Genomic DNA, 60,948 nt, shown 5'->3' with positions numbered 1-60,948 from the left:
CCAATAATCCAATCAGGAATCCTGTTTGCAATTTGCATTGACTATAGCTAATGAGGGAGCTTTCTTGCACCAAAATCCATGTGTGTGTGTGTGTGTGTGTGTGTGTGTGTGTGTAAAACAAAGGATGTTGATTCAGATTCTCAACCTCTTGAGAAATCTTTTGATATTCTCAATTTCATAAACAAGCTGCAAGCTGCTATTAGGGGCCCTTTGCAACCATTCACTCTTGATCTTCTTCTCTCTCTTCCCTTTGTGATCCTTCAAATATCTGGCCTTGAGATTTTTCTCCCCACAACCATCGCAGATATGTAAATACGGCTGCTGTTTTGAGTTCACAATGTTCCATCAGATGATAGGTGACGCAGTTAGGCTGCTCCCACCACTGAAGCCACATGAACACACAGGAAGAATTTGATAGCAAGATGAACTTGAACCCAGCGCCGAATACTTCTCACGACCCTTGCTGGCAACTGCACAGATTCATCCAGTCGGCTGCCTTTAGATCAGCTCCTATTTGATTTCTGCACTCAAAAAGTGAAAATAAAAATCCTAAATTGCATTGCATTACTATTAAAACAATCCAAAGTTTTAATAGCTCAGGTGAATAAGGTAAGCAAGTGTGGGGGATTCCCTGGTCCTGAATAGGGTAGCTGTGCCATTTTGGACTCACAGTTGTCCATGGAGGCACGGGTCAGTTCTGTGTCCTGAGCAGCTGTCTACCAGCTCCTTTGGGTACGCTGGCTGAGAACCCATTTGCCTGCACCCTGTCTCATCAGAGTGGTGCATGTTCTGGTTATCTCTACTAGGGATACGGGTGGCGCTGTGCTTTAAACCACTGAGCCTTTTGGGCTTGCCAATTGGAAGGTCAGCAGTTCGAATCCCTGCGACGGGATGAGCTCCCGTTGCTCTGTCGCAGTTCCTGCCAACCTGGCAGTTTGAAAGTACGCCAGTGCAAGTAGATAAATAGGTGGCGGGAAGTTAAACAGTGTTTCCGTGCGCTCTGGCTTCCGTCATGGTGCTCTGTTGTGCCAGAAGCGGTTTAGTCACAAACGCTGGCTTCCTCAGCCTGAAAGATGAGATGAGTGCCACACCCCAAGATTGAATTCGACTGGACTTAACTGTCTAGAGGTCATTTACCTTTACCTTACCTATCTCTTAGATATATATTTTATATCTTAAATATAAAATATATCATAGTCATAAAGATGGTGTCAGAGGCAACTATCTAAAAGACAAGTGCTCTTGTGCTTGGGTCCTTCTGGTGGGTTTCTTATGGGCAACTGGTTGGCTACTGTGAGAACTGAATGCTGGACTAGATGGGCTAATGGCCTGACCTAGCTCTTACACTCTTATGCTCCCAGATAACTTGCTTATGGAGTATTCATCCTGATTTGTTTGCAGGGAGGTTAGACAGTAAAAATAAACATCACCCCACACTTTCCTGGGCATGTTCCCATCACTTTCCTTATTGCAATCCCACTCCCCAAATCCATTCTTTTTTGGGAAGTGACTTGGTTGGGCAACTGTTCCTAATCCACTTTAATTGCACAACCTGGATTTGCAGGTATGTAATTGAATCCCACTTGAAAACACTAACTGTCTAGAAGCACTCAGAGAGAAAATGAAGAAGCCAACTGGGAAATATTTCTTGATGGAATGAGGAATGGTAAGGGTTTGCTTACACTGCAATTACAATTTTCTAACTAGAAATGGCCTGCTTCAAGAGAGGGTGGTGGTGGAACAGGAAAGTATATAAAATATTTATTTAATTAGCTTCAGTGTAAAGGTTCCTTGTACGCCATATACCCTATGGAACCAAAGGAGGAAGAGGTGTACTTGCAGGGCATCTCCTGCTGGGGTAATTCATCCCAGACTTTCCCAAGTATGTTTATTAGAGCCCTTTCTCAGGTTAGAAGGCTGCAAACTGAGTAAGGGGCAGGATTGTGTTAAGCAGATCTTGCCCCCCTGCAGTTTAACAAGTCAGAAACTATAGGGGAGTCGCTATCTGCCTGATATCTGACTGCGGCTATGAGTTATTGCCTTGTGTCCCTCGATAACATTTCTATGCTGTTATAAAGGTAGGGGCACATAATGTTCATTCCATGCCTCTTAGAAATTAATCCTTCATTGCCACAGCACATACACTTTGGAACTCCCTGTGTATTGACATTAGGCAGACCCCTTCACTGTACTTCTCAGCACCTGCTTAAAACATTTTTGTTTAGTGAAGCCTATCCAGAGATATAAATTTGGCCTGTATTTTAATATGCAATTTTGTTTTTGTAACAGAAGGGGAAAGGCTAGCAGAGCCTGCTCAAGCCCTTCTTTGTGTAACTGCTGTACAACAGACCTGAAGGGTGGGCCAGTTGCATCTTAACTATCCAGTTATTGCTGCCTCCACTACCCATTTTCGAATCTGCAGCTCCAGACAGGAGGAGATTATGAGGTGCTCAAAGAATCAGGATCCCGAAATAGCATCCTGTTTCCTTAGTGCTACCTGGGTAGCAGCAACTTGCTTCTCTCTGCCAAGATCAATCTCGGCTTGCATGGGGAGTAGAGACAGCCCTTAATAGCATCTTGCCTCTCCCAAAGATCTATCACCCCCTGTCCTAAAGTCCTGTTGCATGAACCAAGAGAGCTAGGAAATAATCACAAACCCATCCTTTTGCACAACTGCAAAGTGCCAAAGGAATTTTTCTGCAAGTGGTATCAAAAGGTAACATATTAAGTTGAGTGCCATTATTACACAAGAAGGGAATATAATTGAATAGGAAGAACATTAGAACGTTTCCCTTTTTAAAAGGGAAATTCCCTTATTCCGAATAGGATTCCTCGCAAGAAAAGGGAAACGTTGACAGCTATGATTAGAACATAAGGACTTAAGAAGGTGTCTCTGGGAAACCAGTAAACAAAGCCCAGGCATAAGGACACCATCCCATCCTGTGATTTCCAGCAGCTGGTACTCAGAAGCATTACTGCCTTGACTGTGGAGGCAGAGCTGAGCCACGATGATGAAGTCATTGATTTCTGTGGGGCTTTCTGTCAGGTGCATGTTGGATTGCACCCTTACTCAATGTTGCGAAGATGCTTGTGTTGCCACCTGTTATTGCTGTGCCCACATTTTCACACTCATCTGTATATTAACACAAAATAATCACCTTGATTATCATCATCATCATCTGATGATGATTTATACTTTAATCTACAAAGGTTTATGCCATAATAGATTTGTTAATCTATTATGTGTTATATGGCTGTTACATTGGCTAATTTCCAGTACTCAGGTGTGGAGGCTCATCCAAGGTACAAGTTACATATTTTTGTTAGAATTTTCACTTTTGAGTTCCTTGAGATTGCTTGGGTGGATGCCACTTTGACACAGAGATTTCCCACTTTGATTGTTTTTTGTCAGTTAGCCCTAGAGCTTCATTTCTCATCATCACTATTAGCCTCAGTTCCTCATACTCCCCTCTTGCAATAGTTCAGACATTGTTAACCAGGATTCCTGCACTGCAGGGGGTTGGACTAGATGATCCTCAGGGTCCCTTCCAGCTGTACAATGCTATGACTATGATCCACAACATAGATAATAAAGTAGACATTTGTGAACATCATTTGGCTCCTCCATGATAATATGACAGCAACAATCGCAGATAACAATGGCTCTCAAAGTGAACCATTCACAGTGGGATCAGGTCTTAAACAGGGTTGTGTTATTGCCCCAACTCTATTCATTATTTTCATTGCCATGATCCTACACTTTGTCAAAGTAAAAATCATATATTGAACAGAAGGAAAGCTCTTTAATCTGAGCAGGCTGAAAGCAAAGAGTAAGGTTACCGTAACTTTCGTCATAGAGCTTCAGTATGCTGATGACAACATAGTGTGTGCATGCTCAGAAAATGACCTCCAAACCATCCTAAATATATTCACAGAAGCTTACGAAAAGCTTAGCCTATCACTCAACATCCAAAAAACCAAAGTGCTGCACCAACAAGCACATAACAACCCCTCTGCAGTGCCACAAATCCAACTCAATGGTGTAACGTTGGAAAATGTCGATCACTTCTCCTATCTGGGCAGTTATCTTTCCACAAGGGCCCACACTGATGCCGAAATCCAGCATCGCCTAAGCTCTGCGAGTGCGGCTTTCTCCTGACTGAAGTGCAGAGTGTTTGAGGACTGGGACATTCACAGGGAAACCAAAATGCTTGTTTACAAAGCTATTGTACTACCAACCTTACTGTATGCTTGGGAAACATGGACCACTTATAAATGCCATCTCCGACTCCTCGAAAGATTAAATCAACGGTGTCTCTGAAAATTTTTTACACATCACTTGGGAAGACAGGCGAACTAATACCAGTGTACTGAAAGAAGCAAAGATCACCAGTGTTGAAGCAATGATTCTTCAACATCAACTTTGTTGGACTGGTCATGTTGTGTGGATGCCTGATTATCAGTACAAAGCAACTAAAAAAAGGTAAAGGTACCCCTCCCGTACGGGCCAGTCTTGACAGACTCTGGGGTTGTGCGCCCATCTCACTTAAGAGGCCAGGGGCTAGCGCTGTCCGCAGACACTTCCGGGTCACGTGGCCAGCGTGACAAAGCCGCATCTGGCGAGCCAGTGCAGCACACGGAAACGCCATTTACCTTCCCGCCAGTAAGCGGTCCCTATTTATCTACTTGCACCCGGGAGTGCTTTCGAACTGCTAGGTTGGCAGGCGCTGGGACCGAGCAACGGGAGCGCACCCCGCCGCGGGGATTCGAACCGCCAACCTTTCGATTGGCAAGCCCTAGGCGCTGAGGCTTTTACCCACAGCGCCACCTGCGTCCCACAAAGCAACTACTCTATTCCAAACTTAAAAATGGAAAGCGTAATGCTGGTGGTCAACAAAAGAGGTTTAAGGACTGTCTCAAGGCAATTTTAAAAAAAATGTAGTATAAACACCAACAATTGGGAAACACTTGCCTGCAAGTGCTCCAATTGAAGAACAGCCTTTACCAAAGGTGTCATGGGCTTTGAAGACACTCGAACTCAGGACGCAAGGGAGAAACATGCTAAGAGGAAGGCACACTTGGCAAATCCACACAGTGATCAACTCCCACGCGGAAACCAATGTCCCCACTGTGGAAGGACATGTGGATCCAGAATTGGCCTCTACAGTCACTTACGGACTCACTGTTAAAACCATGTTCATGGAAGACAATCTTACTCGGCTACGAGTGATTGCTAAAGAAGAAGAAGAGAATAAAGTAGACAATCTGACACAACCCTTCCTCAATTTCCCTTGTGTTTGGCTTCTGTGCCTTTCTGCATGCCAGGTGCTGGCTTGCTGCAGTTTTAGTTCAGGTTCCTACAGAAATGAATAAATAAAGTAGGCTGATATTAATTGAATGTATTTAGGAGATTCTCTGTAGCATCAAGTCCTAAGGTCAACTGTGTAAAATATCCAGCTGAGAAAGCCATATGGGAACGGAACTGTATCAATGCTGAAGGTCCCTGCTGGGGTGAGGCGTAACATATCTCTAGGGGTGGTTGCAAATGATTAATTAGGGTGTATCATAATTTACAAAAACTGTCACCCAGAGCAGCGTCTGAGATGGTCGCAGCAGTGGCAGAAAGAGTTCCCATCCAGCCTGCCGTTCACCATGAAACAGTATCATTGCCTGCCATCTAGTGGCCAAGAGGGGGAAGTGAAATGCGAAAGTCTGAGCGCTTCTAGACAATCCTTCTTTTGGGATGGGATTCAAACACATTCCAGCAAATTCAGGTTTATGCAATTATAGCTGGTCAGGAGGTCTCGTGCAACAAACCTGCCTCCCCAGAGGGCCAGACTTTTTGCAATAGTGAGGAAGTGCAGGATAATGCTTGCTTTGATGCAATTTCATCTAAACTCCCCATAAACAAATCATAATGAATGCTCTTTAAGTAGCCAATGTCACCTAGTCTGTCTGCAAACAAATCACAGTGAATGCTCAGTAAAAAGGCCATTTGGAAGGGCCCACGGTCTTACCAATGCTAACCGTCCTGATGATGGGTTTGCAGCCAGCTCTGTAAACAACAACAAGAACTCAAAATGGCGTAGAAAGGAACTTTGACCAAGAAAGTCAGTGAAACTGAGACAACTACTCAATCTATTCTCCACCCCTTCCTTAAGATGCTAACTTTCTCTTTCTTTGTGCTTTATTCTCCTCCCCTCCAGTTTGTGTTGCACTCCTAATGATTTTCTGCATCCTGTCTTGACGTTACACTCCCCACCCCCCTGTCATTATTCTGGAAGCCCACTCAGCTCAGTGGGGACGTACAGGAACGGTGTCTGTCTCCCTCTGCTCCCCAGAGAGGATAGAGATAGAGGATAAAAATGAGAGCTATTAATTGTTGGATTTCATCTGCAAAGTCCCAAACAACATTGTGATAATAATTTCCAGGCCAGGTGGCCACATGACACTCTCAACAAGAAGCAATTAAGAACCAGGGCAATTTTCCTCCTAGAGGTTAGTTATTTATAGCCAATTACCCAAGCACCTTCACCCCACTTTGAACAGTGTGTGAAGCAAGGCCAGCATTTACATCTGGGCCTTCAATAGATTCCCTGTAGTTCCAGCCATCAAGCCTATTCATCTCCCCACCCGGGTCTTCCCCTAGAGTTCCTGCGTCCACCTGCTTCCAGCTATTTAACTCCTTCAAATCTGAGCTGGGACCTTTCAGAAGCTGCTGGGATTATCCTGCGTCAAGGAAGCTGCTGGAGGGGGAAAGGATCGGCATCTTGAACTGAATATGCTCTGAAGTAAGAGACTTCAGGAAGGCTTCTGGGTGACACAGTGGACCCAGGTCCCAGCTGCACCAGATGGAGATTCTTGGAAGAGAAAAACAGTTGAGCAATAAGGAGAAAATTTTAAAAAATACTGGTACTGTGGGCAAACTGTGGGGTGTGAAACACAGAGCAGTCAAATACAACATACCTAGAGTGGACATAAAAAGACCTGCGGAACGCCCTCCCATCAGATGTCAAAGAGATAAACAACTAGCTGACATTTAGAAGACATCTGAAGGCAGCCCTGTTTAGGGAAGTTTGTAATGTGTGACATTTTAATGTATTTTTAATATTTGTTGGAAGCCTCCCAGAGTGGCAGGGTGCAAATTATTATATTATTATATTATTAATTATATTATTATATTATTAATTATATTATTATATTATTATATTATTATATTCTATTTATTAAAAGGGGGTGTCTGGACCAGCCAGTTGGAACTTCCTCTTTCCTCCTGGGCTGGGACAAACTTCCTCTACATGTGACCAGAGGTGGGCATGACCTCACCTGTGCAGGTAACAAAATAGCACAGGGCAGGCAGCCATCTCTCTCTCTGACTCCATTCCTCGAAGTAAGAACTGCTGGATCAGGCCAATAGCCCCCCATCTAGTCCAGCATCCTGTTCTCACCAGTGCTATTTTTCTAGAAAAAGAGGTGCCGGAACTCCACATGAATGCCTGCCTTGTTCTCTTATATTGGCAATGGCAATAGAAGATGTGCCGGAACTGAGTTCTAGCGAGTTCTGGCTGAAAAGAAAGAGCCCTGGTTCTCACACTGGCCAACCAGATGCCCAGAAGCAGGACCAGACCACAACGACACTCTCCCCACTTGTGATTTGCAGCAACTGGTATAAGTATCCATTTAAAGCCTGATCCTCCTTAAATTTGTCTAATCCTCTTTTAGACCACCGAAATTGGAGGCCATTGCTGCTTCTTGGGGGAGCGAATGCCAAAGTTTAGCTATGAAGAAGGACTTCTTTTTTTCTGTCCTGAATTTTCCAACATTCAGCATCATTGGATGGTTCTGGGTTGTAGTGTTTTGAGAGAGGGAGAATGTAACTTCTACCTATCAACTTTCTCCACACCCTTTAAAACATCACACACCTCTGTCTGACTCACTTTTCAACTAAAGTCCCAAATGTCATTACCCTTCCACACAGGAGTGTTGCTTGATCATTTTGCTTGACATTTTGTTTTAAAATATCCTTACTTTTACTATGCCCCCTGGGACTAATTATGACATGGGCGGTAGATAAGCGTTTGCTGAGTTGTTGTTGTTGTTATTATATGGTTTATGCTGGCTTTGAATATTGGCTGCAGGGATTTTATGTTAAATGTTTTAAGCAGGGTTAATGTAATATTTTACTGTGACTGGGTAGTTATTTGGGGTGCACATTAACCACAAGATCAGTTTGCACCCCAGTTTGGTTTAGTTTGTCCACCTTTGGTCTCCACTCCCACTTGGGGCTCCTAGAAGCTGTCAGCATGTGACAGTGGTCACACTCTGAGTATGGCTTCAACTGTCTGGCTGAGCCAGGTGAGGGTAGCCAACAGGTCTCAAACCATCAGTGAGTTACGGACTTCCCCTGCATGCAAAGACAAGTTCCAGCAGATTGAGCAGAGAAGACCAATGGTAGGTCCAATGCTCAAGAAGGTGGTTTCTGCATGTGCTGTAGAGGGAAGTGAGGGGTAGATGTGGCTTGTCAGCCCATCTAAATGAAGGAAAACTCAGATCCTAAACCTCCACTGCCTTGTGGGATATCTTCAAGAGAAGAAGGGCTAAGGAGTAAACCCTTAGGAGTAAACCCTTAAAGCTCCAGGGTGGAGTCCCTAAGATTGGTGGATGGCACCCCTGCAGGCAAGCTGGTACAAATGTCTTCCTCTGCTTTCATTTGGACCACATCAACAAGCCCAAAGGGGGGGATGGGCTTGATGTCTGGGCAGCCCAGGACCTCCATAAATACTGCTCAAGCTTATGCCCCCAAGAGGTGGATTCCATTGTCTCTTGAGACAGATGGATGCCAACAACAGAAACAACACAAAGTAGCCTGATTCAGCTCATGAATCTGCTTAATTTCTCCATTCACTAGGGGCATTTTATTTTATTTTTTAATGATCTACAACTCTACCCGTTTGACAGAAGTGGATGGAATTTTCAGGCCTGCTAGATCCTTCAGAGTGGATTGAGCCTGCCAAAATCATGGCAAATAGCTCCAGGGACTTTTAAACACAATTAATAACCTAATAGCACAATCCTATGGAAGTCAGATGAGCCTAAGTGCCACAAAAATCAATGCCCACCACCCAACTATATTTAGCTTACATTTGATCTAAGTCAAAAGGTCTAGAAATGCTCATCTCAGCCTCTCCCCTGTCCCCGCCCACCCCCTGCTGTGGAGGAGATAAACCCAGAGGGACTTTAGTTTCATTATATAAATATACTGTTAATTAACTAAATTTAGGCATGGCTAAAAACCATTCAACACACATGGAACATGTTAGTTGAGACTCTAATCCTTTGCAGAGGCATCACATTCCGTATCTCAGCCGGCAAGGTCCCACTGGGAGCTGCCAAGGTCCTGATCTGCTTTACAGTGGTACCTCGGGTTAGACGCTTCGGGTTACAAACGCTTCAGGTTACAGACTCTGCTAACCCAGAAATAGTACCTCGAGTTAAGAACTTTGCTTCAGGATGAGAACAGAAATCGCACAGCGGCAGCACAGTGGCAGCGGGAGGCCCCATTAGCTAAAGTGGTACCTCAGGTTAAGAACAGTTTCAGGTTAAGAACAGACCTCCAGGATGAATTAAGTTCTTAATCCGAGGTACCACTGTACTTTGTTGAGATTGAATTTTACCTGACTGGAAGAGATTCACGTAATTGCTAACATTTCCCTTGCCTCAACAGAGCAGGGTAGATCAAGCATAGGAAATGTCTGCTGCTCTCCAGATGTATATTATATCTATTTGAAAAAAAGATTGGTTAATGAAGAAATTACATATCTTTCTACTCATGAGTGTTGAACTAATTGGCTGATGAAGAATTCAATGAAACAGTAGTTGTTATCTGAAAACACTGTTCAGCAGAGTTCAGAGTAGGACATCAGAATCGGACATTTGCTGATTATACAAAGCTTCACAACTTGCTCTCCGCTGGGTAAAGTCTGGCACCTTGATTCATTTAAGGACTTTCAGAGACTTCAGTTTGTTAGTTTTGATGTTTTGAATTAGTCCATAAAGTTTTTCACATTGTAATTGTTTCTGGCCATTGCGTTGCTTTTGATATTGCTGCTCTCCAGATGTAGCTGGATTTCAGGTTTTGTCAGCCTCAGCCAGAATGGTCAATGGTCACAGAGGATGAGGTTGTTCAGCAACATCTGGAGAACCACAGGTTTCCCAAACCTGGGATGGATTGTTACCTTCCCTGTCCCATATTTCAGGCTATACCACTCATGCATATGTTGGATAAGTGGTTGTTGAGGCCGTGGAAGTCAGAAGGTTTGTGAGAGCAATGGGGGCCATCTTAACCATAGTTATGAAGTCCCATGTACTTTCCTTCATGAACTGGATTGGAGGTATATTCGGGACAAAGGGAAGTCCTTCTTTACACAGTACTATGCTAATTGATGGAAGTTGCTGCCACAGGGTGTAGTTGCTAGCTCAGATGCCTTTAGGCACATCCATGGATGTTCGTCATGGTGGCAAGTCATGGAATTTGCATGTCCAGATATGCAGCAAACCACCAGGTTCCAATTTCTGGGAAGGTAAAGCAGGAAAGGACTATTGCCTTCATAGTCTCCTTGAGGGCTTCTTGAAAGGATTGGTCTGGCCACTATGGGAAGCAGAATGTTGAATTAGAATATTGATTGGCTACTCACTAGACCTGGGGTGGAGAACCTTATGGTCCCATTTCAAGCTATATCACTCTGCTTTAAATAGCCATGGTTTTCCCAAAGAGTTCTGGGAACTGTAGTTTGCTAAGGGTGCTGAGGGTTTGTTAGCAAAACCCCCATTCTCCTCTCACTGAGTTACAATTCCCAGAGTGGTTAAACAATCAATCCTGAAATAATAGAGGGGAGCAGGGGCAGAGTTCTCCAGAAACTCTCAGCATCCTTAATTAACTACACTTCTCAATATTCTTTGGGGGTAAGCCATGGCTTCTTAAAGTGGCATGATACTGCTTGAAATGCATAGTGCAGATGGATATAGGACACAGTAGAGATCTTAACCCCTGAGAGAAACTCTGGAAAAGTGACCTGAAATCTATAGCATGCTATTCATTGAAAGAGAACGATTTGAAAATGATTCATAGATGGTTCTAAACTCTGAGTAGGTTAGCTAAGATTTATAAGGCAGAATCAGATAAGTGCTGGAAGTGTAAAGAAGTGGAGGGAACGTTCTTCCACATGTGGTGGAAGGGTATTGCGAAAGGGTTTATAATGAATTTTTTTTTTTTTTTTACTTTCCCAAAACAACTGGAGTCTTTTTTGTTGGAAATAATCCAGACTGAAATCCCCAGGTGTCAGAAAAGGCTATTTATGTATGCAACAACTGGGGTTCATGTTTTGTTAGCCCCAAAATGGAAAGTGAGACAGATCCCAACTAAAGAGGTTTGGCAACTTAAGTTGACAGAATATGCACAACTTGCAAATTTAACATATAGAATAAGAGAGCAAGAAAAACATACGTTTAAAGAAGATTGGAAAACGTTTATTGAATATATGGGAAATAACTGTATACAGCTGAAAATGCTGGCAGCACTAAGATAAATTCAACAGAGTAAATAATTTTTGATGGATGTAAAAGTGGAAAATTGATTTGAATGGTTATAGTAAAATATGCAGGGATGTGTGGTTTGTAAAATGAACCATGGAAAGAGAAGGAGGAAAGTCATTGAATATTTCAAAGTTTGTAAAATGTTTATTTGAAATTGTAAAACAGAAAAATTTAATAAAAATTATTACAAAAAATAGAAATGTATAGTGCAGATGGGGCCTACCTGGCCCTCAAGGAGGCCATAGCTCTCACTGGCCCCACTCTGCACCTTTCTCAGATGCTTTTGCCTGGCTGCAGCAAGTCCTTGAACAATGACAATGCTTCTTGCCCATCTGTATGGAAGTTGGATAGATGTATGTGCAGGAGTCTGCAGAGAAGTCTGCCTTCTGCATGCCTGGAATGTAGTCTACTTTGCACTACTTTGCACAGTCTGCTATTGTTTTTGGTTGTACCCACTACCAGCCTATGGAACATAGGATTGCCATATTTCAAAAAGTTAACATCCTGGCAAAGTTGTTGACCTTTTTTTGTTTTGCAAAATTGTTGAGCTTTGGCGACCCCCTAATGGAAGGGTATGCGGCCTTTGGGTGAAAAAGAGTTCTGCTTCTTCCCTCAATGGACCTTTAGTCTGATCCAGCAGGGCTCCTCCATTGCTCTAAGCCTCCAAAGTAATTCTATGAGTCAGGTTCCTCTGCTGCACAAAAGTTTGACAACTGATTATCTTGACAATGACGGTGCTGATCATTATGTCTAAATTCTTTCTTTGGCCTCGGAAGGTGCAGAATTATCTCGGAGTCAATCAAGCTCTGCGTATAAATACATCTGTAAGAAATGAAGTGTCAGGAAAAGATTATTTCTAGCTCTTTTTTCAGAACTTGGAGGAAAAGAACATAAATTCATGGGATGGAATGAGAAATTGCCTCCACCAACTCGCTCACGGTATAATGAGGACCTTCTGCACACTTTTTAAAAATGGAAGCGTCAGAACTTTGACACACAAAGAAATTCCTCATATTACAGATTCGTTTAACGCCAAACATTTTAAATCCTTGAACCAATTTGGAAATGATTTTCATATTTTCAGAGCTCAGGGTTGGTTCTCTTCTCCTCCTCACATTTCCTTCATATAAAAATATTCTATCCTTTGTGGGGGGTTCTTAAATAAAGTAAAAAAGCTATAGAAATGTAAATGTCACAGATTTAAAAACTGTTGTACAAAAGGACGACCTCACTAAATTGATTTCAGGGTTATGTGGGATGTTCTTGGGCTGCTTAAACAATAGCAAATTGGAAGTAGACGGGGAAAAGGTTTAGGTAAGGGACTTCATCAAGGAAAATAGGGGCAGGTCAAGGTAATGGATTTTGACGCAGGTAAGCCACCTGGTTATTTTTAAAAAATATCTAGTTCTTATTTAACTATTTCTGTCCCAAACCTTTTGCATAAATTTTGCACTCCAGTGGTGGCTGGCAGAGTAGCAATAAGCTCACGGGAGTCCATGTGTCTGGTAACCTGAAGGCTGGATTACTGCAGTGCACTCTATGTGGGGAAGCCCTTGGGCCTGTTCCAAAAGGCCCTGCCTGTGCAGAATGCAGCAGCCAGGCTGCTGATGGGAGTATCTGGCTGGCAGCACATAACATTGTTGTTAAAACATCTACACTGGCTTCTCAACTACTACTGAGCTGGGTTCAACGCATGCATTAGGGCAAATTCATATGTAGTTTAAAGTAACATACAAAATGCATCATACGCGGGAAAGCTGCTTTGTGAAAATATTACAGGTAGGTAACCGTGTTGGTCTGCCGTAGTTGAAACAAAATAAAAAAAATCCTTCCAGTAGCACCTTAGAGACCAACTAAGTTTGTTACTGGTATGAGCTTTCGTGTGCATGCACACTTCTTCAGATACACTGAAACAGAAGTCACCAGACCCTTATATATAGTGAGAGGGTGGAGGGGTATTACTCAGAAGGGTGGTGGGAATGGGTGATTGGCTGATAGGTGTGGCAAACCTGTTGACGACTGTTAACGTCTGCAATTGGTCTTACAGGTAAAAGCAAGGGGTGAGATGGCTAAAAATAGCTTTATCGTGTATAATGAGATAAGAATCCAATGTCTCTATTCAGACCAGGTCTCTCCATGGTTTTAAGTTTGGAAATAAGTTGCAATTCAGCAACTTCTCTTTTCAGTCTATTTCTGAATTTTTTTTTGTAATAAGACAGCTACTTTGAGATCTTGTATAGAAAGTCCTGGGAGACTGAAGTGTTCTTCTACTGGTTTCTCTGTCTTGTGATTCCTGATGTCAGATTTATGTTCATTTATCTTTTGGCGTAGGGTTTGTCCTGTTTGTCCAATATAGAGAGCTGAAGGGCACTGCTGGCATTTGATGGCATACACAATGTTAGAAGATGAGCAATTAAATAGTCCTGAGATGGTATGTTTGATGTTGTTGGGGCCAGTGATGGTGTTGTCCGGGTGTATGTGGCAGCAAAGTTGGCATCTGGGTTTATTGCAGGCTCTGGTGCCAGTGTCCGTGTTAAGTCTGGTTGTTGTATTATTGTGGGTGAGGAGTTGTTTAAGATTGGGTGGCTGTCTGTAGGCAATGAAAGGTCTTCCTCCCAGAGCTTGAGAAAGAGAACTGTCATTGTCTAGGAGAGGTTGTAGATCTCTGATGATGCGTTGAACTGTTTTAACTTGGGAGCTGTATATGATTACTATTGGTGTTCTGTTATTTTCTGTTTGGGGGTCTGTCTTGCAGCAGGTTCTCTCTGGGTATCAGTCTGGCTCTGTTGATCTGTTGTTTAACTTCATTGGGCAGATATTTTAGTTCTAAAAGGGTTTGCTGTAGATCTCTTAGGTGAGAGTCTCTGTCTGTAGAGGTGGAACAGATGTGGCTGTAACGTAGGGCCTGGCTATATACAATGGATTGTTTGGTATGTTTGGGATGGTAGCTAGAGGTATGTAGATATGTTTGTCAGTCAGTTGGTTTACGGTATAAGGTGGTGTCTATACGCCCATCCTGTATTTTTATAGTAGTGTCCAAAAAATGTATTTCTTGCATAGATTGGTTCATTGTTAGGCTGATGGTGGGGTGAAAGTCATTGAATGTCTGGTGGAAGGTGTCCAGGGTCTGTTGACCATGTGTCCAGATAATAAAAATATCATCAATGTATCGCAGGTACAAGAGAGGTTTGAGTGGGTTGCAGTTTAGGAAACGTTGTTCTAAATCTGCCATGAATATGCTGGCATACTGTGGGGCCATGCGGGTGCCCATTGCTGTGCTGCTGATCTGGAGGAACAGATCATCACCAGATTTGAAGTGGTTGTGGGGAAGGACAAAATGGCAGTTTGGTAACAAAGTCCGCTGTGATTTTATCTGAAAATGTGTATATTAGGCAGCACTACATGCAAAAATGTGCACACTAGCAGAAGCTGTTGCTAAAATGCTGATACATTTTCAGGAGGGCTTTTTCCTTTTTTATTATCACAAACTTGTGGAAATGCAGAGGTCTGAACTTACTGTAAGTCTGGAAAAACAGAGAGAGAGGGAGGGAGAGAGAGAGAGAAACCTAAACTGACAGATTCACTCATCCCTAACAATGATGGCTGCTTTCTTATGACGACTTAAGAAAAAAAAGAAAAAAGTTACATGCTGGCGATTGAACCTGCAGACTCTCCCAGCCCTGTCTGAAGATAGAGTGCTACCTCTGGTTACGTACTTAATTCATTCCAGAGGTCCATTCTTAACCTGAAACTGTTCTTAACCTGAAGCACTACTTTAGCTAATGGGGCCTCCCGCTGTTGCTGCACGATTTCTGTTCTCATCCTGAAGCAAAGTTCTTAACCCGAAGTACTATTTCTGGATTAGAGGAGTCTGTAACCTGAAGCATATGTAACCTGAAGCGTATGTAACTCAAGGTACCAGTGTACAGGGAATTTAACCAGGGATCTTCCACATGTAAAATAGATGCTCTACCATTGAGCTATTTCCCCAGCTACAATGTTTGAGCCCTCTGTTTGCGGAATTTCTCTGCTGGTCCCTAACACCAATGAATAAGGAACAAAACTATGAAAAATAGTTCCGAACTGAGAGAAATGTGGGTGTTCTTTTTATTTAATTGATGCTGCACAGAGTCTCTTCCGAGACAAGCCTATTTGGTTCAACACAAGTTGCTGTTGTAGCTTGTATTTTGGGTGTGTTGAGAAGGCCAGCTGTTTTAAAATATAAATGGGAAATAAATAAATCACAGAGTGTAAAAATAGCCTTACTAATGAGTTAATCTGCATGTTTAAACACCAATAGGCAAAGTTACAAACTGGAGCATTCCTGCCCCCCTCTGGATTGTCCATTGCCAAAACGGTACTTATTGAATTCGACAAACATTCTTGTTCTCTCCATTATATCAATGTATTTTTAAGTGTGATGGTTAAATCAGTTGGACAGTGTTGCTCTTCAGTCTCAATGTTTCCTTTGCTTTGTCTGCATTAATAATTGCTATGCATTTAATAAATAAAAGGACAGAAGAAATAATACCAATTCTGAATACTGGCACTTAGCTTGCAATGAACCTCATTAAAGTCAGTGATCCATGCTTTGTTGTTTAAGTAAGTGCATGTAATCCCTTCCTTCTCATTCTGGGGATTTAGTCCCCCCCCCCCCATTTGGTGAGCACAATCCTATCTTGATGTCTCCTATTAGGAATTGATCTTACTGCCTGGTACTGACCAGGTAAAGTGAGCAATGGCTAGTGGGAATTTGTGGGAAAGGTCCATGTATGACTCAGGGGTAGAAAATCTACTTTGCACACAGAAGATCCCAAGTTCAGTCCCCAGCATCTCCAAGTTGGACCCTCTGTCTGAAACTCTGGAGAGCCACTGCCAGTCAGTGTAGGTGATATTGAGCTAGATAAACCAGTAGCCTGACTTGGCAGAAGGTAGTGTCCTATGACTTTAGCCAATGAGCCACCACAAGAAGACTTTCTTGGTTGGAGTGGCTGTACTCCCTGCAATTCCAGCTTCTACCCAGAAAGTGGTGCTCAGCCTAACTTCTCAGAGCAGAGCAGATGAGACAACACTGATGCCCTAGGAAAGGTTCTAGTTCAGGCTTCTTGGTGGTCGAAGCACAGCTTCCTGTTTCATCTAAGCCTTCCCTTGTATTACACTCTGCTTCTGCAAATCTTGAAGAAGCGTTCAACAAAGCAAAGCAATAAAGATGCCTCTGAAACTATTTCAAAAGAAAAACCACTAAGTGCAATAGAATCATCACAGGACCACAACACCAACTAAACAGGAGGTAAAAGGAGGTTTTATATATTCTCCTCACATAGGAAGTTTCTTTATATCAAGTCAGGACATTGGTTCATCTTGTTCACCATTGTTTACAAAGACCGGCAGTGGCTCAGCAGGATCCCAGGAAGCAGGCATCCCCAAGTCATACGAGGAGAAGCCAGAGATTGACCCAGTGAAATGCCTTGGCTGTGGCTCAGTGGTAGAGCATTTGTTTTGCATGCAGATGCAATCCTGGGCATCTTAAAGAGGGGCCAGAGGAGAACCCGTCTGAAACTTTTGGAGAGCTGCTATCAGTCAGTGTAGACAGTGTAGACAATGCTGAGTTGAATGGACCATTGGCTGACTTGCTATGAACTTAATATGTCCCCCAAATTCTGCAGACCTCTTCTGTGACCTCATCATGTCACAGACTCAAAGCAATTGTGCTGAAGGCTTGACTTACCATAAATACTCTAATCCTTGAGCATTGAAGGCATTGAAGCTTTGAACGTGTTAGGAGCAAATGCATGCAAAAATCTTAAGAACATGTGAAAAGTACCCACTCTGCTGTCACTACCTCTCCTGTCCTGTACTCTAAGACTCCTCAGAAATTTACTGGATTGGAAAAGCAATCAATTTGGAGGGCTTTAAAAGAGGCTATCAGTGCAAAGGCTATCAGTGATGACCAATGATGCTTCATATGTTCTGTCTACACTGTTGGAAGCAGTATGCTTCTGAATAAAAGTTACTAGGAATCATAGCTGGAAAGAATGTTGTTCCAATCAGGTCCTGCTTATGGGCTTCCCAGCTAGGCATCTTCTTGGCCACTGTAAGAGGAGGGTGCTCGACTAGATGGTTCTATGGCCTTATCCAGCAGCCAGCTCTTCTTATATTCCTTAGTCTTAGCCTTTGGTCTTATTTTAAACCTATCCGTTGTTTTTCTGTGTTTTCAACCATTTTTAATCATCGTATCTGTAAATTGCTTTGAGATGGTGGTTTAGAAGGTGATTAATATAATAATAATAATAATAATAATAATAATAATAATAACAACAACAACAACAATCCTACATTCTTAGCTTCAAGCATGGAGAAAGCAGAGGCAGAGGCACTGTCTCTGTTGGGAAAATACTACTTTGAGTGTGCCATCTCCATATTCCTGATGTCATTTTACATGCACTTGAATGGCAACCTACTCTGAGAGACCATCTTGGCTGGAAAGCAGGGTATACATACAGTTCCCACACTGCATTGCTTTCAAATGGATACAAATTTGCATGCACATTACCCTCCCCCCTCCATATTCCAGCACAGCTGGTCATCATGCTCACCTATGCACAACAGATTGGTGCATAGATATTTTAAAAACAATTCGAAATGGCAGCCCATCACACTGTTCCTGCTTCAATCTTTTGCTTCCACTTCCTTCAACCCACCATCCCAACCCCCACCTCATGTTAGAAAAACAATTTAGCTTTGCCACTTAATGTTGTTGATGCCATTAAAAGTAATACTGCAATGAATGTTATATCAAACCCAATTACTCCACTGCGCTGTTTCTGTGGCATTTCCTTTTCCCGGCAAACACTCCTTCACTCTGTCTAGCAATTAACTGCTTGAACAGTATAATAAGGAAGCAATTAAGAGGTGACAGAGAAAAAATTAACACTCCATTTCACATTAAAGGCCAAGTGAGTATCCGTGCCATTGTGAGTTAAATGTGTCTTTGAAAACCTGTAGTTTTGAATGTATTTTCCTTTTGAATAAGAAGCTGGCTCCATGGCTTCACCCCCTCCACTTTTTTCTCTCCTTTTTGTGTATCTAGATTCCCAGTCTGAAAATGGATGATAACTAATTGGGTGCTGTCTGCTTTAATGGGGTATATTAATTGCAGTTTGCTCTCCTGTTAAAGTGTCAGGGAAAACAAAATCTTTGTAATGCGTAGGAACATTTGTACCCCGCCTTACTTGGAAGCTGCACTGTGTATACCGGGGCAAAAAAATAACCTTCTCCACATGTACCCCCCAAAAGCTGGAGTGACGTTGCCTTGGCAATAATGTTTGCACAATAACTAGCACCCACGAAGTCCTTGCTTGCAGTTGTCCTTCCAGCCCAACACACAAAGCTGCATCATGGAACGGTTTGTGTGGCCATCAAGCATGGTGCCAACCATAGCATTGAGAATGGCCCCGCTAATTGTGCGTGCACACAAGTGGTTGGCATGATTCCATTAGTGTGCTGCAGAATGCAGTGATGCTTCCTTGGGATTGGTTTGATGGTGCCACTTTTTTAAGGCTGTAGTTTTCCCACTGGGCTGTGGGGATTTCTGCTACTCCCTTGCTGTGGCATCACTTGTGGTGGGTTGAGTGAGGGGACAAGGCTGGGATTTAGAAGACGAGTCAGAGGGTGAGAGGGGGTTACCTTCAGAGCTGGCTTTGGATGTTCCCTTTGCTCATTCTGCAAGCACCCCTCTGGCCCAAGGAGAAAACCACACTGGAACCCTCCCTCCCTGAGGACCCTGTCTGCCCTCTGCTGTTGGAGGCAATGTCTGCTGAAACAGGAAAGTCTCCCCCTTTAACTAAGGAGGCTTCTCCCATTGAAGGTAGAGCTGAACTGCACTCCTGGTATGTCCTGCGGAGGACCTTAAAGTCCACAAATGACAACACTTTGGAGGTCCCAAGCCACCAGGTGGTTAGATTGGTCTCAACTAGGGCCAGGGCCTTTTCAGTAATGGCCCCAACTTGGTGGAACGCTCTGTCACAAGAGACTAGGGCCCTGTGGGACTTGACATCTTTCCGCAGGGCCTGCAAGACAGGGCCTGCAAGACAGAGCTGCCTTTGGTCTGGACTCAGTCTGACCCTTATGTTTTCCTTCCCCTTATGGTTTTGATCCATGGATGACTTTTAAAACAAGGCTGCATTTTAACCTGTGTTTTAAATTGTCCCCCCCCCCCTATTATGTTTTTATTGTAATTTTACTGGTGTTAGCCACCCTGAGCCTGGCTCAGGACGGGGAGAGGGCGGGGTATTAATAATAATAATAATAATAATAATAATAATAATAATAACTTAAGGCTCTGTCTTGGGTTATCTGCTGCTGGAGCAAAGTTCAAACCTTGTTCCAGCTCCACCTCTAGCTGTACATCTGGAAGCCTCTTGTTGCTTCATGTTGCCTTGACAGAACTTGGATATACCCTGCCTTGATGTCTGAAGGATGGGGAGCCTGTAGCCCTCCAGATGTTGCTGGACTCCAACTCCCTTCAGTCCCAGATAGCACAGCTAATAGTCAGCAGTGATGAATCACAGCCCAGTAACATCTGGAGGGCCACAGGTCCCCCATATCTGTTCTAATACATTATCTTCTTAATACTTTGTACCCTCATGCTTCCAAAGGCAACTAGGTGATCCTTTGCCATAACTGTGTCTTACCTTACTTTTTGGGCATTCTTGATCACCCAAAGTTGAAACATTGAATTGATATATCACCAGGGTTAGAATTAGGGTTGCACCAAATAGTCACTCATTTCTGGTTTGTGGTTTCTGCTGTGCTTTCTGGGGTGGGTAGTGGAGGAGCAGGCACAATGTTCTTCAAGAAAATTGACTTCTGAGTCTGTTCACATTTTCTGTGTCTGCTTATCATCCAAACTGCTCCTTCTTTGCTGTCATTGCCTAGCCAATAAGGAATAGATTAACTACCTGATCCTAGCCAACTGCAGACCCTCCAAGGGTCCCTATTTTCCAGGGACATCCCTGATTTAGAGAAGCCATTTCGGTTTCTGATTTGATCCCGGAATGTCCCTCTTTTCTTTAGGATATCCTTATTTTCATTGGAGAAATGATGGAGGTTATGGTAGGATGTCTCTATTTTCATTGCAGAAATATTGGAGGGTATGGAGTTATCCAACCCCTGAGCCGTCTGAAGGCAATCCTGTATAGGGAAGTTTTTTTAAATGTTTAATGTTCATTATGTTTTTATATATGTTGGAAGCTGCCCAGAGTGGCTGGGGCAACCCAATAAGATGTGTGGGGTATAAATAGTAAAATTACCATTATGGAATGGGACATCCCTATTTTCATCAAAGATATGTTGGAGGGTGAACAGCTGGTGATCATGCAGGGAGAGAGATAGGGGCAAAATGGAAGGGAGTTTCGTACAGGGTAAGCACACCAGCAGAGCTCATCTGGTGCTTCGGTCAGTGGGTTTGCACCACAACCATCTTTCCTCCATCATAGCCTTCCAGTAAGCAACAGCAACACACCTGTGGGGAAGCTAGCATAGTGGCTTTGTCCCACCCACCAAGCCATTTATAGAGGCTTGGTCAGTGAGAGGCAGCAGGCAGGAGCTAAGGGATTCCTGCTACATAAGCTGCTACTGAAGTGGCCCAGAGACCATCGTACTCGTGAGTGCTGCAGAACCTGATGCTGAGGATGCCCAGAGATTCTCAGGGTGGGGTATTATTTAGGAGTTTTTTTGTAGGGGGTCAAGATTTAATTTTGTAGATGCTTCGTTTGTTCCTGTTATCATATTATGTTTTGTTTGTTTGTATATCTGTTGTTAGACATTACTATGAATCATGTGGGGATTGTTTAATTTGATCGTATACTTATTGTTGAGGACGTGGGTGGCGCTGTGGGTAGGGCCTAGGGCTTACCGATCGAAAGGTCGGCGGTTCGAATCCCCGCGGCGGGGTGCGCTCCTGTTGCTCGGTCCCAGCGCCTGCCAACCTAGCAGTTCGAAAGCACCCCCGGGTGCAAGTAGATAAATAGGGACCGCTTACCAGCAGGAAGGTAAACGGCGTTTAAAAGGTAAAGGTACCCCTGCCCATACGGGCCAGTCTTGACAGACTCTAGGGTTGTGCGCCCATCTCACTCAAGAGGCCGGGGGCCAGCGCTGTCCGGAGACACTTCCGGGTCACGTGGCCAGTGTGACATCGCTGCTCTGGCGAGCCAGAGCCGCACACAGAAACGCCGTTTACCTTCCCGCTAGTAAGCGGTCCCTATTTATCTACTTGCACCCGGGGGTGCTTTCGAACTGCTAGGTTGGCAGGCGCTGGGACCGAACAACGGGAGCGCACCCCGCCACAGGGATTCGAACCGCCGACCTTTCAATCGGCAAGCCCTAGGCGCTGAGGATTTACCCACAGCGCCACCCGCGTCCCTACCTTTACCTTTACCTTATACTTATTGTTTTCATTTATTTACTGCTACTTAATTTTTTGTAATATTTTTGTAAGTAGGTAAATCTCTTGCTGTTGTAAACTGCCTTGAGTGTGGCTTAACCAGGCCTAAGCAGAGCTTGTCTGAGGTCCAGGGCAGGAGTCTTGTTATAATAAAGTTATAAACTCAAACAAAAAAAGCTCTCCCCTGCCCCACCCGGGCCTGGATTTAACAAGGAGAGACAGCATGCAAATAAATGATGGTGATGATGAAGATGTTCCTTGCAGATTTCATCACTTCCTCAGATTGTTGCTATGCTGCTACATGATATCGGGGTATTTCATATGGGCAAGCCCTCTTCCAAAGGGGCAGGGAATGTATTCTCTTTCCAGGCTTCTACAGAAATGAGCAATCAAGCCTGTGAAGGTTTCTACAAATTCATGGAGGAGTAAACCCTACGCACAGGGGTGTGGAACCTCAGGCCTGAATGTGGCCCTCCACCTCCCTCTGTCTGGCCCTCAAGATTGTACCCGGCTAGAATGTTTCATTCAGCTGGGATGATGTCTCTTGCCTGAATGGAGGAAGGAAGAGGGTATGTGTATGGCCACATCCACTATGGTCCCTGGGAAGTTGTCCACGTGGGAATGTGGCCCTTGAATTGAAAGAGTTTCTCTCCTATTGATTTCCCCCTATTTTGCTGTCATTAGTTGCTGTGGCATGCCAGGTGATGGCCAACCCACCCAAGGCATTAGCTGCATTATCAACTCAGAAAAGGACAGCCTATCAGCAGTGCAAGTCCTTGGTCTATACAGTATCTGCTATCTTTCCTTTTATGTATGCAGCCTGCCATCTAATGCAACAGCACAGCATGTGTCTGTTCACACACTGGGGCACGTGACCAAGGAATTGCTTAATACAACCTGACTTAAGGTGGTGCTGATATTCTGTGTGCAGAGTGGCAAATCAAGCAGTAGCACTTGCTCTGACAAGTGAGTAATTATCTTTGCCAGCTGATAGTGTTTTGTTATTTGCAGGTCAAAATGGAAAACAGGTGCTCTTTAGCAGGTTTCCTGCTCGAAACAGTACCAGGCGATGCAACGGGGGTGGGGTGGGGGAAGAGATGTCTAACTGCCAACTCTGTGAGGGGTGGCGAGTGAGCAGGCCAGATGAGCGGAATAAATGGTTGCATCGGGAAAAGGATGCTTGCAATTTAGGTTGCTGGAAAGGGCTTGAACTCGGCATAGAGGAAATCATGAGAGGGAGACTGTAGCTGTAGAAAACCTGCCTTAGCTTGAGTCTGCCAGAGCTAAAAGGCATCCCATAAGGCTTCCTTCCTTCCTTCCTTCCTTCCTTCCTTCCTTCCTTCCTTCCTTCCTTCCTTGCTTGCTTGCTTGCTTTCAATGCTGAAGAAGAAAATGGAAATTCCAAAATATCCGTGGCCTTTTCTTAGTTTCTTGCACTGGACTAAAAAGTAATGGCACACAGTTTTACATCTTGATTGATTCAGTACAACATTTCATTGCTAATGAAATGAACAAAAAAGGTGTCAATAGCAGAGCTGTAAAATTAGCTCTGTCTGAGGTCCTGGTGAGACCCTGACAGAGAATATACAGTTCACTGGGCTCGATGGATCAGTTACGTGGCTCTGCATATGACATGATTCAGAAAGATCTACAGCTTGGTGATAGATCATAGAGCTGCATGCAGAAGGTCCCAGCTCCAGTCCCTAAAATCGCCAGTTAACCAGGTATCATTCAGCAGAGATTTTGAAAATCCACTTGTAGTAGTAGACAACACTGGGCTATAAGAAATGCTAGAAGTGTGACCACTATGCATTGCAACCCCCCCCCAAAAAAAGCCCCCAAAGGAACTGCAAAACTTTAATTTTAACAAAACAGGAACAACAAAAAGGACACAGATCTGCATAGAATTACATTAAGTGTGCATGGTGCAAATTTAGAAATTATTATCACCATTTAAATCAGGAGTGGGGAACCTGTGGCCCTCCAGATGTTGGCAGAACTCCTGGACCTTGATCACTGGCCATACTGGTTGGGGGGAGATGGGAGGTGGAGTCCAGTAATGTCTGGAAGACTAAAGGTTCCCCATTTCTGAATTAAATAGAAATACAATCTCATGATGGCGGGGAAGACTATGAGCTGGTGCTTGCTCTGTCTGCTGTCCAGGCTTTCATTGTTGACAGGCAGCTGCAAGGCCCCTGCTGCTCTCCCTTCTTATGACTCTTTATCTTTAAACCAAACTGAGCAGGGGCCTCCAATTAGGCAATACCTTCAAGCAGAGAGAAGTCCTCTGCAAAGAAGAAGACATTACCACTTGGCAGGGTGGAAAGTAGGGAGGCCAACAGTAGGTGGTGCAAGGGCCAAGGAAAGGCAGAACCACACCCTGACTACTCTTAAGTAAGCAGGCAGGCAGGCAGGCAGGCAGGCAGGGGCAGACTGGTGAGTCAGTGCTTCAGGTGTTCTAATGGACCAGGATCCATTGCCACCTTAATCACCAGTCTGAGCGCCATGGACTGCATCCAGCATTCTCTGTTATCACAAGTGGACTGGTGAGTTTTAATGTTGTGTGACACACTAGTTGTCATAAGAAGAGCCCTGTTGGACCAGGCCAGTGCCTGTTTAGCCCAACATCTTGTTCTTACAGCAGCCAACCAGATGCCTATGGGATATCCACAAGCAAGACCTGAGCACAAGAGCAGTCTCCCTTCCTATGTTATGTAGCAACTGGTATTCAGAAGCAATGCTGCCTCTGACTGTGGAGGCATAGCCGAGCCATTGTGACTAGTCGTGGGAATGTGTTGTGCATCAGTTGTGGAATCTATTGCACAACCAATCTACCAGCAACCTACTTAGGCTTAAAAAAAAACTTTCTTGAATTTTTGTAGAAGTGCATTAGAAAATTCCACTTAATACTACATATATAAAACCACAAACATGCTTTCTTTTGCACAGCAATGTTGCACCAGCAAAAAACGTTCTGTGAACAGAAGTATACCACCAAGTGACTTAGACTCAGCACCAAACTGGATACAACCTGTTGTGTTCATATATGTTCAATGATGCACATAATGATCAGAGCCAGTTTCTCTTTCAGCCTCAAAGGCAGCAGCAACCATTTGGGCCCTGCACATGAAACAAAATCCACCCAGCAAGCTTCATTCTCACCCCCACCCCCATCCTGTCCCCACCACACTTTTCCAAAGACTGGCTAAGATTCTGAGAAGCACATTCAACTTGGGCTGTATCATCAACCTGAGCACTTCAACCGTGTGCTGTGGACCTGCCAAGTGTCATGCCTTTCTGACTGATCCTTCAGCTGCATCTCCATTTCTCAGTCATGCATCCTCCCTGGAATAATTCATACATGGCTGCAAATAAAAAACAGAGCAGGAAATGCTTTGGTTGGGCTCCAGGGCTCAGTTTTATTCTTTCATCTAGGGGCAGCGAGGAAATCTTCAAGTTCTGGGTCCCAAGGCAAATTCACTCATCTTAAAGAGGAATCTGTCCAAGATGTGAAAGTTTCACAAGCGTCAGGCTCACATCAGGGACCACAGTTGTTAATGTGAAGCCAACCTTTCCCTAGTTTGTTCTCTCTTTTGTTTTGGGTGACAACACCTTTTTGCCCTGGGCCTGATTGGAACTGTAATGAAAAACATCTGGAGGGCACCAGGTTGGGAAAGTTTGGTTTTAGGTTTCACTGGGCAAGAGGGTGCACAGAGGCAGATGTTAAGGTCAAGAGTTGCTGCTCCTTAATTTCTAAGGCAGGGATGGAGAAACTTCTGGTTTTCCAGATGTTGGACTGAGACTCCCATCAGCCCCAGCCAGCATGGCTGATGGTCGGGGATTATGAGATTGCTGGTCTAGCAACATCTGGAGGACAACAGGCTCCCCATCCCTGAGTGAAAGGAAGATACTGCCCAGCCTTCTGCAACCTGATGCCATCCAGATGTGTATGTGTACATGTGTGTTTGAAAATATATATTGGAATGTCAATGAGAGGAGCAAACCCAGATTAAATGTGAAAGTAATATTGGATGTGTTTTGATGAGGACAATGTCATGTGGACAGTGTACAGAACTTGCACGTGTGAGCAGTCTGCAGCAAACTGCCACATGAAAGTGCCTGACATTCAAATAAAATATGTAAACAATTAATACAGTACTAGCAGAGCAGAAATTAACAACAGGCTGCAGCTAGAGTCAATTAAACAGCAGCTTCTATATCCAAGAACCACTCCAGTAATGAATCATGAAGCAGAAGAACTGCTCAAATGACCGAGATAGCAGTGGTAGTAACAACAACAACAACAACAACAACAACAACAACAACAACAACAACAACATCATCAACAACAACAACAACAACAACTTACAATTGCCTTTTCATATCAGGACTTGAGGTGCTACTTGCTAAAATTGATTGGGGAGAGTGTTCTAAAGATGAGGTTCCAATGCTCAAAAGACCAACTATCTCAGGGGGAGGTAACTTGGTGTTCTCCAAGTGTTGCCAGACTGCAACTCCCATTATTCTCAACCTTTGGCTATGCAGGCTGGAGCTGATGGGAGTCGGAGCCCAACTAACACATGAAGGACACCATTTTGCTTCCTCTTGTGCTAACTTGCAGGCAGTCACCTGCCTCACCTCCAGATAGCATTGCAGCTACCACTAAGCCTTGGGGCTGAAGTCCAGGGCCTCCATGCCCAGGGCAACCACCTCACACCATATGACCACTAACAGCTGATAGAAGCAGCATCAAATACCAGCAAGAGGGCCTGGGCTGGTTTTGACATGTGGGGGCTCATTGGGGTAACACAGAATCATAAAACTGTAGAGTTGGAAAGGACCCCGAGGATCATCTAGTCCAGTGGTGGCAAACTTTTTAGAGACCGAGTGCCCAAACTGCAACCCAAAACCCACTTATTTATCGCAAAGTGCCAACACGGCAATTTAACCTGAATACTGAGGTTTTAGTTTAGAAGGGGTGGTTGGCGCATCCATGTAGAAAGAGAGTGGAGCAACACAGTGGTACCTTGGTTTTTGAACAGCTTAGTTCTCAAACTACTTGGAACCCGAACACTTCAGACCTGGAAATGAGTGTTCTGGTTTTTGAACTTTTATCGGAAGCGGAACATGCTATGTTTTGAGTATAACTTCCATTTTGATTGCCACACTTCCATTTTCAGAGTGATGGAAGGTGGGCTGGGCAGCAAGCAAGCAGGCACCTGCCACTCTCCAATGCTGGGTCCTTCTGCTGCCGCAGCCACAACAGCAACAACCCCTCCTCCAGCTTCGGAGGCGCTGAGTGAGGGAAGGCTGGGCAAGCAAGCAGGCAAGGGGGCAAGGGATGTCACCGCCCCCCGCCCCCCAGCCTGATCCTGCTTGCAGGCAAGTAGGAGTGGGATCGGGCTGCTCTTTCTAGGCAGCGTTTCTGCTTGCACGGGAACAGGAGCTGGATCGGGGCTGCTTTTATGTATATAGGAGGAATATATTGTACTGTATATATACTGAACATGAATTGTAGGCATTTTGTATGAGTTTGTTAATGTTATGTATAATTTGCTAACTGTATAACATACTTATGTTTTAAACTGTTTTGAAATCTCCTGGAAACCTTTGGGTAACAAGAAACTAACAAGCCTAACAAATAATAACAAGTAACAATATATTAATAAGTAATAATAAGTATCGGTAATAATATGTTAACCCCAAAATCGTGGAGCAATGAGAACAACCAAGCGAAGTGTTTGTGCATAGTGAGAGGAGAATGTACAAAATATATGCAAAAATAAAAGTCAGTGGAAGACAACCCAAATGTTCTCTTTCACAACCGCCCCCCAACCCCTGAAGATGGAAAAAGAGAAAGGGAAGATATTGCTTCAGAAAAGCCAATTCTCCAGAGAAAGAACAGGCTAGTATTAGCTGGGTGACAGTGAGTGACAACTCTTTCACGTGCACCAGTGTGGCAAAGGAAAAAGAGAGGCTTTAGAAACAGAAGCACAAATGACATCCCATCTCCTTCGCAACGAGTTTGGGCAGCAATACTAACAGAGGTCTCTTGCTCTTGGATTAATCCCATTGTCAAACAGGTTCCTGGCACTAATGATGGTCCCATTTGGGGGCTGTTGTGCAACTTGTCATCCTATCGTCTCACTTTAAATCTGTACAGGATTTAGTGCTACAACACATTCAGGGTGACAACAAGTAAAACCCAAACTATGAATCTAGGAGAGGGAGAAAGGGTGGGGTGGGGTGGGGAACCACAGCAAGTTTTGAACTGAGCCATCGTTCAGTGGTGGAGCACCTGCTTTATATGCAAAAAGTCCCGGGTTCAAATCCTGGCATCTCCAGATATGCTTGGGGATGTCCTATGCTCTGGAGAGCCACTACAGTCAGTGTAGGCAGCACTGAGCAGGATATACCATTGGTCTAACTTAGGATAAGGCAGATGCCTACAGTCCTGTGTCTCCATCCCTGCACTCTGTGTAACTTTAAGACTGGCCTACTGCAATGCACCTTTTGTGGGGCCTCCCTGTTGCTTGATCTGGAAACCACAAATAGAGCAGAATCCTGCCACACAATTACTAACGGGGTTGACATCCCAGCAGCAAACCATACCTGTTGAATAGTGGGTAGACATAGCAGACGACACAGTGATTTCTCCAAAGCAGCTCTTTATTTGTAAGCTGGAACAGAACTGAACAGCAAACAGCTCAGCCGGCCTGCTTTTATAGGCAGCCAGCTGTCAACATTGTAGCAACAACAACCCAGGGTTTCCCGCCTAAAGTAACTGATGTGGACCTGAGTGAAAACTATCTACACGATATTCCTGGTGGACAGGGTGAGAACTTCAATACATAACACCCCTCCCCACCGAGATAAGGCATTAGTTACAATCATAGTGGTTCCATTACATACAGCAATACCCTTATTAGTTTCAGTAAGGCACATAAGCATATTAATTGACCCTATTCACCACACAGCTTGGGACGCAGGTGGCGCTGTGGGTTAAAGCCTCAGCACCTAGGACTTGCCGATCGAAAGGTCGGCGGTTCGAATCCCTGCGGTGGGGTGCGCTCCTGTCGTTCGGTCCCAGCGCCTGCCAACCTAGCAGTTCGAAAGCACCTTCGGGTGCAAGTAGATAAATAGGGACCGCTTACTAGCGGGAAGGTAAACGGTGTTCCGTGTGCTGCGCTGGCTTGCCAGAGCAGCGATGTCACGCTGGCCACGTGACCCGGAAGTGTTTGTGGACAGCACTGGCTCCCGGCCTATAGAGTGAGATGAGCGCACAACCCTAGAGTCTGTCAAGACTGGCCCGTACGGGCAGGGGTACCTTTACCTTTACCTTTACCACACAGCTTTACATGTGCAGTTTGTCCAGTGAACATAGTCTTTTAAATACGGGCTACCGGCCTTGCAGATCTCCTTCAGCAGCTTCTGAGGCCACTGCCTCCTCAATGGCTTTCTGTAGCGTGAGGTCTGGCTTGGCGAGGAGACGCCGTTGCAGATGGATGTCCCAGACCCCATAGACGATTTGATCCATCAGGGCATCGTCTAAGTCTCAGAACGTGCATTGCAGCCTGTCGGAGGGTGGCGGTGTAGTTGTTGAATGACTCCCCCTCTGCTTGGTTCCGGTGGTAGAACGCATGGCGGGCAGCAATTTTGGATGGCTTTGGCGTGTAGTGGTTGCGGAGCTTCTCTTGAATCGTGTCCCATGGCTCTGCCTGGACTGGTAGAGGCGCAACCAATGCTCAGGCCATCGCGAACACTTCGGGGCCACAAAGGATGAAGGAAGAGGCCCCGCTTCTGCTCTACAGACCCTCTTGTCAGCTCATTTGCTTGGAGGTAGCAGTCGAACCGAGCAAGGTAGGAGTCCCATGATTCAGAGGCTGGGGCAAACGGATACCCCTGCTTAAAGACCTACACTAGCTGCTGATTCATTACCAGGTTTGTTCAAAGTGTAACTATTGGTACATAATGTCATGAGACAAAGGTTCTTGAGAGGAGAAGCAGTAAGGCAAGGCCTACAAGGCCCACACAATCATTCAAGCCTGCTAACTTCTAACAGCAAACTGCTGAATCATTGTGACTCATCTACAGGATGATTGACTCAATCACTCTATAAATTTGTATCCTGTTTGCAGGCCGGCCCAGTGTAGTGTCTGTGCTGTTGTTGTAATGCATTGCTGTGAATGTAAAGCTAAGGCAGACAGAGTGGCTCCAGTCAATCAGTAACTAAGATATGCCTCTGTGAAGAGTCAGAGAGCTGCTATGAGCGCTCTGTGTATGCTCTTTAACTATGCTGTTTCTGAACAAGTTTATTTTATTCAGTAAAGTTTTATTCTGTTTATAAAGAAGACTCTGCGTTGATTAATTTACCGTTGCTTCCAACAGCTTTGGACCAGTTTACTTGGCCTTCCTTCATATGTGTTCACTTGACTGAGTCAGTCTGTGGAACAGCCACTTTTAGTAGTGCCATGTTTGTTCTGCAATTGCGGTGCCTTCCATCAGTTTCGGCTGGTCGACCAGCTGCACCCCTATTTGGACAGCAGTAGCCTAACATTGATGCATTAGGTTAGGTTATTGCAGCACGTTATATGTAGGGCTGCCACTGGAGACAGTTCGGAAACTCCGGCTGGTACAGGATTTGGCAGCCAGGTTGCTCACTGGGACAATTAATTTCTGGGCCCAATTCAAAGTGCTGGTTTTGACCTATAAAGCCTTAAGCAGCTCAGAACCGCAATACCTCAAGGACCGCCTCTCCCCATATAAACCATCCCTGAGGCCCTTTTTCGGGTGCCTCCCTCACGAGAGGTCATGAGGGCAGCAACATGAGAACAGTGCTTTCTTGCAGTGGCTCCCCATTTGTGGAATGCTCTCCCCAGGGAGGCACACCTGGTTCCTTTGTTACATATCTTTAGGAGCTATGCAAAAATGCATACAGTGGTACCTCAGGTTAAGTACTTAATTTGTTCCGGAGGTCTGTTCTTAACTGAAACTGTTCTTAACCTGAAGCACCACTTTAGCTAATGGGGCCTCCTGCTGCTGCCGCGCCACCGGAGCACGATTTCTGTTCTCATCCTGAAGCAAAGTGCTTAACCTGAAGCACTATTTCTGGGTTAGCAGAAGTGTATGTAACCTGAAGCGTATGTAACCCGAGGTAGCACTGTATCTTCAACCAGGCCTTTGGCTCATTAACATTCCATGGCCTTTTAAATGTTTCTGCTGGGGGAGGGGGTTATTGGTTTGTTTTGCTTTTGCTTTAGTTTTTTAAATTGTATTCTGTGTTTTCATTTTGTATTTTTATGTTGTGAACCACCCTGTGATCTTCAGATGAAGGGCAGTATACAAAAATAATCAATCAATTAATTAATTAACAACTTGAGAGGTATAAGGTTTTTGTTTTGTTTTGTTTTTTAGTGTGGCGTTGCGCCTCTCTCCACAATTCCAAGCTCAAACTTGAATATTGCTGTGAAATGTATTATTTTCAAACGGCAAAACTGGCAATATAAGTCAGTCCCTCCCTGCCCCCCACCCTAGAATTGTTAGAAACTCTCATGTTGGCTTTAAACATGCCTTCTCCTGAAACATTAACATAGCCAGCCAGCTAGGATCAGGGAGAGGAAAAGGAAAGAAAACCAAATGAGAACCAGCAAGTGAAGATCACGTGATCACCTCCTGATTTGTTTCCAGCTGTTTTCTAGTCATTAGCTTTTAATTTCAACAGCTGCCTCTTTGTGCTTCTCTCCCCCTACACACCCCAAACTCAGATATTTTGTGCTGTTAAAGTGATTGTCAGTTCTGTTCTGCTTGAAAGGTTTCAGTGTATGTTGCCATGGCCACGGGTACCAGAATTGGAAATAAATGAAGGGGGGGCGGGATCTAGGAATTGACATGGTGCTGATGGGGAGCTATGAGCCAAAAGGTTGCCTATTAGTGTTGGATTTGGTTTGGCTAAAAGGAAAAATGCTAGATGTGGTAAAATAAAAGGAGAATCCCCTGGGTGCCTAGATCCAGGTTTGGGTCAAGTACTCTTTGGTTGTACTCTTTAGCAGTTTGAAAGCATGTCAAAGTGCAAGTATATAAACAGGTACCGCTCCGGCAGGAAGGTAAACGGCGTTTCCGTGCGCTGCTCTGGTTCGCCAGAAGCGGCTTAGTCATGCTGGCCACATGACCTAGAAGCTGTACACTGGCTCCCTTGGCCAGTAAAGCGAGACGAGCGCCGGAACCCTAATGGTCAGGAGTCCCTTTACCTTTACTCTTTGGTGAGAGAGCCTCAACAGAGATTTCAAATCACAAAACATCCAGCAAAGTAAAGAATGGAAAATTAGGCTGGTAGACCTTTAAAATATCTCCTCCTAAGTCATTTCTAAAGCCCCTTAGCATAGAAAAAGACCACACATTTGGTAAGTTAAAAATGGCTTACTTACAAACTTTTCAATGGTTAGATTCGTGCGTTTTTCCTTACAGCCCTAAGAAAAGACAGACAGTAAAACTTAGTTTCCAAAATGGTAACTGTTTCCAAATTATTTATATAGAAACACAAAGATTGCTTGCTTAACCCACATAGATTGAACTTTGGGCATCCAGTTTAGATCTTCTTTGTGGAGGTTCACATTGTGGAAAAGAGTGAAAACAAAGAGTTTGATCACCCTTCCTGCCAAGGTGAGCAAGCTGTGACCTAGCTAAGCCTGGCAGGGCAGCTTACTCTATGGTCTTAACCCCTTCATGCATTATGGTTAAGCATGTTGGTTATATGAGGCTGCTTATCCCACAATTACTTTGGCAGATTCTGCAATGTCTGCTGGAAAATCTGTTTTAATAGAATGCCTAAATCCTTCATCGGAACATGGATTATAGCTAAACAGAGCTATCTATGCCTGGATTCATAATAAATAAATATATTAAAGAAGAAAAAGGAGAGAGAGTCTATAGCCAGTGGGGGGAGTTGGGGAACCTCAGAGGTTGGGGGTGGCAATTGTGGCCATCCAGTCCTCTCTAACTGGCCCTCAGGGCTCTTCCCAGGTCATATCCCATACCCAAAGCAACCCCCTTTGCTCCCTCCTTGGGTCTTTTTTGGCCGGCTGGAATGTGTCCACAAACTCCAATAATGCTTGTTTATGTGCATGGAGGATAGAGAAGGGTGTAGGAGTCTGTGTAGCGGAGACTATGGTGTCTTTGGAATATATGGTTTATTTACACATATATGCAATCTGAGCCAGGATGAAGGGAGTGCAGAGCATTCATATCTCAAGAGGAGAGAGATGGCTCTTCTCCAGCCAGACTCATCTCTGCCTCTTGGCATCCCTCCTCTCTTGCTTCAGCTCCTGCCTCTGATTCTGGACTTCTCTCTGCCATGGACCCTCCCTTCCCACTAAACCCTGTTACCTCTTTAGCTTCTGACCATCCCTCCACTTCCACTAGGTGTGAAGAGGAACGGAGAGAGGAGGCAGAGAAAGAAACGAAGGTGTTGGCTGACTGGCAGGCAAGCCCCACTCCTGAGGCTGGTGGCTGGACTGCTGAGGGAGGGAGGGAGGGAGTGGGTGAGCATCAGGCGGCCATCCAGAGGCCTGACTGAAGTGTGCTATGCTGCCCGGGGATTCGTGAGACATTGCCTGTTCGGAAATTCTGTTTTTGTCTTAAAATTATAAGTTTAAACCGGTTTCAGGCAATACCTTGCCCAGGGCTATTGGACAGGATTTCTGCCTTGCAGGGAGTTGTACCAGATGACCCCCCCCCCGGGTCCCTTCTGGCTCCACAGTTCTATGATTTGACTACCAACTTCTGAGCAGCATCGAGTTCTGGAACCCAGAGTTTTGGAACTGTTTGACTTCTTCATTGGCAGATAGAAATGTTGGAAGTGCAACAGTGACGACTTGTGGCAGAAAACATCACGACAATGAGAACTGTCTGTCTGTGTGCGTGTGTGCGCGTGTGTGTCTCCTGCCCGATTCACATGCTTTTTAAAATATTTATTTTATTTAAAATGGTATAATAATGCTTTAAATGTATGGCGTAAATATGGTCACAACCAGGCAAGGTCATTTAAGGAGGTCATGGAGCAAGTCTGAATACATGGGTGAATGGAGGAGAGTCTCAAGAGTCCTGAGGGCAGTATTTCGACCCAGGGCTGGAGGTTCTCGACTCTTGCCCTGAGGAAATGCAATCCCTGGCATAAAAAAGCAGCTCATTCCCGATTACAGGCTTGCACTCTAAAAGGGCAATTCTTTTCATGTGTATTCAGAAGTAAGTCCCATTGATCTCAATAGAGCTTACTCCCCTACTGTGGATCCCAGATTCAAAATATTTTTGGCGGTTTTTCTGAGCAATCTTTTCAGAAATACATGTTGGGGAATGGGTTGATTGCTTTTACATGGGCACAAATCACCCCTTGCACCAACAGATGCCTGGTCAGATAAGCAACAGCCCAGTGCCATCTTATAAGTAATTAAGAAAGGCCAGCTCATTACTGAGCCAGTGAGTCTCGAGAAGTGAGTAAGAGTCTGTGTTGCATCTTGAATTGCTGGAGCAACAACAACAACAAAATACTTTGTACTTGTTTATATCTATAGCTGTAAAGTCTACAAGCTGTATGTACAGTGAGAGGAAAAAGTATTTGATCCCCTGCTAAATTCCCCCCCTCACTTACCAAATGGGTATGTATGTATAGGGTAATGTATACACAGGGGTAATAGCCATAGCTCAGTGGGCAGAGCAGCTGCTTTCTATGACGAAGGTCCCAGGTTCAATCCCCAGCATCTCCTAAATAGGGCTGAGAAAGTCTCCACCTTGGAGACCTGCAGTAAGCTACTTACATGGATGTATAATCATTTGCTCCATGTGGGGTAGCTCTGCTGGTAGAACATGAGACTCTTAATCTCAGTGTTGTGGGTTTGAGCTCCACATTGGGCAAAAGATTCCTGCATTGCTGAGGGTTGGACGACATGATCGTTGTAGTCCCTTCCAAGTCTGCAATTCTATGATTCTATGTCCAGAACGGTATTACCGAAGCCTAATCATCTGCAGCAGCAAACGGTTTTGGACCTTAGGCTGCCTCTGTGTGGTGACTGGAACTGGGGGCAGCTTTTCCTCACCTTAGATTCCTGGCGATAAGGTCCCATCTGCAGTGTCGAAGGTGGCCAGTTTGCCAGTAGCTCAACAGCTGTTAACTGGGAGTTCCAGTCACAAATATGCAAAGTTTAATGGGGATGCAGCAGCAGCATTCATAGATCTCAAGGTGGTTCACAGCATAGAAATACAAGACAAAAACAAAACAAAAACAAAACAAAAACCCACGCACAACCTCCCACAAACACATTTTAAAGGATATAAGATATTAGTGTGGCTGAAGAGGGACATTTCACCTGGTGCCTAAATGTGTATAATGAAGGCACCAAGCAAAATTGCCTCAGGAGAGCATTCCACAGACGGGAAGCTACAGCAGAGAAGGCCTGTTCTTTATATATAATTTTTTATTCGTTTTAAACACATTTATATTGTCATACATTTTACAAATTTCCAGCTCTTATACAATCTTTTGGACTTCCGTCAGCTCCTCTGATGATCTCCCATCTTTAAGATTTCTCCTGCATTTCTTAAATTTATATTACCTTTAACCTCATAACCGATATCATCCCTTTCATTCAATCAGACAATAATTCGAATTATTCCCCTTACAAAACTTCCTGCAAACCTACAAATGTAATCGAATCATCACAATTACCGTATTTTTTGCTCTATAAGACTCGCTTTTTCCCTCCTAAAAAGTAAGGGGAAATGTGTGTGCGTCTTATGGAGTGAATGCAGGCTGCACAGCTATCCCAGAAGCCAGAACAGCAAGAGGGATTGCTGCTTTCACTGTGCAGCGATCCCTCTTGCTGTTCTGGCTTCTGAGATTCAGAATATTTTTTTTCTTGTTTTCCTCCTCCAAAAACTAGGTGCGTCTTGTGGTCTGGTGCGTCTTATAGATATAGAGCGAAAAATGCGGTACTTTTCATATAGTCCGTAAATTTATGCCAATCTTCTGTGAATCTCTGGTCCAGCCGGTTTCGGATTCTTCCCGTTAATTTGTCCAGTTCTGCACAGTCCATCAATTTCATCCGCTACTCTTCTTTCGTCGGTAATTCTTCTTGCTTCCATTTTTGTGCCAATAAAATTCGTGCTGCCGTCATTGCATACAAAACAACTTACTATCACTTCTATTTATATCAGTTCCTACAATGCCTAATAAAAATGCTTCTGCTTTTTTAATAAATGTATATTTCAACATTTTCTTCATTTCATTATATATCATTTCCCAGAAGTTTTTAACCTTTTTACATTCCCACCACATATGGTAAAATGTTCCTTCTTTTTCTTTACATTTCCAACATTTACTGCTTACCTTATACATTTTTGCAAGTTTAACGCGTGTAATATACCATCTATAAAACATTTTCATCACATTTTCTTTTAAGGCATTGCATGCAGTAATTTTTAAACCTTCTTTCCATAATTTCCCCCAATCATTCAGTTGTATATTGTACCCAAAGTCTTTAGCCCAATTAATCATAACCGACTTTACCTCTTCATCCTTTAAATGCCATTCCAGCAATAATTTATATATTTTCGACAAAATTTTACATTTATTACTTAATATCTCAACTTCAAACTTAGACTTATTTTCATCAAATCCTTTTTCTTTATAATCCTTTTTAAACATTTCATTTACCTGATGATAGTGTAACCAATCTCTAACATATTGTTTGACTTCCTCATACGTTTTCAACTTCCATTTACTTCCTTCTTTCTGTAGTAACCTTTCATAAGTTACCCAGTTCTTCTGCATATTGATCTTTTTCACACTCATCACTTCTAATGGGGATAACCAGTGTGGTATTTTTCTTTCCAATAGGTTTTTATACCTATCCCATACTTCTATTAGAGATCTTCGAAATATATTGTTTCTGAGAAGGCCTGTTCTTGTGTTGCCATCCTTTGGGCCTCCCATGGAAGAGGCACACAAATAAGGGCCCCAGAAGATGATCTCAGAGTCCGGGTAGGTTCATGTGGAAAGAGGCGGTCCTTGAGGTATTGTGGTCCTGAACTGTTTAAGGCTTTATAGGTAAAACCAGCACTTTGAACTGGGCCTGGAAAGTAATTTGCAGCCAGTTCAGTCGGACCAGGATTGGTGTAATATGCTCAAGTTGTCTTGAGTAATAACGTCAATTCCTGCCTGTCTGCTGCAGCGTATTATTTTTTTTACATTCACCGCACGTAGCCCTTTAAAATCCAGAACCAGAAGTACTAATAACACAGCTTGTGGGACATTTTGTAGAGTTTGTGACTAAGCCGGCCTAGAAAGTAGAAGATTGCCTAGGGCTGCTCCAGATTTAATGAACCAGATTTATCAAATTACGTTCCTTGCCACACTTGTTGCACGACTCCATTTTCAGTGTTGCCTCCCACACTTGAAAGATGGAAAGGGAGTTGATGCTGCAGGCTATTATGCCAGGAATAGAAATCCCCTGAAACCCAGAGCAGTGGAGCCCCATTCCCATGGCTACGGGAAGCGCCACGGTGGTAGAGTCTTGGCTTGGCATGCAGAGGGTGCCAGGTTCAATCCCTGGCATCTCCAGGCATGGCCAGGAATGATTCCCTGCATGAACCCCTGGAGAGCCACTGCCAGTCAGGCAGACAATATTGAGCTAGATGGTTTAATATTCTGACTGTGTATAAAGCATCTTCCTTTGTTCTTCCTTTCATCTGGACCCAGCTACTCAGAGGTCCAAGAGAATTTCTGTCCAGAACAGAAGACCATGGCTGAAGAAGAGCCCTGCTGGATCAGGCCATTTATCTCAGCACCCTCTTCTTACAGTGGCCAACCAGAACCCATAATGGGAAGCCTTGACCCAGTCGCATATCTAGGGGTGGGGTGAGTAGGGCAGGACACACGGGGCCCCACTTACCTTGGGGGCAGCACGCCAGAGCCCAAGGCGATGCCCAAGTCTAGGCACCCCAGAGCCTGGTGCGCTGCTCCCAAAAGCAACACGGCCCAGGGCTGTGCTTTCAGGGCACCAAGCTGCTGTGTCTCCCCGCTGCCGCCATAACTTGCACATGCTGGCCCCACAAGTGGCGCTGGGCCCACAGCGCTCCTGAGTCTTGGTGTCTCTCCTGGGAGTGACACGGTGGCTCAGGCACCTGCAGGCACTGCGCCGCCAGAAAAAGCAGTGTGGGGCTGGCCGCCTCTCCCTCAGCCACCCTCCAGCTGAGGGGGTGGGCAGACCCCTTGCATGCTCTGTGCTGCTCAAAAAAGCAATTCAGGCCTGCAGGGTGCCTGAGCAGAATGTGGCAGCTTGGGCACTGGGATTCCAGCAGTGTGCCCCGCCCCGTCCTGTGGGCAGCTTGCCCCCCCCCCGTGTGTGGCGCATGCATGCCCCGGGCACCCAAGTGGCTAGCTACGCCACTGCCCAGGCCCTTCAAGTCTCCCTATTTTCCAGGGGCAGTTCTGGATTTACAGGTGGCATCCTGAATTGATCCCAGAATGTCCCGCTTTCCCTTAGGATGTCCCCATTATCATCTGAGAAATGTTGAAGGGTGTGGAGTTCTGCAGCCACCAAATCAAGGAGATAAGTAACTACACGATGTTTAGAAGACATATGGAATCAGCCCTGTATATGGAAATGTTTTATGTTTTATGTTTTGTTATGTTTTTATGTATGTTGGAAGCTGCCCAGAGTGGCTGGGGCAACCCAGTCAGATGGGTGGGGTATAAATAATGAAATTGTAACAAAATAAAAAAAAATCCTTCCAGTAGCACCTTAGAGACCAACTAAGTTAGTTATTGGTATGAGCTTTCATGTGCATGCACACTTCTTCAGATACACTGAAACAGAAGTCACCAGACCCATATATATATATATATATATATATATATATATATATATATATAAAATCTAGTGAGAGGGTAGGGAGGGGTATTACTCAGAAGGGTGGTGGGAATGGGCGATTGGCTGATAGGTGTGGTAAACCTGTTAACAACTACAATTGCTCTTACAGGAAAAAGCAAGGGGTGAGATGGCTAAAAATAGCTTTATCGTGTATAATGAGATAAGAATCCAATGTCTCTATTCAGACCAGGTCTCTACATGGTTTTAAGTTTGGAAATAAGTTGCAATTCAGCAACTTCTCTTTCCAGTCTATTCCTGAATTTTTTTTGTAATAAGACAGCTACTTTGAGATCTTGTATAGAAAGTCCTGGGAGACTGAAGTGTTCTCCTACTGGTTTCTCTGTCTTGTGATTCCTGATGTCAGATTTATGTTCATTTATCCTTTGGCGTAGGGTTTGTCCTGTTTGTCCAATATAGAGAGCTGAAGGGCACTGCTGGCATTTGATGGCATATACAATGTTAGAAGATGAGCAATTAAATAGTCCCGAGATGGTATGTTTGATGATGTTGGGGCCAGTGATGGTGTTGTCCGGGTGTATGTGGCAGCAAAGTTGGCATCTGGGTTTATTGCAGGCTCTGGTACCAGTGTCCGTGTTAAGTCTGGTTGTTGTATTATTGTGGGTGAGGAGTTGTTTAAGATTGGGTGGCTGTCTGTAGGCAATGAAAGGTCTTCCTCCCAGAGCTTGAGAAAGAGAACTGTCATTGTCTAGGAGAGGCAGTAGATCTCTGATGATGCGTTGAACTGTTTTAACTTGGGAGCTGTATATGATTACTATTGGTGTTCTGTTATTTTCTTTTTGGTGGGTCTGTCTTGCAGCAGGTTCTCTCTGGGTATCAGTCTGGCTCTATTGATGTTTTCTTTAACTTTATTGGGCAGATATTTTAGTTCTAAAAAGGTTTGCTGTAGATCTCGTAGGTGAGAGTCGCTGTCTGTAGAGTTGGAACAGATGTTGTTTAAGATTGGGTGGCTGTCTGTAGGCAATGAAAGGTTTTCCTCCCAGAGCTTGAGAAAGAGAACTGTCATTGTCTAGGAAATTGTTGTTGTTGTTTGTTGTTATGGAATAAAGTAAAGGTAAAGGTACCCCTGCCCGTACGGGCCTGTCTTGACAGACTCTAGGGTTGTGCGCTCATCTCACTCTATAGGCCGGGAGCCAGAGCTGTCCGCAGACACTTCCGGGTCACGTGGCCAGCGTGACAAGCTGCTTCTGGCGAGCCAGCGCAGCACACGGAACGCCGTTTACCTTCCCGCTAGTAAGCGGTCCCTATTTATCTACTTGCACCCGAAGGTGCTTTCGAGCTGCTAGGTTGGCAGGCGCTGGGACCGAGTGACGGGAGCGCCCCCCGCCGTGGGGATTCGAACCGCCGACCTTTCGATCGGCAAGTCCTAGGCGCTGAGGCTTTAACCCACAGCGCCACCCGCGTCCCTTATGTTATGGAATAGGACACCCCTATTTATAACAGAGAACTATTGGGAGGTATGGAGGCCTGCCAGTAGGGCTTGAGTGCAGCAGCAACTCTCCTCCACTTGTGATTCCCAGCAACTGGTATTCAGAGGCATATTGCCTCCAATGGGGGGTGTTAAATGTAGCCATCATAACCAGTGGTCCTTATCTTCCATGAGTTTGTTGTAAAGCTTTCCAAATTGCTGGCCATTGCTACTTCCATAGTTTAACTCTGCACCATGTCTGCTGTGAATCTTCCAGCAGCCAAGAATGGCAACACCCTGTTCCACCACCAACCCAGAACAGTTACCCACTAGCAATGGGTATGCCATGATGCTGTTCTTTTCCTGCCACCCTCTGCTTATGAAGAAGACCAGGGGTTGTGGGACCGCTGCTGACTTAGGGGTGCTCCTTGAGAACAGCAGACTGTGAGCCAAATTCTGAGTTTCCTGCTTGGCAGCTTCTGCTCCTCACACACCATCTCCCATCCACTTGAACCCTTTTCATGCATTGCCAGACAGCTGAAGCAATTTGGAGGGACACAGTCCTTGAGTGTGACCACAAAGGGCCATAGCTCAGTCCTCAAGTATCTGCTCTGCATGCAGAAGGCCCTTGGTTCAATCTGCAGCATCTCTGCTGAATTTACCCAGTATGGAACCCTGGGGAGATGTTGCCAGTCAGTGTACAAAATACTGAGTTAGATGGAGCAATGGTCTGATCCAGTATATTAATGCCTGAGGATCTCAAGAGGGAGAGCTGGGGGCTGCTGCTTCTGCCCCCCCCCCTCAGCATCTGCCACCTGAGGCAGTTGTTTCACTCTGCTGTGTAGTAGACCTGGCTCTGTAAGCACTGGGGGGTATACAGAAGCAATTCAGTCCTTAAACACGGCAAAATACTTTTCACCAGCTGTTATATCAGAGGAGCCAATTTGGGTATTTATTGTTGGGGACTTTAAACTTGTTTCTCTTCAAACAGCGCCCACTCACTGCTGTATGCCACATGGCAAACTGCTTTTGGGATGAAATGTGGGGGAGTTGCGCAAGTGGATTGCTAAACAGCAGGAGGATTACACATTCCATTTTCCCTGCTCCCCAGAAAGCCAAAAATTCCACTGGGCTACTAAAAGCTCCTTCAATTAGTGCAAACAGTTCTTTAGATCCTGGTCAAGATTACTATTTATACATGGTTATCAATGGCATGTGGTCAGTGGACATGGGGAACTAGGCTAGTTCCCTGAATATTCCTGGTAAATTAGAGTACTAAAATATTAAAGCCTGGAGCCTCCTTCCCAAAGCCAGGGAAGTTTCTGCCTGGCTTAGGGAAGGAGGCGCGATGCTCACTCATGGGGTGTCAAGATGTCGCCCCCACGATCACCCTTGTAAGCTGGTGTCTCTGGCCCTAACCATTCCCCTATGAAAAATTTCACTGCACAACACTGAGGGTTACCAATGCTTGTGGTGCTTTATAATAGGAGCAAACAGCAGGCCTCTGCATCAAGGGACTTCCCATCTAAAGTCTGACAGTGATGAGAAAATGGAAGGAGAGCAGACAGGAAAGATGGGCACACTCTGGTATGAAACAAAGAAAGGAATACTGTATATTATTATTAGCCTTTGTGGACTTTCTACAGACCTTCTGCACATGAGCATTTGGAATACACCAATGTAAAAAGAAGAAGTGGCATTCTGATGATGTGCCAATTATGTGCCAATATCACAGACTTGAGAAGACAGACCTGACCAAGGTCATTCATTCACACTGGTTTAACCTTCAGTCTGGACTAATGTAGCATGCTCTATATGGGGCTGCCCTTGGGAACTTCCATTGGTTCAAACTGCTGACAATGCGCTCCTGTCTGGTACTCTCTGAACAACGTGCATAATGCCATTTCAATTCAATCTTTGTTGAGAAAAGCTCAGAGTATTAGGAGATGCCAACCTTGGGGTAAGTCCTAGCAGGGTTGGGGGGTTAGAACCTGAGGTTCTGAGATACAACTGATCCAGGGAAGGGTCCCAGTGGATTGGGATGTGGAGATCTAGACTGGATCTATACTGATCTAAAAAAAATGCTAAGGAAAAAAAGTTATATAACTCTCAATGCAATTTTCCACTGACTGCTGTACAACACCCCCTGGTGTCACATTTTTATAATGCATTTATGTTATAACTCACCAGTATAGATTAGTCCCATGATTCAGGGGAAGGGTCTAGTGGCCTGTTAGAGGAGCACCCCATCCAAGTAATACACCACTGGCTGAAAAGGTGACTCCAGTGACTTCCTTTTCAGGGAAGGGCCTCCCAAGAAAATAATTCTGATTGCAAGCTGACTGCATTGACTCCACCGCCATCTCCAAAGATGTGCAAGCAGCAGCACAGGCCATGCATGCCCAGCCTCTCTAGAGGAGTTCCTGTTTGCTTGTCTGAAACTTAGCCAAGCCTAGCCATTAAGCTTAGTGCTCTGCCACACTTTATTTCCTCGTAACCTGTAGACCGAGGGACGTGGGTGGCGCTGTGGGTTAAACCACAGAGCCTAGGACTTGCCGATCAGAAGGTCAGCGGTTCGAATCCCCGCGATGGGGTGAGCTCCTGTTGCTCGGTCCCTGCTCCTGCCAACCTAGCAGTTCGAAAGCACATCAAAGTGCAAGTAGATAAATAGGTACCGCTCTGGCAGGAAGGTAAATGGTGTTTCCGTGCGCTGCTCTGGTTCGCCAGAAGCGGCTTAGTCATGCTGGCCACATGATCCGGAAGCTGTATGCCGGCTCCCTCGGCCAATAAAGCGAGATGAGCGCCGCAACCCCAGAGTGGACCTAATGGTCAGGGGTCCCTTTACCTTTACCCTATAGACCCAAGGTTGGGATGCTGCACTGACTCATTAATAAAGCTTTCAAAGCTTCCTGTGATGGTAATGGTTCGAGTTTTGAGTATGGGAGGGAGAGGGAGGAGGGGGACACTTTTTCTGCAGAAAAGTGGAATGTTCATTTTGTTGGTTTATTTTTTAAGGTGATAAAATTGGATGATATCCAAAGCCTTTTTTCCAGTGCTATTTTTCTAGAAAAAGAGGTGCTGGAACTCACCATGAACACTTCTCTTGTTCTCTTATAATGGCAATGGTGCCCATCTGAGAGGTGTTGGAACTGAGTTCCGGTGAGTTCCGGTTGAAAAAAAGCTCTGCTCTCTCTCTCTTTTTTTTTAATGGCTCAAAATTTTGGCAACATTTCACTCTGTGTGGAGTAGGTGGCAGCATTGATCAATTTTTCACTCAGGGTAAAAAAACCCAGAACTTAACAGTCCTTGCAGAGGCTGTTCCTGGGCGCACTGGATTTATTATTATTATGTATTTGCAAATTTGGTGGCCAATTACTAGTGTTCGCTCAATAGATGGGGAAACCTCAAACATGCAGGCTATTTAGGAGAGAGCTGAGTCACCTCATGACCACTGGCTATGACACCTCTCCTCCATCAGGTGGTATTCAGTGACAATATCCTTACCTCAGGAATTTGCCTAATCTCCTTTGAATAAATCTGACAAATGTGCCATAATAATAAATAATAATAAATTTTATTTATATCCCGCCCTCCCTTGCCGAAGCCCTTGACAAGATATACCATTCTGTGCTGACGCTATGAAATGCAGTGCTCTCAGCAAGGTTTAAGGATGAGACGCACCATTATTAAAGCCAAGGCTAATAGTCATTGTTGCATCATGTGGCAGTAAATTTCAGCTATGAATGATGCAAATGGAGTGTTGAGATATCACAAACAGGTAATTGGTGGTAGGTTTCTCTTTCCTACCTGATTTTTTTTCCTTAAGTGATTTTCTGCTAAAAGGGTAAATCTGGATTAATTGTGGAGAGGCAATATGGGCTGTTATTTTTATGCCAACACTGTGGTGCAGACTCTGAAAGATGTTTGCATATTACTATTTATTAAATTTATTGCCAAAGGCAACTCAAAACAACTTGCAACCAAATAGATATTAAAACAGACAAGCAAAAATACATTAAAACAATACATTAAAAACACCCCACCCACTCTAAGATACCCAAGGAGCTTGAACCCACAAAAAAGCACTCAGCACCTCAGGTCTTTTTTCTTTTATCTAGACTGAATATTCTGGCAATCAATTTCATGGCATGGCCCTCTGTTCTAGGACTCTGAGACAGGGAGAAAGTTATCTGCATTTGTTTTTGCCTCCAGGAATAAAATTGTAAAACTCAAGTGCCCCCCTCTGTATCACTGGGACCAGATGCTTTCCACCAAATGTCACCAGTCGTGCCAGGAGTACACCAGGAAAGAGACAGTGGTATGGAGGATGAGTGCTTATCTTCAGGCCAGAGGGCCGGCCCTTTAATGCTCTGAAGTAACAACAACAACAACAACATATAATTTATACCCTGCCCATCTGGCTGGGCTTCCCCAGCCACTCTGGGCGGCTTCCAGCAAAATATTAAAATACAGTAGTCCATCAAACATTAAAAGCTTCCCTAAATGTCCTCCACAAGTGGATGGGAGCTTGGAGGAGGTAGTCTCAAGACCAAGGCTTATGAATAGAGCTGTGCACCAGATTCAGCCCGAACCAGGCAAGATCCAGCCTTTGGCTGAGTTGGGTATAGGTAGCCCTGGGTTGCTTCAGAATGATCTGGGGCTGTCTGTGTTTATAATTGTTTAATTGTACATTGAAAATAATTCTGTATGTGTTGTGTTGAAGGCATAGTATAGAAACTTCCACTTAGAATGCTGCTCTGACACAAGATATTCAATTTAGGTCACATGAAAGAGACTGAATTTCAGGCCTATGCCCATGCTAATCTGTGGGCATCCATTTTGTGTGATTTAGTCTTTGTTTTCAAGCCACCAAAGAGGATGGTGTGCTAATGATTCTCTCCAGGGGAAAAAAAAACAGCCTCCAGGCAGAGGAGAGACAAACCTTTGTTTTCAGCTCTGGATAAAGTTATTTCATATATCTAAGACATTATGCCTGTGCTGGGAACAGCGCATGATTTCATGCAATTACCATGTTTTTGGACTGGACAATTTTAATTTCAGGAAGAGTCAGTTTTTATTCACTCTATTGCTTCCAAATGTGCAATATTAATAACTGCGATAGTCAGGGGATACAGCATGGGTGGGGGAGAGAAAGGGCTTTGGCTCTGTGTGCCTGTTCTTGGCAAGGGACCACACATACACAGTCAAACTGAGCAGGATTGAACTTTCTCCTCCCCAACAGCACAGGCATTCAGGAATACCTGGATGACTGCAGGTTCCCAGCCCCAGCAAGAAGCAGAGCGTTCTAGGAGATTTTGAAGCTGACCATTCAAGCACACATTGCAGAGTTAGTGCAATATTAGGGAATGTCTGTGGCTCAGTGGTAGAGAATCTCTTTTGCATGCAGAAGGTTCCAGGTTCATTCCCCACATCCCCGACTTGGGCAAGGAATTTTCTGGGAATGTTTTACCTTAGAAAGCTGCTGCCGATCAATGCATGCCACATCTCAGACATGTTACATTTATTTAATGTTACATAAGATTTTGAACAAATGTGATTATTGTATTGTATTGTATTGTATTGTATTGTATTGTATTGTATTGTATTGTATTGTATTGCAGGGAACTTCATGCCTGTATTTTTCCATGGGATTTGAGATGGAGACCTGCTGTAAATTTCCATTACAGAGCTGGAGTGATCTGACTCTTTACACTACAATCACATGCAGCCTTAATACTTGGATTGGTTTACAAGATGTTTGCATATGTTAATGAAGTAGGGTCCTCCATCTGAGAACATGTTGCCTTCTGTTCTCAACTGCCTGAGGCACATAGGCTGGAAATAGGGGAGAGAGAAAGAGCTTTGATTTTTTTTAGTGCAAAAGTTGGATTTTAGCAAAGTTATGTCTTTAAGTCTTGTAGTGGGAACAGTATATGTTTATGTATATCTGAGACAAAGTATTTTCATTGTTTTTGTAGTGTTTGAAGCTAAGCTCTGTTAGTAAATCTTTTGAACCATTTTTTTTTTTGGACTGGAGAAATTTATTTCTAAACAGGAGTCAGTTTACAAAGAGAAAAACTTCCACTTGCTTTCATTTACAAACTCCTTCAAGCTAGAGGAGTCTTTGTTCAAGGATGACAAGGAGGTCTTGGCCCTATACCCAGCCCTGGGTCAGGATCCTTCTGGGTTTGAGGAGCTAGGATCCTGTGATGAGGCCAAGAAAATGTCATCCACACCCAGGGTAATTCAGCCTCTGAAACTGAGGCTAAATGGGTCCCAAGGCTGAGGAAGAGGCATTGCCTCACACTCCCCTCTGCTCTCCTCAGAAATAAGACTCTCGTCTCAAAGAGACCTCTGGATGAAGGGAGTTGACAGGAGTCAGCTGAGTTCAGGGTTTGGTTCTAGCTGCTTCAGCTTAGAAATGCCAGTGCTAGGCTGGAAGAGCTGCTGGTTCATCTATGTCCCAGCTCCACCCCCTGTCAGATCTCCAACCTATGCTAAAAACCTGATCACAGACTGCTCTGACTTTGTCTTCCGAGTAACTCTTGATGTGGACTTCTCTTGCTTGGATTCTGAGCTTGGACCAGTTCTGAATACTGTTTTAGTTGCTGCCCACACTGGCATTGCTGTTGACAAGTCCTCCATTTGTGCAGAACCCCAATGAGAACAGGACAGTGTGAACAATGCTGATCCGACAGTGCAGAAGGAAACTCCCTAAGACCACATGGGGGACAAGATGCAGTTGTGTCTACCAAAGTGATGATTCTAATAGGAAGCAATCCCCGAGTCACAGGTGAATGAATTAAAAAGAGTTGGCACATGATGAATGGACATTATACGTTATGTAACTGGAATATCCATTGCCACTGATGAATGCCATAAAATTCTCCCCGTCAGGGCCTATTTTTAAATCTACCATTCATCTAGGCAGACATTTGCTCAAGTTTTTAATTAAAAAGTCTTCATCAATTTGCAAGTCATAAGGAGCTCAGTGCAGTTCAGAGAGCTAGGATACAAGGGCCCCAATTTAGTTAAAAGGAGTTATGACTTACAACGCCACCTGAAGTGTGTTTACTCTGAAGTATGTTCTTCTTAGGTCTGTGGAACTTGGTTTTTCGCAAGCATCAAAATTAGTGTTTTTTTTTTTTTTTTAAAGTAAGCCATGAGGGAAACCAGCAAGTAGGATCTGGGCACAAGAGTGCTCTCTGATCCTGTGCTTTCCATCAACTGATATTCAGAAGCATTGCTGCTTTTAATCATGGAGGTAGAGCATAGCCCCAATCATGGCCAAGACCTTGATAGTATTCTCCTTCTCCATAAATCTGTCCAATCCTCTTTCAAAGCTATGCAAATTGGTGACCATCACTGCCTTCTGTGGGAATAAGTTCTTTCCTTGCTACTTCTTCCCTTATCATTTTCTTAGCTTTTAAACATACCCCTATTCCTATATAGCAGGCACGTCCAACTTCCAAGAGACTACAATCTACTCCCACTATTAAAAAAAACTGGCAGTGATCTACCTATTGGCTTGACCAGAGGTGTTGAGCTTTTTTGGGGGGAGGATGAGCCAAAGTTGTTGAGCTTTTTTTTTCTTTTTGGAGGGGGGTGGTCAGGGTCCCACAATCAACCATGATTAACTGGGGACACCACCCCACATCCCCACATCGGCATCCCAGTTTCAGTGTAGAATTGGAATTCCAACTTGGAGCAGCAACGGTGAAAGTGGGACTATGACAGTCCTTTTTCCAGAGTAGATAATCCCGAACACTTTTCTCTCTGACTCTTCCTGTCATCCACTTTGGCTCCTCCCACTGCCAGCATGGAGTTCACAACAGGAAAAGCCTCCAATGTACAGAACTGTGACCATTTGCTTCATTATGATATTTCTATAAGGTAGCCATGTCATGGAGAAAACTTGTGGTGGTTATCTAAATTAAAAGTCTCATCAGCTCCACCAGAGTTTAAGAACCATATATTTCTCTGGGTTAAGGAGAGGGATATCTGATATTCAGTCAGCAACAAGTCTTAGGCCTTTTAGCTCATACTGTTACAAACAGAAATCCACCCCCTCTTTAGCCTTCCTCTGTTGGTCAATTTATGCCTGCTATTAGGACAAGATAATGCATCTAGGATGACATAATCAATTGGTCAACAGCAAAGAGAGTGTGTGTCGAAAAACACCAACAACTATCTCTTACTAACATTGTGCTATACCGATAAGACCATTTGAGAAGGCCTAAATCACACCTCCTTCTGGTGAACTTCTAAAAATAAACCCAATGAGTTAGAAAAGGGCAGGTCAGCTCTGCAAGAAACATCTACTCCTCTGATTAATCACTAAGTCCAAGTCCCTCCAGACATTAATTGGCTGAAAATAGCTGCCACAATAAACAGGTTTTATTCCCACCTTAACCGAGTGGCGACAGGAAAGTATATCTTCTGCCTGGTCTATCTTTTCTCTGTTTTTCTGCCCATATCTCCCCAAGGGATGGGGGTACCAATTTGGTATGGTCTGCATTTTAAGCTGAATGTCATTCACAATTCCAGGAATAATAATACAGTGGTACCTCGGGTTAAGTACTTAATTCGTTCCAGAGGTCTATTCTTAACCTGAAACTGTTCTTAACCTGAAGCACCACTTTAACTAACTGGGCCTCCTGCTGCCGCTGTGCCACCACTACCCAATTTCTGTTCTTATCCTGAAGCAAAGTTCTTAACCTGAGGTAATATTTCTGGGTTAGCGGAGTCTTTAACCCGAAGCGTATGTAACCTGAAGTGTATGTAACCTGAGGTACCACTGTAATAATAATGATGATGATGATGATGATGATGGAATTGAAACACAGCTAGCCTTTGAAATCAGCACTTTCCCAAATATTTTGATGCCATTCTCCACCTGCAAAAACCTTTGTGTACCAAAAGGTGTGAATTGGGGAAGCCCATAAGGAGGACCTGAGTGCAACAACGCTCTTCCCACCTGCAATTCCCAGAAACGGGTATACAGAGGCATCTACTATCTCCAATACTGAAGGGAAGAGCATAGCGATCATGGCTAGTAGCCACTGATAGTCTTACTCTCTGTAAGTTTGTCATATCCTTTTTCACATGGTGGGAATTCCAATCAAACAGGATTTTTGCTTGTGTGGAACAGCTTTACATGGCTAGATCTGGACTTGTCAAGGCCACCTTCAATGCTACTGCTCAGTGTGTGTCTGCCAAGGCAGCCTGGCCAGTGGGTCCATAAGCACTGGGATAAGGGGCATGCCTAGCAGGCACAAGGCCTCTCCTCTTCATGTGCTCACTGAAATCATGGAGAGTGGGGCCCTTCTGAATCCCCTGAGTACAGTGGTACCTCGGGTTACATGCGCTTCAGGTTACATACGCTTCAGGCTACAGACTCCGCTAACCCAGAAATAGTACCTCAGGTTAAGAACTTTGCTTCAGGATGAGAACATACGCTTCAGGTTACAGACTCCGCTAACCCAGAAATAGTGCTTCAGGTTAAAAACTTTGCTTCAGGATGAGAACAGAAATCATGTTCCGGCGGCGCGGCAGCAGCAGGAGGCCCCATTAGCTAAAGTGGTGCTTCAGATTAAGAACAGTTTGAGGTTAAGAACAGACTTCCAGAACGAATTAAGTTCTTAAACCGAGGTACCACTGTATTAAGAAGAGTCCTGCTCAATCAGGCAAGCGGCTCATCTAATCCAGCATCTTGTTCTCACAGTGGCCACCCAGATGCCCATGGGAAGCCTGCAAGCAGGACCTGAACACAACAGCCCTCTCCCCACGTGGGATTCCCAGCATCTGGTATTCTGAAGCATACTGCCTCAACAGTGGAGATGGAGCGTAACCATCTGGATTAGCAGCCACTGATAGCCAAATCCACCATGAGTTCGTCCAATCTTCTTTGAAAGCCATTCAAATCCTCTGCTGGTATGGTTGACTAGCATCCAACAGGTTTTTTCCTAGTGTTCTTCAAGCCTTCCATGCCATATTGTCAAAGCTGGGTGGCTCTTCAGCTAGAATCAGGAGTCAAGCTTTATCTAGTAGTGAAAACCCAAGAAGGGCCTCCCCTGTTGATCTCATACTCTCCAACATGTCAAGGTGAAAAACTGGGGCACCATCTTCTGGAGACATGCTCCCACACGAGTCATGTGACCAGCATTATATCGCAACCCCCTCAAAAACTATACAGGAGAACAGCACCCAAAAGCGCATGTCATGGGGGGGGGGTTGTGAGGTCACACCGCTGAAAAAAGTGCTTTTACTGCGTGAGATTGTGGCACGCAAAATGGCTGCTGTGCTCTCACATTAACAAAATGGGATGTCCCAGTTTTTCAGGGACAGTTGAGAGGTATATGCTCTTAATGCAATTGTGCCTTGAGAGAGAATTGAGTGCATCTCTACGGGTGAAGTCAAACCATTGGAGAATCATAGTATCTGCTGTGGCCGCAGGGACTTGTAGCTGCTGCCTCCTACATTGTTTTTGCTGCATCAGCAGCAGTGAAGTGACCTCCCCGGGCCCAAGCCTGGGCAATGTGTATGGCAGACCTGGGCTGCCCAGATGACAAGATGACTCAGCCTCACTGATGTGGTCCAAAGGAAAGCAAAATAAGATGTTTGGCACCAGCTTGGCTGCAGGAGTTGCTGGAAGGAGACGTACAAGGCACCATGCAACTGTCTTAGGGACTCCACTCTGGAGTTTTGTAGGGTTTACTCCTTAGCCTTTTCTTCTCCCAAATATATCCCGCAAGACAGTGGAGGTTTAGGGTCAGAGCTTTCCTCCTTTTAGATGGGCTACCTTGCCAGGTGAATGAGCCCCATCTGCCCCTTACTTCCCTCTAAGGCACATGCAGAAACCGCCTTCTTACAGATTCCAAAGATGAGTATAGTCTTATCCTCTGTAAGTTTGTTTATTTTAAAGCCATCCAAGTTACTGGCCATTTCTGCTGCCTGTGGGAGTGAGTTCCATAGTTTACCTATGCACTGTGTGTAAAAAATACTTTCTTTTATCTGTCCTGAACCATCCAATATTCAGTTTCACTGGAAGCCCACAAATTCTAATTTTATTAAAGGGGGGGGGGGACACCTTTTTCTATCTATTTTCTCCCTTCTATGATTCAGAATAGTTCTTAGGGGTATTCAGTACCTAATAAACTCCATTGCTTGCTTGTTTGCTGTCCAGCCCAGACTAATTGCACCGCAGTCAATGCCTTTCTTTCATACTCTCCTCTGTCTTGATTTGAGAACAGATTTCCATTCTGCAGGCGTTGTCTAACTCAGATTGACATGTCTGCTCATTTGAGCAAAATATTCATATTAATCTGTCCTAACCATATTAAGCAATGAACTTTACTAATGCTAATACATTGTGATGATTTTGTGGAAGGCCGGCAAAGAGGAGAGACGAGTGCAGAGTATCTCTGGATAAATATTTAATGCAAAATTATTGATTTGATGCTACAAGAGAATGTTATCGTAAGCACTCTGAAGCCACCCGTGGCTTGGGAAGCAGCTCCGTGTAGCTGTTTTCAGCCAGAGGTGGGTCCATTCCATAAATGGCCTTCTGGGAATCTTCTTTTCAAGTGATAAAACTTTATGGTTGGGAATGGGAGGAGAGAAACTAATTTATGCAGTCTAGAACTGGTTGGATAATCCTTCTTTCCTTCTGCCTAGTGAAGATGACAGTAGCAAGTACAGTGGTACCTCGGGTTAAGTACTTAATTCGTTCCAGAGGTCCGTTCTTAACCTGAAGCACCACTTTAGGTCCGTTCTTAACCTGAACGAACCTGAGGTCCGTTCTTAACCTGAAGCACCACTTTAGCTAATGGGGCCTCCTGCTGCCACCGCGCCGCCAGAGCATGATTTCTGTTCTCATCCTGAAGCAAAGTTTTTAACCTGAAGCACTATTTCTGGGTTAGCGGAGTCTGTAACCTGAAGCGTATGTAACCTGAAGCATATGTAACCCGAGGTACCACTGTATTATAATGTTTGTGCAACTCCCTATTATAAGGTTACCAGATTTTTTTCAACGAATCCGGGGACACTTTTCAACTTCCTGCTAATTAGATGGATTTTGTCAGGGGACTGATTTGCAAATCCAGGGACTGTCCCTGGGAAACAGGGACATCTGGCAACCTTACCCTATGGTAGGTAATCCTGAAAAGACCATAGAGTTGAAAGAGGAAGTGGGAAAGAGCACCACTTTTCCAAGTTCCTCCTTTAGCTGTATCTACTTTCCAAGGGAGGAAAAAGTAACTGCCCTCACCTCCTGAGAAAGGGGGCAGTGTATGTGTGCATGCACACACATTCAGCCTGGAAGCTCTCCCTGGGGAGAGTATTCTGTAATCAGGGAACCACCACTGAAAACACCTGTAGCAAAAACTGGAATATAACAAGCATCAGCTTAAAAGACAAAACCCCTCTTTTCTCTCCCAAGAAAAGGAACACAGGATGCTGAGAGCATTGATCCTTTTAGCTCCCAATTATCTGCACCACGGATTGGGAATAGGGTTCTGTGGGGAGGACATTTCATAGGTTAGGACAGTGTTTCCCAACCTTTTTTGGGCAAAGGCACACTTGTTTGATGAAAAAAATCTTGAGGCACACCACCATTACAGCCCCGTGACGTCAGCGCGCAGCGTCACGCCGGGAGGGAAGGGCGCCGGGGCGCTGCTGCTGCTGCTGCCGCCGCCGCTCCCGGCAGGCATGGGCCCAGCTGAGGCGGCGGCGGCTGTTGTGGTGGTGGCGGCAATAGCGGGCGGAGGAGGGGGCGGCGGCGGGGCCGAGGTGGCCGGCGGCGGCGGGGGAGGCGGCGGCGGGTGGAGCAGGAGGGCGGCCGAGGCCGGTGAGGGAGTAGGGTTGCCCGGGGCTTAAGGAGCCGTCGCCGGGAGTTGCTGCTGCTGTTGTTGCTGCTGCTGCCCGGACATGCCGGCCTTCTCCTCGTCCGCTGTCTCGCGCTCCTCCCTTTTGCGCGCGCTGCCCCGCCGCCGCCCCATTGGCCGGGTCCTGTCAGCTGATCCTGTGTTATTTCCTGTGTGTGTGTGTGAGGGGAGAATGGAGAGAGAAACCTCGGCACCACCACCGCGGAGCCGCCCCCGGCTCGACGCGGATCCTCGCCGCCGCCGCCCCGCCTCTCGCCGCCCGACTCGCCCGCCTCCCTCCCACGGCACACTAGGCAATGTCTCGCGGCACACTAGTGTGCCGCGGAACACCGGTTGGGAAACACTGGATTAGGGGCTCTCTAAGACCACAATTCCCCACACTTCTGAGAATGGGAAAACTATGACGAGAGTCCCCTTCCCTGCTGCTCTTAACACCCAGGATACAGGATGATGGGGATGGTCTTTCAGATATTTGACACCTAAGTCAGCATGTGTGAGGAAGCACCTGCAGATGGCAGCCAGTCAACAGAGGGTTCAATTCTGCTGGGGTCTGCAACCACAGCACATTTCCTGTGTGGAACACATTGGTGAATCAGATCCCTGTAGCCTTCACCCAACCCCACCACTACCCTGTGACATGCCCTCCAACATTTCTGCAATGAAAATAGTGATGTCCCATTCCATAAAGATAATTTTATTCCTGGGTTGCACCAGCCACTCTGGGCAGCTTCCAACATACATAAAAAACATAATAAAACACTAAACTTTTTTTTTAAAAAAACCTTCCCTATACAGGATTGCCTTCAGATGGCTCGGTGATCAGATAATTCCATACTCTCCAACAGTCCTCCAATGAAAATAGGGACATCCTAAGGTAAGGGTTGGGGAAGCGGGTGGCACTGTGAGTTAAACCACAGAGCCTAGGACTTGCCGATCAGAAGGTTGGTGGTTTGAATCCCTGTGACGGGGTGAGCTCCCGCTTCTCGTCCCTGCTCCTGCCAACCTAGCAGTTTGAAAGCACGTCAATGTGCAAGTAGATAAATAGGTACCGCTCTGGCGGGAAGGTAAATGGCGTTTCCGTGCGCTGCTCTGGTTCGCCAGAAGCGGCTTAGTCATGTTGGCCACATGACCCGGAAGCTGTACGCTGGCTCCCTTGGCCAGTAAAGCGAGATGAGCGCTGCAACCCCAGAGTCGGCCACGACTGGACCTAATGGTCTGGGGTCCCTTTACCTTTAAGGAAAGGTGGAACATTCCAGGATCAAATCAGAAAACAGGACTGCTTCTCTAAATCAGGGATGTCCCTGGAAAATAGGGACACTTGGATGGCCTGTTGTGACAGTCCTAGATTATCCAGGAGGCCCGACTTGATGCAGTGCTGTCTTGACCCAACTCAGTCCAAGCCCAAATTACAACCAGTAATCTGGTTGTAATGTACAATATTGTACTGGAAGGTTGTGTTTGCTTGTTTCCCTTGCTGGTGTCTTATGCCAAGCTTGCGAAGAAGAGGATACTTATCTATCATCCACCAAATTCATTACAGTCCACGGTGACACTTGCTTTTTTATCCCCAGCAGGCATTTTTAAATAAAGGGAGAAAGGAGCTGCTTTCGAAAGACCACACTGTTATTCATCAATGTTATTAAATTGCTGTCCCGCTTCATCCCTCCTCCCTCTGGTCCTTGACTCCTGGAGCTACAAATAGCAAATATACAAAATTGCTCAGGAAAAGCAGGATTTAAATCAGGCTGTCAACCAAAGACTCTTAAAAAATAATAATGGGGCGGTGGTGGTTCACAAATCAACAAAATAGCCCTGTTGAAGGAATGGGCATCTTGACAGTGGGGTGCCTAAGAAGTATCGCAAAAATTGGTTCAAGTGATCGGCAAACTCGCCTTGCAATTAGCTCAGATTTCCTGGAGGCCCGTTGCAGAAGCTTGAGACTTTGAAAGTGCTCTGAAATGCTTTGAATGTTGTTAGGCCAAGGGAGGGAAGAAGCTCTCTGGCAGGGTCCCTACGGACTGATGGTTTGTTTGCAGGTGTATTTTGCAATGTGTAAGGGTGAATAAATATGTTGAGTCCAGCTTCTCTCAGTTCCTCATTGATATGCACATTAGCATCTTAAAATGCAGGAAGGTTGTTTCCCTCCTTTCTCCCCTCGCTGCATTTCAAGTCATGTTTTTATATTGCTGTGCACACCAGAGAGGAGGTGGGGATGTCTTCACCCAATACACATTTCCTTATTTGTTTCCATGCTGTTGCAACCACCCCAAGCTCCTGTTCCATGAAGCTGCTGTCTGCACATGTGCAATGACTGTCTTGTATGTGCAGCAGGATTTCTCAAATAACTTACTACAGGATGGATATGGATTGTGGCTAATGTCATGTGTACTAAATGGCAATGTGTACTAGGAGTAAACTGCTATGTGTGTACAGCCTACAGTTCAGTACGTACTTAAAATGCTTTTTGGGCAATGGATGTCAGTCTTTCGGAGTTGTTTCAGGCTATATATGAAAATACAGTGGTACCTCAGGTTACAGACGCTTCAGGTTACAGACATTTTCAGGTTACAGAGGCACTGAAACACAGAAGTACCGGAACGGGTTACTTCCGGGTTTTGGTACTTGCGCTTGCGCAGAAGCACTAAATTGTGCTTTGCACATGGACAGAAGTGCCGAATTGCGTCACGCGCGTGCTCAGAAGCGGCACTGCGGGTTGCAAATGCTGAGGCACTGCGGGTTGCAAACGTGCCTCCTGCACGGATCACATTCGCAACCCGAGGTTCCAATGTAGCAAGAACTTAAAACTGGCTCAGCAACTAATAAGTAGCCAGTGCAGATCCCTTGACATAGGCTTTGCACTTTGCTGTTGGCTTCCCAGAGATATTTGGTTGACTTCTGCAGGAATCAGACACCTGGATGAGACTTATCTCTCTTATTTATGTGTATTGCAGATATTAATATTGCACAGCTTGAAGCAATTGGAAGCATAAAAACTGACTCGTTTTCAATAAAACATTGCCCAGACCCATTAGATTGTTCAAAACTTTACTTGCAGAACATTCTTCAATACAGAACTAAAAACAGTACATGATGCATCCAAATAATTCTATAATATCATGTGCAAGTTTAGCACAGGTTCAGCATCTTATAAGAAATAAATTAACTTATAATCAGAGCTGACAAACATAGCTCCCTCTTTCACAGGCTCCATTAGTTTGCAATCCAGCCCCATGGCTATGCAGTAAGAGACATATTACTCCCATGCTGGCTAGGAAAAAAGACCAAAGGCAACTCCCTTCAAATTCCCATTTGCCATTCAGTACCTTAATCAACTGATCTAAGGTTAAACACCATTTCAGAGCTAGCAGAGAACAACAATTAGCTACCAATCCATCAAGGAGCTCAGAGAGCTGAATATAGCCCCATGGAAAATCCCCATGTTTAAAGCCTTCAGTAATGCACATTTAGACATTCCCAATTTCAGTGTGAATTAGACAATGAACAATGTATATCCCACTTGCTCTCCATCATGGAACCAAAGAAAGCATACATGTGGTTCCCAAGGTTTTTCTCACCCAAATACTGACCAGTCCACACCTGCTTAGCTTCAGGATGCATGTCTTGGTGTGAGCTGCAAGGGCTCTTGTGTTCATATAAGAGCAGCAACCTACAGCATGTCTAATAGAGTTTGTACAGCATATCCCAGGGGAAGATCTGTAGTGGTGAGCATGCAAAAAGTCTTGTCCGCAGCTACTGATCTTCTCACCATGGAACTTTTTATCAGGGTTCCATTTACTTGCTTGTTAATTGATGAAATATTTCTTACATTTCTAAACTGCCCTTTATTTATGCAGAGGTGGGGAACGTCAGGCCCTGTGAAAGTATTGTTCTCTAATAAATTACCTAAATTATCCTTTTGCTGGCTTACTGTGCAACATTTAAATGTAAGTTGATTTATTTCCCCAAACTATGGCATTCCACTCTTTCCCCCCTCCGCCAGACAAATGTTGACCTTTTTTGATGGTTCTCCATGAAGGGTGGGTGCCCCATCTTTCCTCTCTAGCACATGACTCCTGAAGCCCATCAGATGCAGGGTGGAAGAATCCCCAAACCACGCATTTCCTGCAGTCTAGGTGCAAAGTTCACCTCTAGTTTTCACATTTCGTTGAAATTAAGGCTGGCAGTGTTGTCCGTATCAATTAAAGTAATGAGATGGTAGAATCAGAGACAAACTGTTTGTGAACATCTTTCTTTTTATGCTGCTGTAACTCTCTGATCTCAGAGGGTTTTCTCATTTTCACCTTGTGATCTCACATGCACTCCATTATTAAAACAGCAGCCAGCACTGAGCAAGGAGGTGTCAGGAGAGACCTCCCAAAGCAGAGGCCAGAAAGTCCTCCTGGTTATTTAGCCCAAGTTTTATAGTCTGTTAAAACAAATAGAATAGTTTTGTTGCACAAATACTTGAAGGAAAGTATTCAGCTATGTTCCATTGGGAGTATACCCACTGAAGTCATGCTGACTAATTTCAATGGGTCAACTCTAAACAGGACTAGCATTGGATGCTGCCCATTAAAATCTATTTATTGCCTTCCTACCCTGCCTATTTTCCAAGGAGCACAAAGTGGCATCTTTTTTTCAGAGAGCATTTGGAGAAAAGACCTGATTGCTGCTGCTGTTAGTAACCATCATTCAATGATTTGCTGTTGTTTTCAGCGGGCTTTACTTTTTATGGATTTCAGGTATGGGCATCTACTTCTCTTTAATGTAAACAGTTCCATGACCTTTGCAAAGGGGTGGCCTATATGCCATCTAAATAAATCATCTAAAGCAGGGGGTCAATGTGGTGCCCTACAGATATTGGCCTCCAACTCCCCTCATGCCTGACCATTGGCCATACTGGCTAGGACTGCTCCTTGTTGGATTGAATCAGATGAAGTGGATATTTCATTTACTAATTATCCTTCCTTTTCTTACTGTTGTTAGAATGCAAATAACTATTTCAGAAAAGTTAAATTCACCATCAGTGCACAGCTTATCTTTAGAAGCTTTTAGAGACAAGGCTGTGTAACCTAGAACAATTATGAAACCCAAGGATGCCTAGACAGACTCGGATCACTCTTCTGTGTTTCCCTCTTAACAAAGTATTCACTCTAGGATGGCTAAAGTAAACAAGAAAAATAAAAAGTTTACTCACTTATAAGTCGTGCCAGGATTCAACAGTTACAGCGCTGAAAATCAGTCAATGCAGTAATCCTTAAAAGTTACAAAAGTCTATAGTCCAGTTCAAAATGCAGTGCACTCTCTGAAGGAGAGCTTATAACATATCCTACTGTAGATAAGAAGGGTGTGCTGTGACAACAAGAAGATTAAATTTCTATTGTTTCCCTCTCCTGCCACAAAAGTTTAGCGGATATGACATTATGCTTTTGTGATTTGGCTTCAGATCAATCCTCCCACACTCCTGAACTAGATAAATGCATTGTTTTTCCCCCCTCAATTTTATGTGGGGACTGCCTCCCCCCCGAACAATTGTGTCTGAGAGTGATAGAATCCCATCAAGTCCCACTGCTCCAAGGGAAAGTGGAGAAAAGTATCTCAGTCATGCCACCTATTATTCAGAAAAAGTAACAGATGCCCCACCTTTTTTTACCAGAAGTCCCACCTTTTGATATGAAATACTATAAATATGATATTAAATCATATAAATGATATAAAATTTAAATGCTATAAATGTTAAGTATTTTTTATTTTTGGTTTTCAGTAATGGGAAGTCCTTACTGTGTGCATGTCCCTCAGGTCTCAGCTACAGAAGAAATCTCTAGACTATCTAGGCTCATGTTCAAATTTATATTTCTAATTAATTTAAGATAACATTAATGCCATTCAGTATTAACTTTATATGATTTCATATAGGATTTATAGCCTTTCAAATAAAAAGTGGGGCTTCTAGTGGGAAGGAGTGAGACATTTGGCGGAAGGGGGAAGAACAGCTATGTTTATGGGGAGGAGTAATAGATTATAAGAATTAGAGAATCATGGAACTGTAGAATTGGAAGGGACCACAAGGGTCATCTAATCCAACCCCTTGCAATGCAGGAATCTTTTTGGCCAATGTGGGGTTCGAACCAACAACCCTGAGATTAAGAGTACCTTGCTCTACTTACTGAGCTCTACGCCTTACATTCTTCTGAATTGCTCTATGGTAAGTGCTGCCATTCTCGGCTGTGGATGGCCAGATGGCTCAACATTTTAAAAAGAAAGAAAGAAAAATGTCATCAGACAGAGGAAGTGCTGCCTCTAACCTCCCCACAAACAAACTGGACTGAATGCTCAATAAATATTAGTTGTCAAATTTGTATGCCACCCAAAGGAGCCGAGGGCAGCAATGTGCATAAACTGTGCCAAACGAAAATGATGTGGAGATCCAAAAAGATGAAGCTCAGCATGGCCAGGAAATAAAACAAGCACAACCTGTGGCCCAGTGGCATAATAATCCCCAAGCTTGGTGCTGCACAGATAAAGGACAGCTATGGCTGTCTGACTGAGATTAGGTTGCTGACAGCCTGGTGATTTACACTGCAAAGAACAGTGTTGAGTGCTTTCACTGACAGATACTAAACATTCACCTGGGGAAAAAGCAAAGGTGGTTCGCATCTTCTGGGTCTTCTAAAGTACCTTTGGCGAGCTCAAGTTAAAGCTTCTTCTTCATTAGTTGACATTGTCTAATCTCACTGCAAACAGATTTGGATCAACCCTCAAAAAACAGGTCATGTCGAAGTGACTTTAGCTCAATGTAGAACTGTGCCTGGCTTTAACTGGTCCATCCATTCCTACATACTCCCAAAGCATGACTAGCAATGACTGCAGCCCCATCTTGAGGTCACCTACATGACCCTCAGGTCACCTTGATAAACAGGTAATCTGGAAAGCTGCCTTAAATCCCATCTCCATGCAGAACTGAGATGGACTAGGCTTTGCAAAACCTCAGAGCATGACTACCAATGGGTCATTGCCATGGGTGCTCCCCAGCCAAAAGAACACACAGGGCAGAGAGTTAACGCTTTATTGTCAAAGCTGACAGTCATTTCTACAACTCTGAATACCCATGCACCCCAGCCTAGCCTATGCTCTATTGAGCAGTTGCAGTAATATTGGGCCATACCCCCTTCATTAGCTTATTTATCTCCCTCCCCCCACGGGCTGTACACACATAGCCCAAGACTACACCTGGAGCATGGAAGTTTCCTCTGCTCTTCCGTCTTCAATCCCACCCCCCTGCTTCTGGGAGACAGTAGTACAGGAGAGGGTGGGGATCTTCTGACAGATCCTGTGCTCCACCTACTAGGTCTGAAGCTTCCCCTGCCCACCTCTTGCCTCCTGGCTGGTACAGTTCCCCACAAATCACTGCCTCCCTCTCCTGAGTACACACTTGTCAGTGTCCTGCCAGTCCTTGGCAGTCATACAGCAATCGTACAGCACCACCTTCTAGAAACAGCCATCCAAATGGCTGGTGTTTGCACGACTGGTCTGTAGCCTCCCATACAAAGATAAGAGTCATATCCATTGCCCTGCACACTTATGCCAAGTGGCCCCCATGAGGTCATCCACAAGTAAATGTGGTCCTAAAACTGCCACACAATCTCCTGGGTTAGGCCAAAAACTTTGAGGAAAAGATGG

The 60,948-nt window shown here is 44.6% G+C and overlaps 1 long non-coding RNA gene across 1 annotated transcript; it reads right to left on the bottom strand.

Annotated features, from left to right (window-relative positions):
• Positions 1 to 12,022: 12,022 nt before the first annotated feature.
• On the bottom strand, positions 12,023 to 32,686 carry LOC114589296 (uncharacterized). Its single transcript, XR_003704635.2, has 3 exons — positions 32,597 to 32,686; positions 32,461 to 32,502; positions 12,023 to 12,414 (listed from the first exon to the last, which is right to left on the bottom strand). It is a non-coding gene; the product is annotated as an uncharacterized LOC114589296 (long non-coding RNA).
• Positions 32,687 to 60,948: the final 28,262 nt, after the last annotated feature.

This window comes from Podarcis muralis, chromosome Z (assembly GCF_964188315.1).
Source record: "Podarcis muralis chromosome Z, rPodMur119.hap1.1, whole genome shotgun sequence".
Classification (NCBI taxonomy): Eukaryota; Metazoa; Chordata; class Lepidosauria; order Squamata; family Lacertidae; genus Podarcis; species Podarcis muralis.
The sequence above is the reverse complement of the archived record's forward strand: the minus strand, read 5'-3'. Positions and strand labels throughout refer to the sequence as shown.